This window comes from Symsagittifera roscoffensis, chromosome 3, assembly GCF_963678635.1.
Source record: "Symsagittifera roscoffensis chromosome 3, txSymRosc1.1, whole genome shotgun sequence".
Classification (NCBI taxonomy): Eukaryota; Metazoa; Xenacoelomorpha; order Acoela; family Convolutidae; genus Symsagittifera; species Symsagittifera roscoffensis.
Genome location: NC_087064.1, coordinates 76,516,049 through 76,588,137, shown reverse-complemented (window position 1 = coordinate 76,588,137; position 72,089 = coordinate 76,516,049). Strand labels below are relative to the sequence as shown.

Here is a 72,089-nt window from a genome sequence, read left to right as displayed (position 1 = left end):
CACGAGAACCAGAACAATAAAATTTTTAAAAACTGAACACTTGAAACTATTTTTGTTCATTCAGGCGCGTATACCAATTGAGTTTTAAATACCGTGCAGATCAAAATGATCGCAAAAAGAAGCGAAGTTATGTTTTTGAATACTGCCATTTCTAGTAAAATTATTCACGTTTTGCTCAGGTGCGTCGCAGCTGCGTATTGGATGGTTTAAATCTCCTACGTCTCAGTGAAACGCAGAGATTTAGTCTCCAAATCACTGAACATGATTTAAGACCAAAAAGTTATTCAAGTGATTGTTTTGATTTTATTGCAGAAATTATAGCTTGCCTATAACAACGATTAAAAAAGTTGTTACTTAATTTTATCTTGCATATCAAAAAGGAATAAAAAAATACCTATCGTTGTTGTTGTGCACAAAAGTGCATATCAAAAAAAATACCTATATCGTGATGGTGAATTTGTAGATGCAAGGAAGCAAGTGAGATGAGGTTTGCGCGGAACAACTCCACTAGCAGACCTCGATACCCAGCTGCTGCCAACCCCAGATACCAGTGAGTGTTTAAACAGCTGAAATCAAGAGAACACAAAACTTAAACTTTTTTGTGTTCAAAAATTCCTTGTTTTACTTTTTTGAATATGTTTTCAGGTAACTTTTTTTTCTAAATCAAAATTGTTAAACTATATATTTTTTTGATAAAAACTATTCAGAACAATATCTTTATTAGCTAAATACTTAAACATGGTTACAAATAAAAATAGAACAAATAGAACCAGGGGCGGTTCTAATATTTTATTGTGAGAGGGGGGGGGGGGGGGTGTTGACCAAATTGCGAGCTCTTCCAGAGCATTAAAAAGACTAAAAAGACCCTGTAATTAGTTAATATAGGTCGATCAAATTGATTTTCTGAGCTGTCCTAAAGCACTATGAAGACCCCCCTATTTTGACCAAATTTTGTGTGCCTGTGCCTTTTGTCGACCTTTTTAGGTTGACCAAATTGCGAGCTCTCCCAGAGCACTAAAAAGACCCTGTAATTAGTTAATATTGGCGCCAAAGGCGCCTTTACAAAACTTTTAGGGTCCATCGCCAAAAATAGTACAAAGGGGGAACTCTTTGGGTCGGCAAGGGTTCGAATCCCTGAAGAAAGGAAGGAAGCGCCACAAAAACTACGTGACTCAACCTACAGCGTCGTGATCAGTGCAACCAAGTTTTTGCTATTCATTTTTTTTTCGCGATTAAAAAATAAGGCGACTGTCGAAAAAGCAAAATTGCAATTGGCGCACAGAACTCAAATTCCAAAGAGTGGATTGAAGAAGTTTAAAAGGATAAAGTCACACTATGATGGAAGCCAGAGGCGGATCTAGGATTTTTTCGAGGAGGGGGCGGATTTTCAAAAAAAAAAATCGAAAAATTTGTCGTCCTTTTTTTAGGTCGACCAAATGATTTTCTGAGCACTCCTAAGTCGCTATAAAGACCCTATTTTGACCAAATTTTGGTGTGCGGCAGGCAAAATTTTGAAAAACGGCGTTTTTAAGCAACTTTTGGGAAATTTTGACCAAAAAAAAATCACGTTTTTTTGGCGCGCGTTCCCACCTCAAAATTAATATATATTGAAGCCAAAGGCGCCTTTAGAAAAATTTTAGGGTCCTTCGCCAAAAATGGATATTTCAAAATAGTACAAAGGGGGGACCCTTTGGGTCGGCAGGGGGCGCCACACCACCTCCTCCCCCCCCCCCCCCCCCAATCCCCTAAAGCCGCCCCTGATTAAAATATTGCTACCAGTGGATGCAGTCGTTTTTATCGATTTCTAAGAAGTTTTATGGTACAATTCAAACAGCTTTGAGCGGTTTTATTTAACGGTGAACGTTGTTCCGTTTCAGCTACCAACTGAGCAATGGGTCCAGTGTCAACGGACGCTTCCGAGCGCACCCCAGTGCAATGGGGAGATCAGAGGTGGCAGCCGCAGCAGCCACTCAGCCGATGCTCCTGATGAACAGAAGAAGATCGTGGCTGAGCAAAACAGTCTCCTGTCTTCTGTTCACACTTTATGTCTGCTTCGGAATGTTCACGGCAGCATTCGTTATCGGCAGTTTTCCACTCAGTAAGTTGATTTGCGATTAATTTACTGATTAGCTTAATTGATTGTAACATCTATCATTTTTAACTATTCTATTTGCTACTTAGTTTGATTCCAAATCATGATTAGCAATATTCAATAAAAAAATAATAGGCGAAAAAAAGACTGTCAAACTTTGACGGCGTATTGATTTTAACAACAATTTACTTACCACTATAATTACACTATTGTACTTAGCAAAAAACAAATACCCATCTCTGTAGTTAATTAATCCAAATATTAAGAATATAAGGAAATGTTAACTTTTTAAATGGCAGTTTTGATCTTCGTTTCAGGGGATTATCTGTTCAAGTCGACATTCGAACGATCTTACCAAAATTACGACACCAGTTTGCAACCCAGTTACCCCAGCTACATAGTCTACGTCATCATGTACATCTGGAACCTAGTATGGATTCTGTGGGTATTCTTATACGACTTGAATATATGCCAAAAATATATTTACTTTTTCCCACCAGTAACTGGATCACTAGTTGCAATCGAATTTTTGTTCGGAGTTTCGTTTTTGGCTCTTTCCATGGAACTCATGGATGCGAATCAACTCTATGGCAAACTATGGGCAGTAACTATGGCTCTTTTTGGCTTCACTTCGGCCTACTTGGCAGTCGGCTTTAAATTACAGCGTCAGAAAAACGTTTTGAAGCATAATTTCAACACTGCGTTTTGGCTGGTCAAAGTAGTCACACAAAATGGTCTCGGTGGCCTAATTTCGTTACTTCTAATGGAAACTTTGTTCACACTTCACAGTATTCTAACCGACAGTTTTTTCGGCTTTGCTTCGGCATTTTCAACAACAGTATTGTTAGCTGCACTCTCATTGGCTATCGTCTGCTACTTTGTAATCGACATCCTATTGGTCGAGAGCGTGACCCGATTTGTAGTGTTACCGTATTTGGCAGTCGCTTCAACCTTATCATGCACAGTTCTTTCGAAGAGTTCGTTTAATGCCTGGGAAAATGTAATTTTCTTAGTGGTTCTAGTTTGCACCTGCACAATTTTGACAGGAGTTAGAATACTCATTGGGTTTTTCCACGAGGGAAAATTTATCTCAATTCGTCTGTGAAAATTGCAGAAATTGTAATATATGTTTTCTTTTATAAATTAACTATTTAGTTCAAATTTAACTGTTGCAGTAAACTTGCCTCAATGATCAAAACCAAAAAAAATCCACACTTGGGTTTCAAGCAGTTGGGTTTCAAGCAGAAACGAACAGTGATTTTCTAGAGTTAAAGAATTACAAAAAAATTTATTTGTCAAGTTAAAAAGAAATTCCTCAATTTACAAAGCACGTAAATTTACGCCGTGACCTATTTCCCTTATAACTCTGGGAAAAAATAAACAATTACGATTATAACAGCAGGATTGTTTTGCTTAAAAAAAGGTAGAAATATTGAACAAAATTATTGTCTAGCAGATACGCCAGCGAAAACTTAATAGCCAACTACAATTGACCCATGGACACTTTACCTTAATTTCGATGAATGTTTGAGATCTTTTGCACCAAAGGCTGTTATTCAAAACAGTGTTCGATTCTCGGATTTTTCATATCACAAATTATTTCTAATTGAAAATCATGGATCTGAATCAACACCAAAAACGGTAAAGGAAGTATAACAGTGGATTCAGAGATGAGCCAAAAAAAATTGCAAACTAAAATTTGGAACAAAGCAAAAAGAAACAATAAAGCCATTAAAGACAAGTAAGATATAGCAAAACATAGTTCATAGTGATCTGTAATCCTCCATTTGACGCATTGAGGTGTCAAAGTGTAGTACGATAAACATTGCGATTCTTCAAGGTTTGTTTGGGTATTGATTATTCAGCTGATCGAATTAGGGCCTGCCAGTTTTCACCGAATTGGGTTTCACCGAATTAGGGCCTGCCAGTTTTAGGGCATGCCAGTTTTCAATGATACTTTATATTCAGCCGTCAAAGAAAAGTTTTTGCTCGGTGAAAATTTTTTTGAAAAATAGAAATGAGTTGAACGTTAAATGTATGTTAATCAATGAAAAATACGAAGAAGAAATCAAGATAGATACCAGAAAAGGGTTCATTTCATTGACAAAGAACTGTTTGATATCTGTTCTCGTCTCAGAAAGCAACAGTACAACAAGATTTGTTCCGGCGAACAAAACTGTTGAGCTTTTGAAGGTACGCCATTGCATAAAAGGAAAAATAAAACCACAAATGGGAGCGCGAGAGCGATACCACATTTTCAGGATAGTGTGCTTCTCACTTGAAAAAAAAACAGAAAATCACTGAGGAAAAAGAAGAGAAGACTACTGACAGATTGAAACCCAAAAACACTAAACACAAACTTCCCAGCGATAAAATTGGATGAAATCTTGACTGCATAACTTTTTCTTGTTAAATTGACTATGCTCAGTTCAGCATTACGAGAGCATTTGGACAATTGTAACAAACAGGGTGATCTTAGTTTTATTCGAAAAAATAAAATAATTTCAGGCTAATATTTTAATTTTTCTGAACAGACTCTTTTTGGTTGGAACTTTTAGTTTATTCTCAACAATGTTGCTTTTTTCAGATTTTTTTCATTGTATATTAGCATTCTAATTTTTATCGAACATAATCAGCAACAAAAAACTTTCAAAATTCATGCTTCAAAAAACGTGAGCGGCAACTTTGCGGCATCCGGTAAGTTAGAACCCCCTACATACAGCGCAATCTTGCAATTTTTGCAAGGTGGTTCAGCTAAGCAGACGAACGAAACTGATTAAGTTTTGAATGAGAAACAAAAAAGTTTGTTTAAGTTGCAAAATAAGCGGGCTCAAAAAAAAGAGACCATTAATTATCCACGGAGAGCCTTAGAAAAAAACACAAAATCGAATTTTCAAAGCAGGAGGTTTTGCGATGCTCACAAAGCCTCCAAACGGCACATACTCATTTTGCAATTTTTGTTTCAAAAAACATTCTTTTAAAACAATAGTCTTCTTTGCGATATCAACAAAAAATTGCAAGATGTTATGCATACCAGTGAATACTGAACGAGTAACTTGCAATATCCTCTGGATAGCTCTTAGCTCAAGTTATACAAACTTTCGTAATACTACGAAAGAAACTATAGTTGAAACGCTGCAACAAAAACGATATTCTTAAGAAACGGGTTACTTTTAGATCCATATTAAAAAACAGCCAAAATTTCTCTGTAATATCCGCAGAGAAACTTTAAAAAAATGAAATGAAGTAATTACAGAACAAAAAGGAAAACAAGAATTCCTAGCCGCTGTTCTCTCACAATTCCTTTTTTCAGAAAAAAAATTCACGTCAAACTGTAGCGGTAACAAAAAAAAAGACGATATTGAAACAGATTGAGGTTTTGAAAAGCGTTATTCCAGAACTACTTTAGACGTAAGCAAGATATCAAATATGGTCAAAAGCGCGTGTTTTACGAAAATATAATCTGAAACTTTTTTGTTTTACAAAACATGAGACCGCTAGATGAAAATTCAAAACTTTTCAAAATGGCAACTTTTAAGCACTTTCGTGATTTTACTGAAAACTAATATCAGTTTTTGACTGTCAGAGTTATTTTTAGAAAAAAAAAACAATTTATGCTTCCAATTAATTGATTTAAAACAGAGCATAGAAAATTACTTAACTGAATCGCTTTAGGAACCGATGACACTCATGTTTTCTGCGGAAACATCCATACTAACTGTATGAAACTCCCAAAAAAAATGTTTGCGAATGTTGTCGAAATTGTTCTCATTCAATTTTCAAAGAAAATCTAAGTAACAACCCGCCAACCAATCCAGTCGAAAAGTTGCATAAATATGGGGTACTTAGATTTTGCTACATACGTTAAGACGTCAAAAACATTAGTTACAGACCATTCAACGTTAATTACTGGCCTGAAAAAAATAGCAGTATGTTTGCAGATAAAATGACACTGGCAAAAAATCAATCAAAGTTCGAAACACAAAAAGACAGCAATGATCATGAAAAAAAAGATTTATAAAACACCTCATGAGTTACAGAAGCACGTCAAAGAATTGGGGAAATCATAGTATTATGAGTCTTATCATTTTTTTCATCAGCTAATTTCCAAAATACGTGCGTCATATCGTCACGACTAAAATTAGAGGCATTCGAAAACAAAAAAATTGAATAGTTAATGAAATTTATAATCTGACTACAAAAAAAACAGAGAGTATGCAAATTGTTATAGTTCGTGAAAAAAACGTTATTAAACGAAATTTGTCAGCTAGAAAAAAAAACATTCTTCCCAGCACAAATTAGGAAGAGATGCTAAACAAAACACAGGATTTTTTTTTCAATACTTCGACAGAATTAGAAATTGAACCAAAAAAGTTCTTAATCCAAGACGAGAAAAACATGAAAACTTTGATATATTTTTGATATTTAAAGACGTTAATTAGCCCAGAAAACTAAATTATATCAAAGAATTTTTCTGAAACGATTTGCACTAATTTGTTTTTCTTAAAACGAGAAAAAAAATTGCCATATATTTTTGTATCTTCCATACAAATTACGGTGGTGATTTTTTTGGTTGAAAATTTTTGTCATAAAAACAATGAAAATGGTATTCATTCATACAAAACGTTCCTCTACTTTATTTTAATCGGCAAACATACTACGAATAAATAAAAGTGGGACCACAAAACAGCCAGTTTATTTTAGACCAAGATCTTTTTTACAACTTCTCAGCAAAAGTTTCAAAAAGCTAATCCACAGACGCAAAATTCATTTCTTAGATAAACACGATGTTTCAATTTTAAAAAATTGGTATCAGAACTAAATATCCAACGAGAGATTTTCAGAAATCTTCATTGAAGTCATCGAAAATGTTAGGGAATTGAACACCAATGTGAAACATGCATCTTGCAAAGATTTTTAAAAAGCAATGGATGCTGCTGCACATGAAACATTTTTACAAAAAGCTAAAAACTGCGGACTACCATCTATGCATTCTTGAAATCATACTTAGTAAATAAATCGCAAATAGTCTAAAAAGGCGCTTAAAAATCAAAGTTGAAAACTGACCATTGGGGTGTCCAAAATAGGCGCCAAAATGTCAAAATTGAAACTTTTTCACTGTAGGATTAGCCCTTGGAACACTACTGTACACTTTAAAAATAAATGATTTTCCAATGATTAAAAATTCAGTGAACTCTTTTCTTTACGTTAATGAAACAACTTTGAAGCAAAAAGAACAAAATCTGCATCAAAACAATAAGGTTCATCAAAAGCAAGAAATCTGCTGAATTCCATTCAGCCAACTCTGATCATTTACGAAACAAAAACATCAACCTAATTTAAAAAAAAAGCAAAAGAAAAAACAAAAAATTTGGAAATGATGTTGAAAAAAAACTCTTTATTAAACAATTGGACTTTGAAACGAACGCAAATTTAGATTTCACTACTCATTTTGATTATCTTTTCAAAAAAAGAATATTTTTTTGGATGGCTTTACCGGTTGCAAGACGTGCAAACAACAGGACAACTAATTAAACCTCATTTTAGTCGCATTCAGCAAAAACTGCAATATGGGGTCGTATTGTACGGCAGTGCAATTAAAAATTCGGAACAAAAACTTCGGAAGAAATTAAATTCAAATTCTGAGACATTTCTTAAGGAAACGAAGATATCGGTCGGTAACTTGTTTTAAAGAAACAAAAGATAAGCTCAAGGAAAAAAATTGCATTTATACGAGCTATTCAAAACACAATATTTTTTTTCAAAACGATTTAGAAATTGAATTTATTTTAAAGTCAATTTGGAGACATAGATTGAAATATTTGCACATCAAAGAGTAAAAAAATCAAACCAATGAAGATTTTCACTTCCAAAAGTCCTAAAAAGTAGGTTTACGAAAAAAAAATAGTTCTTTTTGTTCATTTTTTGTAGATTTCATTCAGCAATCCTAATGATAGTTAGCTTAAAACTTTTTTACCAAGATTTTCGCGATTTATGCAACTCAAATAGTAAAGCTATGATAGATCTGTTTTTCAGACAGAGCAGTTGTAGCTTTGGACATGTAATAGTGCCTGATAGGTGAAACTTCTGAACACAGGGGAATAAAATTGTACTGCTGAGTTAAAACATCACTTGACCAGGCCTATGAGGCTTTTTGCTGTCCTTGCATATCAGAATTATGTAAACTATGTCTTTTGAAAAATCTCTGCTTTGGAAAAAATTCTTTCCTTTTATGATGCTTTTCAATTTTCTAGCATCAACCTTTGCTCACTCAAAAAATAAGAAATCCAGAGAAACAACCCGCATTTTCTGTTTAAAGTCTTTTAGATTGTCGAAGAACGGCATATTTGGCACGTTTCCATGTTTTTTTTTGTGAATTTGTGCATAAAAAATGAACCCATGGTTCTCAACGCTTAATTTATATCTAACGTTTATTCAATTTTTTTTATCTGCCCTGCGTTGTTTTTTAATCTAGTGAGATAGTGAGAGAGGACTGTATTGGTTAACAAGCTATATAAAAAAATTAACTTGTTTGTTCTTATCAAAAGTTAGGAACTATTAGGTTGTCTGATAACTTGTCTGATAAAGTCAGATAACTCGTCTGAAAAACGGAAAAAATCCGACAGTTGCTTTTTGGAAGACGAAGCACGGCTGTAAAGGTGTGACTATGATGTCACATTTGACTGCCACGAGATTGTTTTGAAGCTGTCAAACTCGGGCGGAAACAAACAGTGGCTAATCCGTAGTTCCTTCTAGTAGAATTGACTCTTTTTGATCATTCTACTTTTAACAAGTTATCTGCAAAATAACCAAAAACTATTTCCTTGGAATCATACACGTACCCTTCTCCTCTGTTTCGCTGAAATGACCAAACTAATGAGCCAAAGCAAAATGGAACGTTTTTCACTTGTTTAGTAGGAAAGTATCCAAATTTATTAACATGTTTAACAAATATGTATTTCTTTACCGTTTTTGCGATTAGACATAACCATAAAAAAGCATTAGTGAAAAAATGAAAATGTTGAAAAAAATAAGTGAACCAAAATTTTCGCATGTCTCGATGAAGGACATCTAGAGCTCAGCTCTATTCGATATTTTTTGAATTTCGATGCGGCACGAAACGCGTATTTTCAAAAAACAGACATTGGCCCAAAACTTAAGCTTTTTCTCTACTAAAATATGAGAAAAAAAAATCAGTTTTTGAGATTTTGGAATTTTTTGTTTGAGAAAAGTAGGGTTTTTGAAGAAGTTTTCTCAAAAATTTGAGCTCTTCTAACTTTCCTTTTGAAAAAAATTAGGGCGTAGCCGCTTCTGCAGAAAAAACTCGCGCAACAATTTCTTTCGATTGAAATTTTCATCTCAAATTTGATAGGCTAGTTTTTTTAAAATTCTTGTAGAAAATTCTAAAATCAAGAAAATTTTAAGAAAATTCTAGTAGTTTTTTTTTTTAAGTTTCTGAGAAAACTGCCAAAATTCAAAAATTTTAGATACCAAAATCGGCAACTTTTTTTCTGCTGAAAGGAGGTCGTGGCTGGTAAAGTAGAAACAATTCCCAAGATTGAACTCTTCACCTCAGAATTGGCAGGATGATTTGCGAGTAGAGTAAAAAAAATCCAAAAAGCTATCCAGTTTTCAAAACTTTCACTCGTTTGAAGGCCATAACTTTTTTTCTAAAAAAAACAGGGCGTAGCAAGTTATACCGGCGAGGTACAAACAAATTGCTGAGTCGAATAAAGCTATTATATTGGATGTGGAAGGATAGTTATCTAGGAAAAACCAAAAAAGGGGCAGCAAATCAGAAAGTTGACATTTCCGAGATTCATAGCTTTTTATTTTTTGAAAAACTTGGTTCAATCGAAAACACAGATCAAGTGAACTTTTGCTGCATAGGTGGTTACATGCAGAAGAAATTTACCCAAACTATTTTTTTTCGATTGAAACCAAAAACCTAGGTTTGGCAGAGTAGTTCTCGAGAAAAGCCAAAAAGTTTCAAAAAACGGTCAAAGAATAAAAACTTTCAGTTTTCCTAAACCATAATTTTTTGTGCCGGAAAATTCGGACATAGTCTTCAATTCGATAGAGCTTTCCACAACTCATTTTCTGGATTGAACCCAAAATCATAGATATGATAATGTATGTTTTGGTTGAATTCATAAAATTTGGAAAAAAATCTAAAAAAAGGTTCAAGTTTGGGAGGTTAGTTTATAAGAAAAACAAGACAAAATTCAAAAATTTGGGCAAAAAAGCTTCTGGAGGGGAGTTTTTCCAATCTAATCTATTCGTTGAAACCAAAATCTGAGATTCAATAGATTAGTTTTTGAGATAACGAAAAAATTAAAAATATCGTTAAAATATTCCCCGCAAATTTTTTTTGGAAGCTGTAGACAAATGGAAAAGCTAAAAAAGGCCAGGTGAGTCTAGAGACACATAAGATTTTAGGCGGTCTTTCTACGGATACTCCTTTGTTGAAAATGGGTAGAGTTTTTGAGAAAAAAAACTAACTTCTGCAAAACGTTTTGAAATTTTCCAGAACGTCTAAGACGAATTAAAATCCATACGTTTTCAAAATACCGGTGTTTATCAAATATAAATTCCAAGCAAACAAGTCAAGCAAAAGATTCAAATTCAAATTAGCAACAAATTAGTACCCAGCCAGTAGTTAAAATTGATTTTTCCTGAAATTGAGCATGTCAGCATAAGAGCATGCCAGGTGCGGAGCCTGTCAAATCATTCAACTGATTTTGTTAAACTGGTTGATAATCCGATAAAAACAGTCTACATTTCAATTGAAAAACACTTGCTAATTGCAAGCATAAAACTTGTAGAAACAAGAAATTCTGGAAAACAAAAAATATAGCCTAGAAAAAACTAGTTGAATGACTATTCTCAACTACGAATAAGTGATGAAAAAAATAATGCGATTGGAAATTGAGTAAAAAAACCACACAAGTAGATACCGTTGTTATTGTTCCGGCTTTCGAAGAAAGTGACTGAATATATGTGCTCAGGGTGGTTTTTCCTGACAAGTTTCGACTTTTTAACTACCACTTTTAATACGAATTTTATATTTCGGCCGAAAAAGATTTTTGTCCTGAGCGCACATTTGGAAGAATTTTTTTAACCTGTGATCAGCTTTTGTAAACTTGTTGCAATTTCAAGATTTCCAATATGGGACACCTAACGCGTGGTATATTTCGCGCTATTAACGCGTAGGCGGCAATTTAATCCGCCTTAGAAACAGTTCCAATTTGGTTGAAACAGGCTGTTTGTCGTAATAGATACGTTACTAGGAGCTAAATCTATCACTTTGTATCTATATATCGTGTGGGGGGATTATAACAAAGCAATTTTTTCATTTTTTTTGAAAAATTCATCTGTTTTTTTTAGGCAAACACTGCTCCCTAGGGCTAAGTAAGCAGTCAGAATAATCAAGGCGACGCCCTGATTTGAGCCTTGTTGTTTTGTTTTAAGGAAAAATATTTTTAAGCAAGAAAAATCGATGCTTTATTAGTCGGAAAATATTGGTCGCTCTTTTCTTCATCATCATTTTCTAAAGGAGTTTGGGAACTTAGGAGGTTTTCACAGTGAAAACATAGCAAACTGACAGTTGGAAAAGAGTAATGAACCCAAGGTAACCGAAAAAAAACCGACTTATTTTTTCAAACATCTTCAACTTTTGAATTTCGAAGAAACAAATAGATGGCCTTAAAGCGCTTTGAATTTGTACAACAATTTATGTTGGACACTTTTAAATTAAATTTAACCCAATTTGAGAAAACTGGATCAATAAGTTAAACTTTACTTCGCTACTGGGAGTCTAATAATTAATTTTCGTTTTCGAAATTAGAAGTCGATCACGGTTTTCGTGACCTTTAAAGTTTGATGTTCGATAGAGGAGTTTGCCTTTCTTTTAAAAATAAAAAAGCACTGAACTTACAAACAAAACCCCAAGTCAAACCACGAAAAAAAAACAAATTTGATCATGAACAATTTTTAAGACTTTTTCCTGAAAAAAAAACAAAAAATCAGCACGACCTATCTAAAAGTACCTACTACGTTCATTACTCTTAGAAAAGTCTTAAAACATGTTTGGGAACAATCTGTTAGGCAAACAATTTTCTATAAAGTCTGCTGCTTTATAGGCGAAGTTTTACTCACTGACAGAAACAGATAATTCTGCTAATTTATGCTAAGAAATAATGCATTATGAATTATTGTTGAGAAATTTTTGAAGTTTCAGATTTTGGGAAACTTATGTGCCGCAAAACTCTGGAGCAATTTTGCGGCACATCAAGAAAGGGGATGACAAATAATAATTGAACTGGGTCAAGTGAGGCATATTTTAGGGCCCTTTTTCGATGCTGAAAAAAATTCCAAAATATGTTTTCAGCAAGAAAAATAAGAAACAGCAAACTATTGTACTTGAATTCTGTTTTTTTTTTTTGTGATTCAAGTGTATTAAATGGCCAAATAGTCCGAATTACTTCAGGCATGCTCAAAAAACTTTCATAGCAACCCCAAAAAGGTGACCAAGATCGTTTCAAAAATAAGTTTTTCACGAAGAGCTAATTTTTACGACCGACAAAGTCACTTTCAAATATTTTGTCTGCCGTTTTCCTGCGAAAGTAAGAAAAAATCAAGCTCATCAGCTTCCCAAAGATGAAACTTCAACATTTAAGTCCAAATTTTTAGTAGTCGTTTCCGATGATCTTTTCACAGTACGAATACACAGTACGAATCTGAAATAATTTTTAATACACTGGTTATTTCACGCCTTCAAAACAAGATTTGACAAAATTTGATCCGGCTAGCTCTTTTCAATTATTTTATATATAATTTGTCAAAACTTCAGCCGTATATCCTAAAAAGCTACAGATGAGACATCAACGTAAAAGAAAATGCTCATTTGATCGTTGGAATAAAAAAAATACATCTTCAACTTCCCGTGAGTGTAAATTACTGAAAATGAGATAATCGTTGAACTTTCGGTTGGCAGCAATTTTTTCTGAGAAATAAATTTGCTTTAGACAAATGTTATTTACTTATTCAAATCGAGAACGATAATGACCTGTCAAGTATCATTAGATCAAGCATCAATTACTGAAATTTCAAAAAATAAAAAAGTTGTATTACAAAAAACTCCAAGATACAAACAAAATTTTTGACAAAAAGTTTTGTTTTTAGAGATGACTTATAAATTGCGATGCAAAGGATCAAGGATCAAAAGATTAACATGGAAGCCCCAAAAAAATGAACAAACAAGCTTTCTTTTATCTCATATATTAAATGAAAGTCGTAAAGTGCTATGGACGCAAGGTTTAACTAATAGTAATGCTTAAGAGTTATCAGGAGACAATGTTTAAAAGACTATCGAGCTTAAAATTTAAATTTTTCTTTCGGCATAGATACCTTTTGTCCAATTAAATGAACAAACAAACTTTCAAAATACATAGGCTTCCTAATTGCTGTCAGTTTTTATTCTTTACATTTCTACGAGTGCTAATATATGATGGCGCTTACGAGCAATTACGAACCGTTTCGTGTATATTATGGCGTAGGGAGTGTCCAGCTCCCAATTACCCCACCCCGTATCTTTCTTCATATTATCCTTACATTGTTTATTATTCGGATGCACCTGGTACGTTGAACCACGCACTCTTTTTCATTTTGGGATGCACCCCGTATGTTGCCCCGTGTTTTTTTTGCATATTTTACGTACGTGGCTTATCATTCAGATCACTGCATTAATCTGGTGTGGTCTTCAGATTAAGGTTTGGTGTTAATGAAGATGTTGCGTCGGTAGGTTCCAGCTATTGGAGTTTTTTTTCTGTCCCTTTTTTGCTGATCATATATCCGAAGATTATGGTTTGGTTTCAATGAAGAGGTTGAGTGGGGAGTTCTTATTTGCTTAGTAGGGAGCTTCTTTCTGTCTTTTTATGATATCCTGATTTTTATTGGTTGTTCCACCTTTTTAAATGTATTCAGCCCTTTTCAAAAACGAATATATTTCACGTTTGCGAGAGTTAGTGTCAGAAGCAAGCAGACCTGGCCTGATGGCATCGGGCTATGATGGACTTCTTCATATTTAAAACCGACGACGATTGTCCGCAAATTAGTCAACTGCTCGGCTTGACGATGGTAAAAGAACAGGGCAGAAGTTTCAAAAGAAGTCTGAAATCACTAAATAGAGGAAAAGCGGCGTTGCAGAGTCCGCCGTCGAGAAAGAGAAAACTGGAGCCATCAATTCTTAAGTGTAAGTAATTTTCAAGTGTCCTTTACTTAACCAACTGTAAGTTGTTCAAGAAATGTCATGCCAGGATTTCTCATTTTGATTTCAGTGATACCAAAGAAAATTCGAGAAAGATCTTCGTCGCCCGTCACCTCTTCCAGTGATGAAATCAAAAACTGAGACGGAAAAATTGCAAAAAGCAGCCTCTGCCCAGTTGGCTTATGTTCTAAGTAGTCGGTGAAGATGAAACTTTTTTTACAAAACAACTTTAAGACATTTATTTGTTCAACATATTCCTGACTCGAGTTGATTAAATTCTCATAAAAAGCTACAAAACTCAACCTGTTAATTTCTTTCAGTGAAAAAAAGCTAACACAAACATTAAAAAAACGACCAGTCAAGAGAATACGGCACTGAATGGAATAGAAAAACACCGAAAGGAGTCGGACACGGAACTAAACATGCAACCTAACACTAGCCAGGGCAGCTGTTTGGGCGACAACTAGTAGATGACTAATAAACCGGTCATTAAAACGGAACTTTATAAAACATTCTACTCTCTCGCAAAAACACAAGCAAAGACAAAGAAACTAACTTTGAACTAAAGGGTATTAGAAACATTTTTTCGGGATTGAGCGAGCAGCAGGTCAATGATACACCACACGAGAATCATATTCAAAAAAATACTTTGTCGATGATAGTTTGCTTAATCACTGGATGAGTCAAAACACCTACGGACTTTAGATGGCAATCGGAAAAATATGCTCCTATCACTCCATCTTTTTCAGCTGAAGCTGAAAAAAAAACTTTTTTGTTACGATGTATTAGTAAATACGGAGTTTATTGAAACAGCCGAGAAAAATGTTTAAATCCATTTTTTGAATCTCTGTCATTACCATGTTTTTTCTTTCATTGCGCTCCGAGTTTTTAATGTGTGTTTATTAGTCAAATGAGCCAGTTGAGGCTACCATAAGTTGATAAATTCTGAAAATATGAATGAAACCTTGCAAACAGCTGAGAAAAAGAATATTCCGGGCTACAAAAAGTGGATCACTCAACAGTTTTTTCTTTATATAATGGAACCTTTACTTCAAAAAATCCATTACGATTTTCTTTGCGATTTTAAATGATGTTGACAAAAAAATGTCTTTTTTTAAAACTTTGCGAGTAAACTAAGCTTTATTTTCTGCTAGGTAAAACCAAGACTCGGCGACAAAATTATATGTTTTTTCGTAACAATACAATTGAACTAATTGCAAAGTAATGTAACTCGAATTTTTAACTCCTTTTTTCAGAAAAAAGAGCCCATTTAAAAGCCAAATAAAAACTGCGGGTACTAATCTCTTTGTGGGTTTGTACAAACATAAAAACACTAAGGTGTTTTTGTTTTGTTTAGCTGTATTCTAAAAAATCGTAGCACGTTATTGTGCAGACGCAAAGAAATAAACTAAACAAAGGGCAAACAAAACTGGCTTTTGCAAAAACATGCAAACAAAGCTAAAATGCTGTGAGTAACCTTGAAACTTTTTTTGAACATTGGAGATCGGACAAAAATCTTGCTATGACGGGGCCATAGTTTTTTTAGTTACCAGGATGGAAGAATTTGGGTTATCATTGGAAATTGTACAGGTTGAAAAAATAATGCGAAGCATTGAAACTATCAATAATGCGATAAAATAGATTTTTATTTACAATGATAGAAAACAAACAATTCTCATGTCAATTAATTGTATATACATGTTTATATGGTAAAAACTTTTTCATTGACTAACTAAACTAGAATAGATTTTTTCTACTTTGTGCTCCTTCTTGTTTCATGACTTCTCAGAATAGAATGGAAGCTAGCGTCCAGATGTATATCTTCGTGACTCTAATTGATCCCAGCCAGAGGCGAGGCTGCCCCATTCTCTCTGGATCTCCGGATCTCCCAAATCTTCCTTCCTCCATCTGAACACAGATAATGAATAAAGTATCCGATTGAAAACATTGGCTACTATGAATGGAGTAGATGAAATCTATACTGCTATTAATATATAGTGTGCCTGTGAGCGGAATGGTTTGCTAATCTGCTCCATAACGGCTGAACTAAATAATGTTTTGATTTTTTGTACTACAAACAACTGTCGTTCGCTCAGGCTGGCTACTATTTTCTCAAAAATATATAGACCTCAAGTGACTGGCAATTTTCGAAAAAAAAATTTGTCGACCTTTTTTTTAGCTTGACCAAATTAATTTTTCAGGCCCTGCTAAAGCACTAAAAAGTCCCTGTTTTGGCCAAAATTTCTGCGCCGCAGACATAATTTTGAATAAAAAATTGCGTTTTTTCGGCGCGCGCTTTTTAAAAATTTTAGGGTCCGTCACCAAAAACGGATATCTCAAAACAGTGCAAAGAGGGGACCCTTTAAAAATATTAAAAAACAGAAAGCTTTGTTGTAAATAGTGACTTTTACATGGTCTCTAGAAAATATAGACTTCCAAAAAATTATAGACCAAATAATGACTTTTATAGACCAGTCTATAAATATAGACCAAGTGGCCAGCCTGCGTTCGCTGGATATGATTTAGAACTTTTTAATATTTGTTCAAACGATTGTAGTCAAAAAAGGTGGAAAATGGTGAAAATATGAAACTCAGTGGTTTTTACTTTAACAAATATGGCTAAAATTAAACACTTAATTAAACTAAATTCTGATTAATTCAATTTATTTTCACTTTGAAAGTTCAATAAAATCGACGTTACTGAAACTTTCTAAGGAACTGAAAAATAGATAAATGTTAAACTTCAAAACGCCAGCTCTGTTTTGTTGAGCACGGAAACATTCTTTCTTGACAGTTCATTATGGAACAATCAAACCAAAAGTATCATCAAGCGGATTTTCAAAATATTTTTGAAAATTTTGTCGACCTTTTTAGGTCGAACAAATTGAGTTTTCGAGCGGTCTGAGAGCACTAAAAAGGCCCTATTTGGACAACAATTTTTGCGCCATGGGCAATTTTTTGAAAAAAAAAACAGGTCAAAAACGCCGTTTTGTGGCACTTTTTGGAAAATTTTGACCGAAAAATTGCGATCAAAGAAAAATTATAGTGTTGGTCGGTCAAAAATGGATTTCTTAAAAAGTACCAAAGAGGTCAGCAGGCAGTCGAATCCCTGAGATAAGGGCGTACGCAACAACCGTACAACCCTTAACTTCAAAAATCTTGCTAGCAAATCGAGCTCGGATCAACCGTACAAACCCCCACCTAAGTGACCTACCTAAAAAATTATGAAATGGGTTGAAGGATATATCATATTAAAGCCCTTTCAGTCGTAATTCGAACGTCTTCAAACTTTTGTTTTTTTAAATGTCCCACAGTATCAAAAAAGGTTCAAAATTTTTGATTCTCAGTCTAAATTCGAGCAAATAAAAGCAGCGGTGTGGTTTTAAGTAGTTAATTTATGCTTGATTTAAGCCGTGAAAACTTTATTTCCTCTTTCCTCTAGTAACTTAGTTTTCGGATTTTTAAAAACTTGAAACTATTTTCGTTTTTTTTTTTCTGATTTTTTTGTTCTTCTTGCCAATTTTTTACACAGAATGTTGATCATTTTGCCTATTTTAATATGACTGTCGAACATGCCTAAGTTCTAGTAATTGTTCAGGTCCGTTTATCACATCACGAAAAAAAACGACACTATTTTTGAAAACAAAAATGGACACTAAAATGTATTTGTATAGCAACGTATTAATACTTCCAAATAGCTTGCCTCAAATCAAGTTGGAACGATTTCTGAGCCAGATCAAATCAGCGCTTACGCTTTAATGGAACGAAATATATCGCGTATTATTAGTCACAAATTAGTCAAAAAGGAAATTAACAAACCACTATAACTTCAGGATTTTAGATTTGAGTTCAGGTATCAAAAACTTTTAGATGGTAAAAGAAAATTTAGTTCAACAAATGGTATTTAAAAAGTCGAAATTTGTCAGAAGAAAAAACACACCGCGCAGAAATAGACCATCCTTTCTTCGAAGGTCGGAACGACAAGAGATAAGAAACTAAACGCAGACAACTGATCTAGAAACGAAACTGAGATACGAAACTAAACGCAGACAACAAACTCATTTCAAAAGCATGGACTATCAATGATACTTCCTGAATTTGCCGCTGGCTTAAATGAAATATTCGATCAATTTGCTAGTAATTTACATCAGCCATTCAGGTACGTAGTCTACGTCAAGGCCCCTTTGATCCATATAAAACCAAAACCCCATTGACTGGGTATTACTAAAGAGCGTAATGATATCTGGGCGATCTTTCAAACCATAAATAAACTGAAAGCAGGAACAAAACTACAAATAAAACTCGACAGTAGCAAATTTCGTGCCCTCAGTATTTTTACTTTGCGTTCACTTTAATTTGATTTTTAGCAGGTTGACCCACGTTATGCTAAAAAAACTATTTGTTATTTTACCACAGAAGACAAAAACGAAACACACAATTCAACAGATTTTACATTTATTGGTGCTATTTGTGTGCTAGGAACACGAACCTGGTGTGACAGCTGAAAATAAATGGCAACATTGAAGACAGAACTGTGAACAAAATTTTAAACAAAACAGAGCTGTGAAAAAAACGTTTTGAGGACTTATACACGAATTAAAAACAACATTAAAACTGCTTTTTAAGATTGAAATTCAGACGTTGGGAGTGGGTAGAAACGAGCCGGGTTTTCTCGTATTAGTGTAAAAGATGAGTAAGTTTACCTCTGTCAGGGGGAGGAGCAGCGGGTTGGGTGATCTGGGGCGGAAGCTGAGCGGGAGGCAGTGGAGCCGCAGGCACAACCGGAACCAGCTTATTCTTTTCTGGAGCAAAAATCAACTTTATATTCGAAATTTTATATCATTCTATTATATAATTATATAATAGCAATTTTTTCTTCGTGCTGTAATCATCCATATAAAGCGTACAAAACTCTCTACCTAAAAAAATTCCCATAAATGTTCTTAACAAGTATAGTTTTTCACATATGACTCAAGCATAAAAGCTTGAAAGGGTTCAGCATTTCCTCCACAAAAAATGTCAGCCTCAGAAATCCACATGAATGAAATTAAACCTAGGACAGTCAGTAGCTAGTGACTCAATCCTGACCTGGAGCAACTGTGGCTGTGGCTTTGGGTGCAGGGGTAGTTGAGGCCACAACCTGCTTCTTCTCTCTGGCCATTGCCGTTACAGAGGACTTGTTCAGACGACCCACCAACAGCTTGTTGTCAGTCCTAGGTAAATTGTTGTCAGTCCTAGCTTGTTGTCAGTCCTCAATGAACCGCAGTATTACTTTTCAACAAGATAACTATCCGATCAATTTTCTCGTGATCAAACTTTCAAAAAAACGATATCTTAGCTTAAAATTGAGATAAATATTTCCAAAATACAAAAAGACTGCTCGTACCAGGGCGAAGCCCTGCATGTTCCAACTGCCTTTAAAGGTCTATGAAGTTTGCTATAGAAACAATTTTGAGATTTACTTTGGAAATCATCCCCCTACAAGCTATGTTAAGTACACAGTGATTTATTTCGTATGTAACGAAGAAATAACTGGTCCAAATAGCAAGCCGTAATTCAATTCAGACGGATTGAATCTCGGTCACGCTTTAATAGCACGAAATATATCGCGCGTTAATTTTTCTAAACTGGCAACCTTTTAACCTCATAATTTTACAAAAAACAGTAACAGATGAAAAAAAAATTAATTTGAGCTCAGGACGTCAGTACTTTTCAATTTATATATTAAAAAAAACGTCCAAATTGGGCTGGAGAATAAATAACGCCACGAGTGCAAATATTCGTCTTCCGACTTTCAAAGAAAGTGCGGAACATTTATACTAGGGGTGGTTTTTTACTCAGTCAATTTTCGACTTTTCAAGTAAATATTGTTGTCATGTGTTCAATTTCAAAAAGGCGGAATAAAATTTGAGCTAATAACGCGTGAGCGGAGATTTAATCGGCCTTAGAAATCGTTCCAAACTGAATGGATATTTGATCTTTTTAATAAATTTCCACATGCAAATATTGCGTGCGGGGGATGGTTTACAAAAAAAAGTGTATTTTAAATGTTCAGCATTTTAAAGCAAACAACACTTCTTAGACCTTAAAAGGCAGTCGGAACATTCAGGACTTTGTCTTGATACGAGCGGTCATGTTGTATTTGAGGTATCTAATCATCTAATAAAAAATTTCACACTCTCATTGGAAACACTAATTATAAAAAAAGTATTATTTTTGACTATGCTAAACTTGGCTGTGACACTAGCTGAACTGATTTTGCGTAATTTATTATTTCAGTTTCAAAAATTGAACACAGAACCTGAAAAATTGCAATTCTTAATGGAAGAAAAATTTGTTAACAATTTAAAACAAACTTAAAAAAAAAAATTTCAAAACAGAGGCGATGATGCGCTTTGTAAACACAAGGCAAAACACAGCAAAAAAGCAGCTTTAAAAAGTGAAATAAAAAATAAGAAACAAGCTTCGAATAAGCAAAACTTTGCTTCGTACTGGATTTGAAACTGCGACCTCGAGAGTTGGAGTCTCGCGCCCTGTCCTCTCACCCACGCACGCTTAAGAATTGTCAAAAAATAGCCACAAATAAGGCAGAGAACAAACTTTCAATTGTACAGATCGTGATTATAGCAATAGTGCCACCAAATGAGTACTTTGATTTGCGAAATATCTTGGAAACAAAAGTACAGTCAGACTAATAAATACACTACGCTCGCAAGCTCATTAGTGTAAATAAATTATCACAAAATCCTCAAAACTTGACATCTTACGGAGCAGTATACATCCAAATTATACTAACATCCGGGACGTCCTGAGCGGTTCATATTGTTACCCCAAAATCGCAGAAACCAAATGAACCACGTGAACAAAATTTATATTAAACATTATCAAACATTTATTGATTCCCGTTGTTAGTTTTCCTGACAATTTTACTCAGTATAAATCTTTAAATCTTCATCGCTCAGAGCAGTCTTAGTGTTCGAAAAAAATATGGCCGATAAAGTATATTTTTCCGCAATTTGAGGCAACTCAAAATTTGAAGTGGCCCGAGAACTGTATCAAGTTAGGATCCATTTCAGTCGTACTTAGGAAATATTTGGAATTAGAAACAAAAAAAATGCGTTTTAACTGAATAAATGGGAATGTTTTTCCACGAAATTTTTTAATTGACCTAATTTTTGAGTTTACTTAGGCCGATGAAATATTATTATAAAGCTTAAGTTTAATTATAGCAAGAACGTTTGGTTGATAGTGGTAGATCTTCTATACTTCATAATTCTTTTAACTGACAAACTTTACGCTTGACTGTCAAATAGAATCACTAAATCAATTTCTGAAATCTGTAGTTTCATCAGCCAACAGAAATATTTTGAGCATGTTTGCAGTTTAAATATCCCGTTCCATTCAAAAATGAAATTGTACCTTAGTGTGTGACCCAAGAGGAGCCAATTCTCTACGGGTAAATGGTGCCTGGTAATACCTGCTAACTTGCAGCACCAATATTAACATTATTACCTCCATGCTCATTACATGCAATCCCTGAAAAAAGTATATAAAAAAAACACTTTGATACAAATTTAAGCCCAGGAATAGTTAAAGAGATTAAAATTAGGTTACTCAAATACTTTTTTCAAGATCGAAAATCATAAGCATTATTGAGCTTATATAGGCTCTTAACAAAAAATTGATTTAAAAAATCATGCATTTTCTTTCGTAACGACAAACTCAAGTAGAAGAGCGGTATGTACTAACATTTTTGGTGCATCATACACCTCTTCCCTCACACTTCTGTCGAAGCCAACACACTCTGCCTTCTGCAGGAGCAGGAACAGTCCAATGAGGATGAGGACAACAGCTATGAGGATGAAAAGACAGAGGGCAACCAGTGCCAGGTTGCCCTCTGGCGTGTCCAGCATCCACCTCTCCTCATCTCCCTCCTCGACGTCGAAGTCAGTTGAAATGGGGGAAGCTTCGACTACAAAAACACCAAATCAAAAAATAGCAGCCTCAACCACGACGGTCTATAAAAATAACAAACGAAAAAAAATGTTTCGAAGCATTGATTTTTTCCTAACATTTTAAGGGCGTTTTTGGGGGCATCAGAATTCAGAATTGGATTGAAGTCAGCCTCGAAGTCAGCCTTGAAATCAGATTGTTACAGCTGTGCTACAGTTGAACTACTCTAAGAGTACATTAGGGCTGGTTATTGTGGAAAATCAGTGTGAAATCCTGCGATGTTTGTTCCTCCTCTTTTAAAAACAACACATCAAACTGTATTTAAAAGGCAAATCTGTAATAGAATTGCTTGTATTTGCCTTCAGATTTCTCTCGTAGTTCGTGCCATCAGATGACTGAAAGAAAAAAATCTCAATTGGAAATATCCGTTTATTCTTTTTCAAAAAAGTATCCAATTAAACATCGTGCTTTCAATATTGCAAGAACGTAGATAGGCGATGCAGAGCTTATGAAGTAAGCTTATGAACATCCTGATGTTTTCGAAGATTTCAAAGCACAACAATTTTCTACACGAACCCGTCGACATTTTAGGAATCTAAGTATAATAAGTTGAGCCGGAAGTGGTTTCACATGACAGGCGAAGCACTACTGACCATATACTACTCTGAAGTCCACTATTTCGGGAGACTGGAACAGTTCGGAGGGAGTGCCATCTGCGTACTCCCTCATGTCCCGCAGGAGAGTCTCCTTGGCCACGAATCTCTTCTCCTCCGCCAAGTTCGCCTCAGACATCGTGCTGTTGTTCTCAATCGCATACACTGTCACTCTTACCCTGTTCCAAAAAGCAAAAGCTAAATTAGTGCCAGGTTGATTAAGTCATTAGTCATTAGCGCTAAACTATTGCCAATAGCTTGCTTTGGATGATTTAACTAATATTTAACTGATATAGTGGCATCCCAAAAATAAACATCGTACTTTTTATATTACAAGAACGTAGATAGGCGAAGCAAAGCTTCGCGCCACTTGCAACGCACAACAAAAAAGCCGCTAAAAGCGAAGCAATACAAGAAAGTAGAAAACGCTCATGTTTTTTTGGCTCATCAAACAATGCAATAAAAGCCACTGAGCCGATTAAAGAAATGAAATTCGATCAATTAGTAGGAGTAAATAAAACTGCACTATTTGCAAAAAGCAAAAAAGACAAGAAAAAAATGACGAAAAACAAGAAAAATCAATTCTCTAAATACACTGCTGGTTTGTATGTTCGATTTTTAGTACCCTTGTTCCAAAAAAAAATACAACTTTGACTTTCCTACCCATTAGTCACAGTGTTTTCCTTTGTGACGCCTCCAGTGTTCTGTTGTATGAAGAAGACGTACGGGGCCATTAGGTCGTTCAGGGCAGCTACAAACACAGTGGGGTCATAGGAAGTCCACTCTATGCCCAAATAGAGGTCAACGAGTACTTGTGCTGGGTCGAAAGTGTCCACGCGGATAGTCGCCACATCGCTAAAAACATTTTGAAAGACCTTTAAAGCTTTAAATATACTGAAATTCTAAAATCTAGAGGTATCGATTGCTTAATTCTGATTTAAATCATGCCACAAATCTTATAGAACATTATCTTGGAAGTTTAAAATCGCAGAATTTTGACGCGGTCAACAAAATGAACTTATGGCGTCGAAAACAGGGGCGGCTAGTCTATCCCCTCCCCTAAAAGATAAAGTTTTTGACATTCTGCCTCCTCAAATTACTGTTAAATGATATTTTTTGAGGCTTCAATAGTCGACGAAGCTTTTTTGCTCGAACTGCGTCATTGTAACTAAAAAAATCTCTTCTAAAAATAATTTATTGCTCACAAACAATGCTATATTGCTGAAGTAAGTCCTTCAAATAAAAACAGTCTGTCTGATTTATTATAAGGTAGACTAAACTCAGTCTTAATATAAATGACAAAAATCAACCATCTGCTCAAAAACAACATGAAAAAAGAAATTGACTCAACTCTGAGAAGCGTGAAGCTAGTTTTAGAAACTTGAAAGACAATGCATATATGCAGTAGTGAAGTTAAAGATGGAATTTGATACCTTTGATATTGTTTACCGGTTTCATTTTCGATCCATCAACCCTAAAAAAGTTCACAAAGCGTCTTCGGCTCCAATTTGTCTATAGCGACTAGACACGATAATTGGTCAAAATTTTTTGCAAAACCCCCAAAAACGGCATTTCTGGTCCGTTTTTAAAAAGCGCCTTGGGCTCCCAATAGACACTAAAGTTAACCGGGAATGCGTGCTTAAAAAAGGCAAGTTTTGGTTTAAATTTTCCAAACAGTGCCATAAAAAAGGCGTTTCTCTCGGTAAAATAGGGTCTAATACAGTATTTGGAGAGATCTGAAAATCAATTTGGTTGACCTAAAAATGTACAGTCACAATTTTACTGGCTACGAAAACTTTAAAAATTAGGAAATGGAGACTTTTTTCCTCTACCACCCGTCCTCTCTCCCATCCGCATAAGTAAATTGTTCACACTGTCCGATGGTTATGAAAATGGACATTCGGAGAAATTGGCCATGACAAAAATACTTGATCCTCATATTAAACTTGTACAACTAATCGTTATACCATAAAATTGATGCTCGTGTGAGGGGGGGGGGAGAGGAAAAATAATCGAAATGGATGCAACAAAACGACATGCTGCAAGCCGAAGTCGTCTTTCAGGGGTATAACAATAAGAAAGTATTGAAAAACGAACGTACTTTCCGATGTTGCGTGGCTGTCCTGGTTCGCCAGTGTCAAACACTGCAGCATAGAATATGTAAGAGTGGTAGGGGATGAGGGAGAACTCCTTCGTGAACACATCTCCAGTGTCAGAGTCCACTCCGAACTCATCCGAGGGGGAGGCCGGGGCAAAGATAGGCAACGCATTCAGTCCTTAATTAAACAGAGCCATCAGCCACGTAAATAGAGAGTTTACAATAGATAATTACAATGATTGACGTAGATTACATTTACATGCATATAGTTTATGTAGCAACATCAGTGACCTTGAGAATCTTAATCGGTCATTAAATGTTGAGTTTCGAGTTAATAAGATTTAAGACGCCCTTTTCATGCTTGAAGTGAGTGGAAAAATGGCTAACGGCGCCAGAATGAGCAGTTTTGTGTTAATTAACTTAGCTCTGAGTTGTTGACTAAAAACATTGTTGACTGAGATAAGGTTGCATAAGCAATGAAGGGTTGCTGAAATGTCGTACCGGAGTCGGCATCTGTGGCTTGAAGTCTAGCTAGGAACGTCCTGTACTCTGCGTCATATCGTGTAGCCACACTGAAGAACGTCTGCACCATCTGGGGCTCATTGTCATTCTGGTCCACTATGTTCACTGTCACTGTCGTCGTCGAACTCCTTCTATCGCCCTCGCCGTCGTTTAAGTCCCGACAACGCACCTCGAAGATCACCTACAACGTACATGCTACTTTTGGACTCAATTGTCACAATAAGAAAACAAGAACCTACCAGTCGTGTAGCTTTTATTGAGAGATCTAATCTCATTCACAAAGGACGGACGGGATCAAACGATGTCTGCTGTCGACTTAGGCCAAATTTGGACGACTTTGATCAACTTTGGTCAATTTGGGTCAACGACACTCAAATATCGTCGTCTCTAGTCGACTTTCATCGACTCTCTAGTCGACTTTCATTACCATTTGTCAACTCAGGTAATTTATTTTCCTCGACATTCGTCAATTTTGGCCGACCACTCATGTCGCTTTGGTGGATCTTCAGTTTTTGTCATCCTCCATAACTTGGGCCGATAACCAGACATCGTTCGACCCATACGGTCGATACATAATTTGACCACCCCAACTCGGATTCGACACGCATTATTTTATAGCTTTCATCCCTTAATTGACAACTGCAGTTCTAGCCCGTTGGTTTCTTTTGTTTCAAAGGATATGGAATCATAGTGCCAATGCAGCCTCGTGATCCAAAAATGCCACCAAAAGTAGCACTATTATCTGCGACTTAGGTTGCATCGTACTATCACACTACGCTCGGTTGTGTAAGAAAGCTGCACATTGAAAGATATTTAAACCATTTGTACCTGCTGGATTAGTTCGTAGTCAGGAGGACGAGCAACTGTCAACTGTCCGACATTAGTGGTGACAAACTCGAAGTAGTAGCCACCGTCATTGGCACTCGGCAAAGTGGTCAGTATGGCAAATGTGCTAAAATAGGGTAAAAAAACAATAAGGATTCCACCTCAGCTCAAAAAAACCCTCAATTGTTTTTTCAATCAGTCGAAAATTGGTGAATTTAAAGCAGAGCGTATATATTCTCTGACGTTGGTATATACATTCTTTCAGTTTTCCTACAAGATACTGATGGTAAAAACGAAGTCCAACATCTCCGTTGGTTTCTTCAGTTGGTGTTTTTTGATATCTTATTAATTCCCGCCAAATTCGACTAATCGAGGTAGTTTCCTAGTTTTAATGCTATTCCGAGAGTTATTATCCACACAGCTAAAAATTCACCAGAACAGTAAAACAGTATTTTTGTGGACCAGGTGTTCAGAAGTGCCGACGGGACATTTTTCGGCGTATTGGTGACATAACGGCATTCATATCAAGCTACAGATAAAATCAAAAGTTTCTGTCTTTCATTCATCACAAAAAAGACATGGGGCGTGATTTAATTTTTGTATACGAAATTGTTCCAATATTCCAATGTGAAAATGGCTAGATTGTCAATTCAATTCGAAACTAAATTTTTCTATTCAAATAACAATTTTAGCTAAATTATCTGTCGCTTATTGCTCTGTGTACTATTGGCCACACTTTATGAAGCCGGTTCAAAGTATCCACGAGGGAGGAGGTCAAGCAATGCGATTGACAGTAAATTAATAAATAACACTTGTTTTTGGCCAATTTCTTACTTTTTGTATGTTGGAAAAAACTGAATAGTGAAAATATGTTAAATCTTTTTTAAAATTCAATCAAATCAAATGCCACACTCAAAAAAAAGTTTTTTTAGTAAAAATATGTATATCCTTCTTAAAATTCAATCAAAACAAATGGTAAGTTTTTTAAGGTAAAGTTAAGGTAATGTTAAGGTAAATTTTACCTACATTTTTTAACCTTAACTCATTTAGGGCAATTTTACCAAAACATTTTTTGAGTGCACCTATAGGAAGATTTGATTTGCCCAAAATGCTTAGATAAAAACGTAGCTTGAGATTCTAGATTTCTTAGCATTTAACCAGTAGCGGATCTAGGTGGGGGGGGGGGGGGGGGGAGGGGGGGCTGGCATTCCTCTCAGAGATTTTCCAACATTCACCCGTGGCCACCAAAAGAGTCCCCCTTTCATACTATTTTAATTACGCTTGCTAATCGCAAGCGTGAACATCCATTTTTGCCCGACCGCCCCTGTAATTTTTCTGAGCGCGTCTTCGGCGCCAATATATACTTTTGCGGGTGGAGGGTTGAGAGTTAGGCGGCAAAAAAACGCGATTTTCAAGCAAAACCTAACAAAAAATGCCTAAAACGTCTTCATAGGCCTGTTTTTTCGCGCAACGAAAGTTTCATCAAAACGGTCGTTATAGTGATTTGGGATCAAAATTCGTCTACCTAAAAAAGTTCGTCAATTAGTTCGTTTTTTTTCAATTAGTGAAAATTCGCCCCTCGAGAAAACCTTAGATCCACTCCTTCATTTAACCATATTCAAAATTCAGTCAAAAATCAAGTAACCAGTGTCAAGTTAGCCTCAGGAAAGGTTAATCCAGTGATATTATAGCGCATTTGAAGGTGAAATACAAACCCATTTCTGTAAAATAAATAGAGTTATACATTCAACCACATGCATCCAGAGGTTCTACTAACTTATTTTTTATTTGGTCAGAAACAAACAAGGAGAACGCACTAAATGAAAATTTGACAAAAAGGTGGATCTGTACTCGCAAACACATAGCCACTAATCCGCTGTACAAGGGTAACAGAACTTTCAACAATACGCTAAGAATAATGAGACTGCGTGTATCAGGGCAAACGCCTGAATATTCTTACTGCACTTTTCCGTGTCTGAAGTAATTTTCTGGTCAAATAAAAAAATACTTGTAGAAATGCTGAAAACAATTTTATTTGGAAAAATTAACCTTTGGTCACTATATCTTTTAACGCATTCAGCTTGCCTCAATTCAGTTTGCAATAATCTCTAAACGGGATTAAATCGTCGCTTAGACTACGCGTGCCTAAAAATGAAACTAAAAATTTTGCCGTAAAACTAAGCTGCATCAAGATATTGAACACAATAATTAGATACCGACGTTTGTGACTTAGAAATAACCAACAGCCAGTTAGAAAAAGTCAATGAAGGCAAGTAAACAGAAAAAAATGCCAACCTATGTAATGAAAAACCTCAACTTTCGAATTTCAAAGAAACAAACAGATCGCCTCGAAGCTCTTTAACTTTCTTGAGAAATTTATGGCTGACAATTTTTTGATAAAATAAACCCAATTTGAAAAAAAAACTGGCTCAAAACGTAAAATTTTTATTCCGCTGGGAAATCTGATAATTAAATTGCACATTCGAAACTAGAAAACGATCATGTTTTTCTTGACTTTTACACTTTTGCTTATCGATAGTGGAATTTGCCTTTCTTTTAACAAAGGAAGTTAACTGAACTTGAAAAGAAATCAAAGTTCAAACAGCATAAGAGTAATTTTGGGCCTGAACAAATTTTAAGACTTTTTCTGAAAAAGCAAAAGAGATAATCACGACCTAAATCAACTTCTGAACTACGTTCATCGACTCTGTAAAATAAATCCTAAAATTTATCGCCTTAAAAAGCGAACTGATCTGATACCCCGTGTGTTGCTTGTGTTAAAAAAACTGTACAGTAAATTCTGTGTAGTTGCTGGTGTAGTAAATTCCAATACGGACGATTCGTTTATCTTTGAAAAAATATTGAAAAAAAAGAAATGGCCAAAACTGAACCATATTAAAAAAACTTTACACATGTGCTTCTCTTAAAACAAAAAATAGAAGAACTAATGCAAAAACAATGACAATTTTTTTTTTTGAAAAAAAATTTGCATGATTAAAGATTTTTCTACAACTATAAATTTAGCATCTTTAAAAACACCACAGTTAAATAATAATACAGTAAACACAGGCAAAAAAAAAAACATTTTCGAGGCTTTTGCAAAAACAGCAGATTGTCTTTCCCAAAATTTTAATTTGAAATCAAAATAATATAATTCAACATGTGGAGAAGGAAATGGCTGAAATATATTGTTTTAGTTCATATTAGACTTCTTTAAATCAAATTAGACAATCTGCTTTTTTGCAAAAACCAGCGAAAGTCTATTTTTTGCCTGTATTTTTGTGGTATAATTTAACAGTTGTATAATTTAACATTTGTTATAAAACAGTCAAATTTTTTTGCAATATGAGAAAAATAGGTCAATGCAAGCAAGGCTCGTCATTATTGGAGATTTGAATTCGAGTTTTTTGGTTTTTCCCTTTTCCTTTTCTCTGTTTTCACGCGAAAGCAGGTACTGCGAAAAATCATCGGATTGCTTTGAGTGGCAAATCATATTAAAATCCTTTCATTCGTGATTTGAATACGAAATTAAAAATTTCTCAAAATGTCCCAGTGTTGAGAAAGGCCGGATTGAAACTTTGTCTGATTTCGAGCGATTAAAACTCGCTTCAAACAACTTACTCGCTCAAAATTGGATGAAAAATTTTCATTGAAGTAGTATAAAATTTAGTTCTAGAATTGAAAGCTTCATTTTGTGCTTACTTGGCAAAAGAAAGTTTCTAAAAAACCATAACTTTTCTCAAAAATTATTTTTGATTTTTATGTTTGTTAATCATTTTTGAAGTCTTTTTTTTTCATTTATGCCATATCGACTAACGTTCTTTCAGCAGTATAAGTCTTGCATCACACCACGCACAAAAAAAAACGAAACTAAATTGGAAAAAATATCTTTGCTGTACTTGAACTAAGCGGACATAAAACATATGTGCTCAATAAGTAAATTTGAACCGATAAATCTGTTGCAAAGTGGAGCTTCGCATCACTTGATATACAGGATGTATGACTTTGATTACCAGCAAATGAAAAGACAAATCAAAAATTGCAGAAGTACAAAAAATTCTACAAATAATATAACCTGCTACATTAAAACTTTACTAAGAGCTTTCAAAATGCTTAAACAAACTGAATCTCTATGCGGGACCTAAGCCGACAAAATTAGCTGACAAAAAAGCTTAGAATAATCGAAAATTTTCAGTTTCGACAAAAAAAACAGGTCCCGACTGAAATCGAACTTCTGGGATTTTTCGTCTCAAGCATGAGTGTTACCACTGCACTAAAGCCACAGAACACTCCTTGAAAACATTTTTCAGAAATTTTTAATAAACAGCATGAAAAAAATATATAAAAAATAGCAAAAATAGGTAAAACTTCTTGGGACTCAATTACTTGCCCAAAACCGGAATACACTGAAAAGTTTTTTAATTCGATTAAAATCTGCCAAATTTTAGGCAAAATTGGTGCTGCGGTAACTAAGCCGACAAAAAAAGCAGACAAACAGAAGACCAGCGGACGATTTTTTGCTTGCAAAAAAAACGGGACCTGGCCGAATTCGAACCATTGACCATTGGTTTTATTAGAAGGTGCGTTACCTCTTCGCCACATGCGCAAATTAACGCCTAACTTTTGATTTCATATGAGCAAAAGATAAAGTGATTCAAGTGATTCTCTCAAACTATGTGTTAACCCGAAAGAAAAATCTATATTCTGGTTTGATAACGCTTGCTAATCGCAAGCGTAACAAGTAGGGTTTAAAAATGAAATGAACTTATAACATGCGTTGCATGGGTAGTAAGGGTTTTTGGAACAAGATACACTTCGCAATCGTCTAATAAAATATCGCGGATCAAATGTTTTTTTTTTGCCTGAAAAATATGACGAATAGGGCAACAAATTTGAGCTGATCCTTATTACAGGCTGATTGAAATTTCAAACCGTTGTTTTCAATATTGAGTAACAAAAAGATCAAATTGTATGAATAGAAAAACGAGCCTCGACAAATTTTGAAAATCGCTGGGCACGAAAATTGAAATGAACAAAAAGTGAAAAAAAAGGATAGCCGGTTGCTGTGCAAGTATCACAGAATTTCGACAAAAATCTTTTAAAAATTACACAAAAATTTTTTCCCGTTTTTTCTTCTTCAAAATAGTGCTGTTTTTGTGCCCGGTACAATAAAAGGATCTGAAAAAAAAACAGTAAAATAGGCAAATCGGTTACCGGATTTTGTCAAAAATTGACAAAAAAAATTATTTTGTATTTGAAGTTTTCTTATTGCAAAAATGGGACAAAAAACTTCAAAAAATAATTTTACTGAAGTTTCATGGCTTATCATTTTATAACAAGCCTGCTCGCTTGCTTTATTAGCTCGAAATAAGACGAACACTCAAAAATTTTAAACCGGTTTTTCTCAAAACTGAGAAAATTTGTTCCTAATTTTTAATTTCGTTCGGATCACGACTGAAAGGGTCGTTCTGAATGATATATTACTCTACCTATTCCAATATTTTTCATTTTAGTACCTGTTTTGCGTAGAAAAAAACTGAAACGCCTGAATACAAAGCTCCCCCCCCCCCCCCCCCAAATGGTCGGAACACAAAAAGAAAAAAAATAATTTGCTCATTAACGGTCGAGGCACTTTGCATCTCCGCGTAGAGCAATACATTATTTGGTCCGAGGTTACACAACTAGCTTGAACAAAAAGAAAATGTGACTCCAAAACTAGTTTAATGAGTAGAACCACTCTTGACATGTTGTTTTCTAGAGATCCGCGTCATCTAAAACTTCAAACAAAACTATTGAGGTTTTGAGCTTTTTGTGCACATTTTCACGAAAAATTTCACAAACATTCCAGACACTTATTTGATTGCATCGAATTGAACAAAAACGTCTCTTTTTAACCTCAAAAACATTTACTTTCACGCTTTAGGCGACAGAATGCATTTTGGACATACGTGATAGTGTCTGGGTAGCATTCGATCTCGCTCTGACACACAATTGTAGTTCCCACGTTCGTTCCGAAGGGGGCGTTCTCAGCCACCGAAAATTCATGAGTGGGGTCCATTACCGGGTCGTACTCGTTGTCGTCTGTCAACCTCATGTACAGTCCGATTGCATTCGTAGTCTGCAACCCAGTTGGGTCCACGGCAACAATCTACATGCATAATAGTCCTTAACTTTGCCTCTTTTTTTACTCCTATAATTAAGAGTTTAGTAACTATTGCCTGAAAATTTTCAGTCATTTTAACAACGCTATTACGAGGTGACAATTAAAGGCGAACACAGCGGTACGTTTGCGTTATGACTACTAAAACATCTAAAGAAACTAGTTAAGATGGTAAACTAACTTTTTAAAAAATGCGAAAACCACGAATAAATAAAAACAACATAGTGAACTAAATTACTGTTAGATTAGTTTAATATTTCAGTATTTATTCAGTAGTTTTACCGTGAGATTGAAGGGGTAGATGCTGGAGGTGAATGATTCCTGCTCACAGTAGACCTCGTAGTTGATCGAGCTCACCAAGAACAAATGATACTTGTCTAAATAAAAAAGAAATGGGATAAGGTCTTCAAAAAGCCACTCATGTTCAGTGAAATAATAATTAAAGCCATATGTTATTACATCTAACTACTTTATTGGCGGCTTGGCTCTCAAAAAATGGGAGGACAGTTGTATGATTGGGAATTTTCCTTCAAATCTTCTAAGAAGTTCTAAATTAGGGGAATTTTTGTAGGGTGGTCAACCGGGAAACTCATAGAAAGTTCTACAAAACGTGCCTTAGAATTTTCAGTATTCTCTCTCTATTTCAGAAATAAAGCCAAACCGCTATATTAAAACTGTCGCAAATGTCAGAAATATAGATTTGAGCATTTAAGTTGTGACCATGATCACGTGAATTGAGTTTGAGTGGTCATACTTCCGGTGTCTATGGATATGTCGAAGTGTGACTCCAGCAGACCACCAGTTGAGTTCAGAATCTGGAAAGTGACTCCGGTGCAGTTGTTGTATGGACTGCAGTCTGGGTCATAGTAACCTCTGGCCGCCGTCCAGTCGTCCAAATCTGCTATGTAGACTCCGTCTGTGTCTGTAGCCGGAAGGAGTGTCGAGTCCGGACTGGACGTGATACCAGAAAACACACCTGGAGCCTGTTAATGAAACTCAAGATTACACTCATATGCCGGTTAGATTTAAAAAAAAAACTAGATAATAATAACCGGTTAATGCGCAATTAGCACGGATTGTTACAACTGTAGTCATGAATTGAAGGTTATTTGTGCTTTGAACAAAGAAAACAAATTTGTTTACTATATTTACCTTTGATTCACTGAACACGAATACTGAGTCAGGGTAAGTAACTCGTTCCGGATAATCAATTGTGGTCTCAACAGCCATCCCGAGTCTAAAAAGAAAAGTCTGGGTTCGAGTATGAAACACGCCTATGACTTCGAATTCGTGTCCTCTAATTTATTTCTTCAAATTCGAAAAAAGCCTTCCATTTGCCGTACTTTAGGGACAGTTTCCGTTGATTATCTCAACTATAAAAATGCATCGAACGCTGTTCATATTACTTTTTGTTTTAAATACAACCAACTCTAATGTTCAAATCGTATTTCTCTTAACTCATGACATTAAAAAAAGAGCATTAATTACAAATCTTACGCCAGATTTCCATCCTCATTAAACCATGGCACTTCCTCCTTGTTCAACACAATCACAGTCAGCGTGTAGTTGGAACTATTCAGAGCAGTCCCGTCCACACTGTTGTCGTCTTGCACGACTATGTTGAGTATGAACTCATTGCATAGCGTGCCCAGAGTGGGTTCGCGAAGATGGCATTCGTGGAGTCGGAGTCGAGCTGGAGGACGTCGTTCCCACTACTGGCTGAAAAACACCACGCATAAGGAGAGATGGGGAAAATAATAACCAAGTGAACTACATACCCCTTAATCAAAAAAGGGGAGAGATAGTTCATGTGGTTAAAAGTATTGTTTTTCAGCCAATGAGATTTGAGAATAGTACATGGACGCCCTACATTTAGGGGGAGATTGTTCTAATGGGCCAAAAACTTTTATCAAAAGGAAAAAAATATAGGCAGTCAAGAAAAATTGATGTTGCTTTCCAGCTTAGGATCTGTAAAAGATGCTAATTGGCTCTTTTTTTACGATGGGAAAAGCTCTGGGCTTTTGAGATTTTCTGGCCGTAAGAAACATGCAAACACGAATCATGGTAGTCCTCTATTCATCGATTGCGTTAAAACCACTAGCCATTTCACCAATTGAACAGACGTTCGATATTCAAAGCAAGGATTTTATATCTAATGCAAGACATCGAGGAAAAGTTTAACGTCGACACGAACTATCTTGCCGTTCAAGTTATTTTTCTTTTAGAGAAACTTAAGAATCTATAGGGTTCAAATTAATTTCATTCATGGCATCTTGACATCTTAAGCGCGTTTAAATAGTGTTAATTGGACTAAAAATGATAGCATACCAATGAATTGGAAGTAGTCGGTGGTTCCGTTGCACGAAGACTGGGTGACTATGCCAGTGTGGGCCTGGTCAATTCCAGGGTCCGAGTTGTCATCGTCACTCACATTCAGCAACACCAGACTGATGTCCACTATCACTGAGGTGGAGTAGCGCGGAAAGTCTTCTTCCACATACACCTGACAACATTAGCTACATCATCTGTCAACCAGTCAACAAATTAGAAAATTTATCAAGTTTATTAATAAGCACGGATAACCGGCTGCGCTGCAATCAGCACATATTATTCCGATCACATTTTTATCAAAAAAAAATGAAAAAGTCAACAAGTAAAATGAAAACTACGAGAACTAGTCGTTAACAGTTTAATGAACGCTTCGATTAAGTTAGTTGAAAACAAAAATGATAACACAAGCTTTTCTTGACACCGACAAATTTTTTGAATTTTTAGTAATGCAAATCACAACTAATAAAGTCTTCATTCAATATGAAACAGGCTTGACCCCTAAGGAGCTTTTGCGCAGGTACCTCGAGAAACGTGGTCTAAAGAACTTATGGAAAATACTAACTAGTCAGCGTTTTTGAGTGTTCTTAAGCTATCTAAGCAACCCTTGATTGAGACCGAACACTATTGTTGGGACGTTTTTCAACTGTGTCATTTGAGTCGGCATGGAATATGTCATTTTGAAAAAGAGTCCGACTTGATTCAGGGAGCCGCATCTCATAAACAAAGTGCTAGTTGTATCAAAGAAATTGTTTCTTGCTCAAAGTTTGTTTAAAACGGGGTAAATGTTTATTCATGCACGATTATTTCGAGTTTCTACAATATTCATGCCTTCGTTCAATCCTATTCAAGCCAACGTTTCTTCAAGCTTCAAAAAATTTTAATGAGTACTGGTAATTTAAAAAAAAAACACATTCGATTGTTCTAGAACATTCGATTGCTCTAGAACATTCGATTGTTCTAGAACATTCGATTGTTCTAGAACATTCTCTGGAGTACTGACCACTTGTGGGAGATTAGTGATGACTGGTGCCTCGTTGATGTTATTGACAGTGACTGTGATGTCCAGTGGAGTAGGGTCTGTCCTGCCACTGGTGTAGGCTGCCACAGACAAAGTGTAGGAGGCCTGGTTCTCGAAGTTATTGTTTAGGGCACCACTCGCCCACGTCACCACTCCAGCTGAATAAAGAAACAGTGGGTTGCTTTTAAATATTTATCAAACCACAGCAGAGCTTTAGATAAAAGGTTTCGTCAAGTTAAAAAGTAAGATGTATTTGACATAAATCTTATTTTTTCAAGAAGCCAAAAAACACGAACAAAAAATTGAATATTCAACGATGAGAATAAACGCTCGATCAAATTTTGAAAAAATAATTCCGCTCTCACCAAAATCGACGATGAAGCAAAAGTTCAGATTTTGAGACACCATTGAAAAAATTTTGTGACGATTTTTCCAGATTTCCATTCTCTCTTTAATCGGAAAAAGATGATTGGCTAAAAAATTGATCCACTAAAAAAACGATATCAGACAGTCTAAGACACAGTACGCTCAAAACTGCTGCCCCATCTTATTTTACCGTTTTTTTTTAATTACACATACGAAAAAATGAACAGAAATTCTACAATGCAATTTCAAGAAGTTTTTCCAGAAAAGGCCAACATTTATTCCCGCGCTTGAAGCAGCCTTTTAAACAATCAAATTGAATAATCTTAGTTTGTTTTTAGGAGCATTTCAGAAATGAAATTAGTAAAAGATGAATTCAGTTTCCTTCATGAAAAACTAAAAGCCAATTTTAACTGAGCAGAAAGAGATTTCAACAAATGGGTGATTATCAATAATATTGACTAACTAGCTTGATCAATCTCGAATTTAGCTGCAGCCCACACCGGATCGACACTCATCGAAAACTGGATGGCAAAATTCAGAGTAGAAGTACTCGTACAGTGGGAAATGAACGTCCCCTGATGGGACTCGTCATTTTCGTCCACCGTGACCGTCGTCTCGTTGCACAGGGTTTCCGGTGTCTCATCATCCAGGTCTGTAATGTCAATTTGGAGGGTCCCTGTGACAGCGTCTACTGTAAGTGTGCAATACTCGATTGGATTTGTTTCAAAGTCTGCAGTTGTAGTGTCGAACTGAACTAAAAACACAGTGGTTGTTGATTTTAGTACGCAAGAATTAAATTATTAAAAACATGTTACTTTTGCAAGAGGCCTGGCCAGTGGCCGCGAGAAAAAGAAGAATTTTTTATCCCAGCAAAAAAAAATCTTATGGTTACAAACTTCAAGAACAATTTATCAGGAAAGGATAGTCCGACAAATAAGACGACGACAATTATTGCGACGACAACCGATGTTGATGGACTTTAAAATGACACTACATACAATTCTCCTTTTGAATTTCTGAGAAATGAAAACAGTTCAAATGTAAACAGTTTGCGAAGACTGTGGATCCGGCGTGGGCTTAAGTTCAAACAGTTCATTTCCAGTGTTTTAACGCTCATTTGTTGTCTATATGTCCTGTCGTTTTATTTACCTAACACCATAGAAAAAGCTCAAAGATATTTCACAAAACTTCAGAAGGTCAGCATGAAACTCATGAACAGTTAAAATATTAAATGAACAAACTCGCTCTCAGTGCTCTAGTATTTTTTCTTGAATAAAGTCTTTCGAACAAAACACTACGTAAATTCCCGAGCTCATTGATGTTAGTACGTATGAATTAAATGATTAAGAACGTGTTACTTTTGCAAGAGGCCTGGGTAGCTTGACAAGTGCCCGCTGTTGTGTCTGTCACTGCATTGCAAACAGCCCCTACAGGTGCAGCTGCCGGCGTAACAGTCCAGGCTCCCGTCGAAGCTGCATCCCCGAATGCCTCAAAAATCACGCCAGCTGTGTTTTCAGGATATGAAGCGGTGTTGTCGAGGTTCACTATATTTGTGACTAGGGCGTTGGCGGCAAAAAGCAAACCTGCAAAGAAGTTTTTTGAAGAAAAGTACGCACAAGCGATATGTAACTAAAAAATATTTTATAATGACGAAGTAGCGTCGAAGTTTTTACTAACGCAAGTAAAGAAGCTTTCAATTTAAAAAAAAATTATATAGAACATATTTCAGCTGTTTTTGAAATATATATTTTTTCAGTCAATAATATTTCATTGAAATAATTCGTAGCATAACTTCCGAGGCATATATCTTCTCAATTATTTAAATGAAAATTACAATTTGAACGCATGATTGACCCACATAAAAAATTTGAAATAGCGTCGAAGTTTTATGTATTTTGGTCGTTTTTACTAACGCAAGTAAAGCTTTCAATGTAAAATAAGTATATATATCATATTTCAGCTGTTTTTAAAATATATGTTTTTTAATCAATAATATTTCATTGACATAATTTGTAGCATACATTTCGAGGCATATATCTTCTCAATTAATTACATGAAAATTACAATACAATTTGAACGCATTATTGACGCACATAAAAAAAATTCAAAATGACAGAAAAACACAGAAATCGCGAAAAAAGGTCAACACTAGCACAAAATTTCGCTTCGAAAGTTCAAAGCGTAAATAAATGACTTTCGTAAAATGACTATCTCCAACCAGAAAAATTGAATAATATGTGGAACGCTGAATTTTCTATTTTGTCTATATCAATTTCACAGTTATTAAACTGCAGAGCGGAAAGTAAACTTCGGGCCAGAAATTTTCTCCCGGTGCATCAATGATGGTATTAGTTTGCTCTGAAGGGTTATCCCACCTTTCGCCCCACACATATTTCGCCCCTCTTGAATCTAGTGGAACATTTCGCCCCTAAAAATTTCACGCATTTCGTCCTCGCACATTTCGCCCCTAACTTATTACACAGTTAATTAACGCCGCTTTCTTAATGTACATTTTAGGGGCGAAATGTGCCAGTAATTTATGAGGGTCGAAAAGTGTGAGGGGCGAAAAGTGCCACAAGATTTAAGAGGGGTGAAACATGTGAGGGGCGAAATGTGTGAATACCGCTCTGAATATGTAAGCCTTTCGGGGCGCGAAAATACTTACAGCAAAAGATGATCGGAAGTTGATATGAATACATTCGTTCAGAAACCAGACAACTTAAAATCTCAGTGATTAAATAATATCAGCTAACGAAGTTAATTTAGAGCTGCCGCGGCAATAGATAAATACGTCACTAAGTTGGCGCAGTTTTTGGCAATCCAGTGGCTTTTAAAAACTAACCATGACGATTTAAAAAGCAGCGAAGTCAGCATTGCAACCATAGAAAGTAACTAACAATTTGGATTGAGATGATTTGACGCAAGTAGATTGTGCTTTACTACTTATTAGCCGATTCAAAGCGTAACATGAAGCATTAAAAAACTTACATCATAAGAAGGCGAATCGGAGCTTTGTATCGTTTGACTTACTATAACTTAAGAGACAGACTCAATAAGATGAAGAGCCGGTTGATGTGCAAGTAAAGTAGCACAGAATGTTCCGAGCAAGTAACTATTTTTCTACTCCAATGATAATAATTATTAACTGACGACATGGAAGATTTTCTGAATAAACTTAATTTATTTCATAAATTTGCGCTTGCCAATACATCTAGTGAATTTATATTGCTTTAACTCATAATTAATCCTTTCAATTAGAAGTAGGTAGAACTGCTCAATCTTTTCGATCATAGAGAATATTTAAAAACTATTCAAGGTTTTTCTTGACGACAAGAAAATATTGCAAACATTTTCCGTCGGGAATCATCTCATGTTAACAGATCTCAAGTTCGATACCACTCTCAATTTGGCAACCAGTTTTTATTATCTAAATATGAGACAAAAGAAATCGAAAAAGGCTACTGCAATTGGGAAGATAAAAACACGACCAAGCGATCAGAGTCAAAACAAAAAATTTGTGAATATTCCCGAATATCATGCCAATATTTATAGAAAGAATCAAATCAAATCACACTTACTTTCTATCTATTCTACGGTCAAACGAATTTTCTTACACAGAGGCAAAACTAAGCATACCACCATTAACGATACAACACAAATATAGTATGGCTGAGTAAGCTACAGAAAATGATACGAAATCAGCATTGAATTTTTTTGAGTGTCGAAAAATGAGCCACCAAAAATTTCATATCTTTGTCTTGATTTTGTCTTCAAAAAATTTCCTTTAAAAAAGTGAAAAACAAAACAATTGAAGGCTAATTATTGAGCATCGAAATAAAACTTACAAGGCTGAAACAAAGCCGACAGTACCTGAGCACACACAGGTTGAGCCGGAAAAAAATGTTCATAAAAACTTGAAACTCAAAAAAAGTTTTGAAGTCACCCTCAAAACATTTAGATAGCAACATATTTTTGATCATCAAACGGTTCAAAATGAAGAAGCTTAGCCAATGTCGAATCTTTTAAGCCGAATAAAAAAAGAGAATAAAAACTGATATTACTGAATTTGGAAATGATAAAACTACAACCAATGTAAGAAAAAACTTTCGCATAAAACGGGCGTGTACAACGCAGACATCCTCAAAGTTTGTCTGTTAACTGACAACTTTGTAGACTTGAAGATGACCACCAATTTGAGTCCTGCGAACATGGTTATTTACGGGGGGGGGAGTCTAGCACCCGGTTGAAACACTTTTACTAATTGATAGTGTAAAAAATCGAACCAAGCTAAAGAACCATACAAAAAATTCAACACAGACGCATCTGACCAGTGCATTAAGAGAGACAACCAGACTACAAACGTCCCGTCTTCAACGCACTATTGCAACTTCATAGGTACAAAAAAAATTTTCACTTTTCTTAGGATGATGTAAAAGAAACCAATAAAATAACAAAAGTATAGCCAACAGTCAGCTAAAAAAAGTCGGAAACCGATAAGACTGACTTTTGTAAACTTTTCTCATAAAATGATTTTTCTTGTATGATCGATACATTTTTCATAGGCCTAAACCATTTCGGTAAAATTTGGTCAAAAAGTACATTTTTTCTGAAATGGAAGTTTTTGTGAATTCCGAAAATGAAAATACAATTTTAAACTAAAATTCAGCCTCAATTTTTTTGCGCCAGTTTCACTTTGGTTATTAATGGGCGTTATGTTATGTCTCTTCAATTTAGCAGACGATTTTGTAATGAACTAAGAACACCAAGTGTCACCAAACATCAAATTTCGGCTTGAATTAATTTTCCCTGAAAAACAAAAAAACTTACAAAAAAAGGCCATAGGACCTAAGAAACGATAAATCATTTTCGAAAAAGATTGATAGTTTAGACCACATTGATCTCAGAAAAAAAGTTAATATAAAATTAAGAAAAAAACCCATACAACTTGAAGACGGAACATATTTCATCAAGTGATCAATTTCTAAACTTTCATTGATATTATGAAATTGCTACTATGAAATTGATCTTTAAATCAATGTCAGCTTCCTTGAAAACAAAAAATAAAAACATAGTTTACCCAGTTTCGCAACACTTAGGATACAACAAAAACATCGAAATACAAAGTCAAGTAATAGATCATCCAATGTGCGTTTTAAAAAATGAAAAATTAGCCAAACAAACTAGGACGAAAACCAAAAATCTTTTTTTTTCAAGAAGTTCACTTGAAACATAGCCAATTGAAGATTGGAAAAAGTAATGAACGCAATCAAACAAAAAACAATAATTTTTTTGGAAAAAAATTTCAATTTTCGAATTTCAAAGAAAAAAGGTGCCCTTTAAGTTCTTTGAATTTCTAGAACAATTTATGATTGCCGCATTTTGATAACATGAACCCAACTTGAGAAAACTGGATCAATAGGTAAAGTTTTTATTCCGCTAGGAAATCTTAAAAATGAATTTACTTTCGAAACTAGAAATTGTTCACGTTTTTTCGCGTCATTTCCACGTTCGTATTTGGAGAGTGCTATTTACGTCTCTTTCAGCAGATGAATTTCAAATGAACTCAAAATTTGCATTATGTGCATCAATATTTTAAGACTTTTTCTGAAAAAAAAAACAAAAAAAATCAGCAAAACCTTTATAAGACAAAAATTATTTAGTACCTCCAATCAACAACAAGTCAGTTTTATTTGAATTCTCAAGAAGATGAGCATGTCAGCGCAGTCTGCATTTGAAAGTACAATATTTTGTTAGAGTAGTAATTTCTCCCGCTGTAATTTGCATGGAAAGTTGCTTATGGCAAAAAGTCTTGTTCTTGATTACAAGTTCACTTGCTCTCACAAGTGAAAAAAATATATATGTATATTGAAAATTTCCGATAAAAAATACAATGACTAAAAAAACTAGAGCTTCACACCACTTCCGATAAAAAAACATGCGCCAGAATTGCAGAGTACAAATTTATTCTAAAATTATTTCCAACTTTTCAAAAAAAAATTCACACACAGAAACGAAGCAGAGCTTCTCAATACTTGGGATGCTAAAACCGTTTTTTATTTTTAAGGCCGACAGTTTTATTTGAAACAGATAATTTCATGCTTGAAAAAAACGGGTCCTGATCAGATTCGAACCCAGGACATTTGCCGCCCCAGGCATACTCGTTACCTACAGGTTAAATTGTGCCAGGAACGCATAGAAAAATCAATTTATTATGAACCAAGATAGAGTGATTTTGTTAAACAAGTTGTTAACCCAAAAAAGTCCATATTCCCTTAATCCGCGTGAACAGTTAGCCTAAAAATTAAAAGCCACTTTCAAAACTAGATATTGATTATGAGTTTTCAAGCCATTACCGCTTTTGTAATTGGAGAGCGTAATTTGCCTAAATTTTAGCATATAATTTGGATATAAATTCAAAAGCATATTTACTTAAATCCATCCATGAACGCATTAATATTAACTAGCGTGTAACACAATTCGGTGTTTCGAACAGAATATTTAACGTAAAAACTGCTAATATATAAAATAAATGAACAAAAAACCAACGAAAGGAATGCAACCGTAAAAAGAGACGGGCGTATCCAACAACGCTTTTCATTTAATAAATTGAACCAAAAAAATTCCAACTGAAATATTTGTAAACCAAAGTGGTCAAATCTCTGCAGCCACTGAGTTTCAGAATGGCTGACAGCATACATAAAAACTCCCAATATTTAACAATTTAAATGGCAAAATTACTGAATTCAGGAATGAGACTTGTTAAACTTAGTTCTTTTTTCTTTAAAACAGCAGACTTTTTCTTAGTTTAACTGATATTTTAGTGAAAATTTTTGAAACATAAAACAAAAACCTTCAATTTCAACACTTTGAACAATTCGAGCAAAAAAATGGGGTGTAGGCTACATCTGCAACTGCTGGTAGTAACCTGACTTCACCCCACGAATGCGTCGACTATTTCAGATTTTGGAACTTTGTCAATTTTTTTTTGAAAAATTATGAAAAATGAATGTTAATTCATATTTAGATTAGTGAAATGCGTTGAGCAGTCATCTTCAGAGTCCAAATAAGTACTTCCTGAAAGTGCCTATGCACCCAATCATATTTTTGAGAATTTCAAACTTTGTGAAGTTTTTTTGAAAATTATGTTTTTGAAAAGTTTTTTAAAATCATAAAAAATGGCATATCTCGCAAACAAAGATTATTTAAGCAGTCAAAATTTACATGAGATCACCCCATTATAGGGTTGGGAAATAAAAATTTGAAGAACTATTGAAAAACGTCTTGTCTTGGAAACTTAACTGATTTAAGCAGTCAAAATAGGAAGGACGATTTGCAATGTATGTCCGAGAGTACCCTGACAGAACATGACACTATAAGAGTTGTTAATATGAACTTATGTTAAGTTTTTAATATCTAAGTTATGTGAAAAAAAAATTTAACAAAATTTAAAAAACGTGATATCTCGCAAAGCAAATTGAAATGATTTGAGCAGTCAGATTTTTGGGCAAGCTTTGCAACCCCTGAGAGAACCCTGACAGCACCCAACTACAGGTTTGAGAATTTCAGTTTTTGTGGCATATTCAAATCTAAGTTTCATGAAAACTTTCGAAAAAAATCACAAGAATCTTTATATCTCATGAACTAAAAAGTTATGGGTACTCATGTTTGGAGGCCTAATTTGCAATCCCTAGCGTAACCCTGACAGCATCACACTTTTGGGTATCTAATTTCAAACTTGACGAAAAGAACTGAATTCAAACTGGAAAATTAAAAAAAAACTTAACCATTGCAATATACGATATAGCTTAAACGTGCAAAAAGTCTTTCGTTAAACATGCAAAAATAATGTTGAAAAAACTTAAGGATGGCGAGTCGAGTAGTGAAGCCCATTTTTGAATATTTAAAAGATATATATTTAATAGTTATTAGATTATTTTACTTTCCTGAAAAAAAACTATAAGGTTGTGAATTTGCAATCAAGATTGTGAATATCCCAAAAAAAGAAACGTCTTATCCAAGAAACTAAAAGCAATTGGGCAGTCACACTTAAAAGCAAAACTTGAAGAATACCCCTAAGAATATCCTGACAGTACCCGATCACAAGATTGAGAATTTGTGAAGTCTTATAATAAAAGTTTTCTGAAAAGTTTTTAAAAACCAAAAAAGGTCACAACTTGGAAACTAAAATCATTTGAAAGCATGACTTGCACTCTCTGATAAAACCCTGACAGCGCCGTAATACAACGTTGAGAATTTCAATTTATGCTATGCTTTTCGATCTAAGTTTTTTGGAAATTAAAAGAAAACCATAACGTCATTTTTCGAAGCAACAAGGATTCCAGCATTCATATTGAAAGACAACTTTTGCAACGGCGGAGAGAGCCCTGACAGCACGCCATTTTAGGGTTGTGAATTTCAAAATTTGAAAGTTTTATTTTGTAAAAGAATCTTTGAAAAAAATTGTAAAAAAAACGTTATATGTCGGGAAACTAAAATATAGCCAACAGACAGTTGGAAAATAGTCAATGAACGCAAGTAAACAGGAAAAAAACTGACTTGCTTTACGCATAAATCTCAGCTTTCAGTATTCAAAGAAAAAAAATAAATGTCTTCAAAGCTCTTAAAATTTTAGAACAATTTATGATTGACACCTTATCGATACAATAAACCCAATTTGGGAAAACTGGATCAATAAGTTAAAGTTTTATTTCGCTGGAAAATCTAAAAATTCCACTTTTGAAAATAGCAGTCCATAACACTTTTCATAATCTTAACGGTTTTTCTGTTCGATAGTGGAGTTTGCCTTCCATTCAACAAAAGAAAGGAACTGAACTTAAAGAAAAACAAAAGTGAAACCGAGAAAAAATACATTTGAACCTGAACAAATTCTTAATACTATAAGATTCTCAACTTTGTTCACCAACTCATAAAAAAGAACATGAGCAGTCACAATTGGAGGCAATGTTTGCAAACTCTGAGAGAACCCTGACAGCACCCAAATACAGGGTTGAAATTTTCAAATTTTGTGAAATTTTTATTCATCTAAGTTTTCTGAAATTTTGAGAAACTTTTATTCATCTAAGTTTTCTGATATTTTTGGAAATATCACAAAAACGTCATACCTCGTCAAATCAGAGGGTTTTGTTTTCATTTTGGGAAGCCAAACTAACAACTTCTGGAGAACCCTGATAGCATCCCACAATCGTGTTGCTAATATCAAATTTGGTGAAGTAATCACTGAACTCAAATATGCAATATACTATATAGCTTCAACGTGAAAAAATATTCGCTTCAAATACAAGGATATTACGTTGAAAAAGCTCTAATATGGCAAATTAATCCATTCACATTTAAACAATTAAGAGATTTTGATCTGTTTTGAGGCTGTTATCACTATTTGTATTAGTGCAAAGATTGATAGGCTGCCTTTGTAACTCGTTGAATCTTACTTGTATAATAGACAAAGTATCATAGAGTACTTGTATACAATGAAAAATGAGAACTTCGCATTTAATGTACTCGCGTACCGCAAGACTCTTTGCTAGGAGCAGTCTTTTTTGTTCCGACTTTCCATACGAAAATAACGGAATATTTGTGCTCGGGGTGGATTTTTTTTCTTCAGATAAATTTCGACTTTTTAACTAGCCATTTTTGACGGCATTTTTTAAATATCATTCGAAAGCTATTGTTGTCCTGAGCTTGAATTTGAAAAGATATTTTACCTGTGATTATTTTTCGTAAAAGTTATGAGTGTTTAGAGATTGCCATTTTGGGACAATTAACGCGCGATATATTTCGCGCTATTAACGCGCAAGCGGAGAGTTAATCCGTCTTAAAATCGTTCCAAATTGGTTGAAAGAAGCTTAATTGCCATATTTGATTTGTTACAAGGAGCAAATTCTATCCTTTTGTACTTTATATGGCGTATGGGGTGATGATTTTCATTAAAAAATTTCAAAATTAAGAGAAAAAAATTTCATTTTATTTTATTTCATTCAATTTTTTAATGTTATTACTGCCTTAAAACCTTAAAAGGCAGTCGGAACATTCAGGGCTTCGCCCTGATACGAGCAGTCTTGTCTTGTTTTTTGCACCAATTCAACAACTTATATACAAAACAAGACTGCTCGTATCAGGGCGAAGCCCTGAATGTTCCGACTGCCTTTTAAGGTTTATGGAGCAGAAATAACATAAAAAAATTGAATGTAATAAAACAAAATGAACATTTTTTTTGAAGTTTGAAATTTTTACTGAAACTCATCCGCCCACACGCCATATAAAGTACAAAAGAATAGATTTTGCTGCTAGTAACAATCATGAGAATAGCAAATAAGCTTATTTCAACCAATTTGGAACGATTTCTAGTACGGATTAAATCTCCGCTCACGCATTAAAAGCGCGGAATATATCGCGCGTTAATTGTCCCAAATTTTCAAATTTAAGCTCAGGACAACAATACCTTTTGAACGATATAAAAAAATTTCCGTCAAAAATGGCTAGTTAAAAAGTCGAAATTTGTCTGAAGAAAGAGAAAACCCACCCGAGCACAAATATTCCGTTACTTTCGTATCGAAAGTCGGAACAACAAGCTTAAATTATCAGATTTACGTTGATGACATCATGCTGTATGTAAATACAGGAAGCGGCGGGGAAAGTTGCGAGATCGATGTGAATAAAGTCTGCAATTGGTTTATCTCAAAGGACTTGAAAATTAATACAAATCGTGGTAAACAGAATTTATGATGGTGAGAAAACCGAGTCGAAACGATATGGTGTTGCCGAGCTTTCAAGTGATTGGAAAAGATTTTGAGTTCTGCAATTACTTGAAGTCTCTGGACGCAACATTTGACTCGAACTGGAAATTGCATAAGCAAACACTAAATTTTAGTCAAAGTTGTTACAAGGAACTAAGGAAACTGTACTCCATCTAATACTATCTTTGAAAACAGAAAACTTCTAGCCAGGACGCTTGTTCTTTGTAGTTCAGACTATTGCAACAGTCTCCAAGCAGGACTGCAAAAATACCTGATGAAGAAATTGTAATGAGTCCAGAATACGGCCAGCAGAGTTGTGTTTTCTGTATTGAAAATGGTTTTACGAAACAAGGCAATCACCTACAACCTAAAATGCCGAGGTGTAAGAGTGTTCGACACACACTACCCTCGGCGAAGGTTAACTAGGGGCCCAGCTGAAAGCTGGAGAGACCTGTTTGATTATTTTAATATTGATTATTTCAAAAAATTGTTTTAAAATTTCAGGTTTCTCAAGTCGATAGCGCCCTTCCTACGCAAAAAAAGTGAAAGAGAAGCTTATGCATTCATTGGTAACGCTTCTTTGGTAAAAAGTTTTCATGAGGGAACTTTTCAAGTCCATAGGTGTTTCCCTAGACAATAAACCGAGCCTTTCACAGTGCGACAAGACAACCGTAATATGAATTAAACGGGCCTTTCACAGAGCGACAAGGCAAACAAACCGTACTAAAATTAAACGAGCCTTTCACAGTGCGACAAGGCAACCGTAATGTGAATTAAATGGGCCTTTCACAGTGCGACAAGGCAAACCGTTTCAATCATGGTTACATGCTAAATATATTTAATATAAAATCATATGCACAATGCTTCAACAATGTGAATAATTATTCACTAGAATTAAGTGAAATGTGTGTTTCACAAACTAGCTAAAATTAATGAAATAAAGTTTTTTTCATTTTGCTAACGACTCTTTAATTTTCGAATTAATTAAATTTTGTCCAAGCATTGCAAATATGACTATAATATGTTGACTATAACTGACATCACAAAAACGTTCTGGAACAAATCGACCTGATTAAAGAGAACTAGCGTAACTCGTGCAACTTCTCGTTGGACTTCTTCGAACCATACAAAAAAATTCAACACAAAGCCAATAGCACCAAGCAAAAGCGAGAAAACGTAAGCATAGCGGATTCCATTGTCTAAAAAATACACACAATAAGTATATTGAATCTTTGTTCCAATGCCAAAAAACTTTTCCTAAGTGTACAGCTTTTCCCCGAGACAAATTAAGGACCAGCCGCTTGGGCAGGGGAGTTTCCTACAACCTGGTCTATCGATTAAACCCTTAATCCCAAATCTGGATGGGTAGTTTTTGAAGAAATCGAAAAAGTTTGAAAAAACGGCCTAAAAACCGAAAAATTGACTATTCCTAAGTGCATAGCTCTTCCCCTAGGCAAGTTAAGGACCAGCCACTTGTGCGGGGGAGTTTCCTACAACCTGGTCTATCGATTAAACCCTTAATTCCAAATCTGGATGGGTAGTTTTTGAGGAAATCGATAATTTCCGAAAAAATAGGCAAAAAAATCAAAAAAGTGACTTTTCCTAAGTCTATAGCTCTTCCCCTAAGCAAATTAGGGACCAGCCGCTTGTGCATGGGGGGTTCCTACAACCTGGTCTATCGATTAAACCCTTAATCCCAAATCTGGACGGGTAGTTTTTGAGGAAATCGGAAAGATTTGAAAAAAGGCCAAAAAAGTCAAAAAAGTGACTTTTCCTAAGTCTATAGATCTTCCCCTAAGCAAATTAGGGACCAGCCACTTGTGCGGGGGAGTTTCCTACAACCTGGTCTATCGATTAAACCCTTAATTCCAAATCTGGATGGGTAGTTTTTGAGGAAATCGATAATTTCCGAAAAAATAGGCAAAAAAATCAAAAAAGTGACTTTTCCTAAGTCTATAGCTCTTCCCCTAAGCAAATTAGGGACCAGCCGCTTGTGCATGGGGGGTTCCTACAACCTGGTCTATCGATTAAACCCTTAATCCCAAATCTGGACGGGTAGTTTTTGAGGAAATCGGAAAGATTTGAAAAAAGGCCAAAAAAGTCAAAAAAGTGACTTTTCCTAAGTCTATAGATCTTCCCCTAAGCAAATTAGGGACCAGCCGCTTGTGCAATGGGGGTTCCTACAACCTGGTCTATCGATTAAACCCTTAATCCCAAATCTGGACGGGTAGTTTTTGAGGAAATCGAAAAAGTTTGAAAAAACGGCCTAAAAACCGAAAAATTGACTATTCCTAAGTGTATAGCTCTTCCCCTAGGCAAGTTAAGGACCAGCCGCTTGTGCGGGGGAGTTTCCTACAACCTGGTCTATCGATAAAACCCTTAATTCCAAATCTGGATGGGTAGTTTTTGAGGAAATCGATAATTTCCGAAAAAATAGGCAAAAAAATCAAAAAAGTGACTTTTCCTAAGTCTATAGCTCTTCCCCTAAGCAAATTAGGGACCAGCCGCTTGTGCATGGGGGGTTCCTACAACCTGGTCTATCGATTAAACCCTTAATCCCAAATCTGGACGGGTAGTTTTTGAGGAAATCGGAAAGATTTGAAAAAAGGCCAAAAAAGTCAAAAAAGTGACTTTTCCTAAGTCTATAGATCTTCCCCGAGACAAATTAAGGATCAGCCGCTTGGCCAGGGGAGTTTCCTACAACCTGGTCTATCGATTAAACCCTTAATTTCAAATCTGGATGGGTAGTTTTTGAGGAAATCGATAATTTCCGAAAAAATAGGCAAAAAAATCAAAAAAGTGACTTTTCCTAAGTCTATAGCTCTGCCCCTAAGCAAATTAGGGACCAGCCGCTTGTGCATGGGGGGTTCCTACAACCTGGTCTATCGATTAAACCCTTAATCCCAAATCTGGACGGGTAGTTTTTGAGGAAATCGGAAAGATTTGAAAAAAGGCCAAAAAAGTGACTTTTCCTAGGTCTATAGATCTTCCCCTAGGCAAGTTAAGGACCAGCCGCTTCTGCGGGGGAGTTTCCTACAACCTGGTCTATCGAGTAAACCCTTAATTCTAAATCTGGATGGGTAGTTTTTGAGGAAATCGATAATTTCCGAAAAAAAATAGGCAAAAAAATCAAAAAAGTGACTTTTCCTAAGTCTATAGCTCTTCTCCAAAGTAAATTAGGGACCAGCCGCTTGTGCATGGGAGTTTCCTACAACCTGGTCTATCTATTAAACCCTTAATCCCAAATCTGGATGGGTAATTTTTGAGGAAATCGAAAATTTCCGAAAAAATGGGCAAAAAGTGAAAAAAGTACCGAGTTGTGAAGCTTTTCTAAGACCGTAGGGGGTGGGGTAGGATAAAAATTGCCCTAAATTTCATGCAGGCAGGTAGGTGAAACGCTACTGAATCCATTGGTACCACTTTTATGAGAATCTGACGGGTAGTTTTTTGGGAAAGCGAATTTTTCGAAAAAGCGTCTCAAAAAAAAATAATAAAAACAGATCTCATCTGGAAAAAAAAAATCGTTTTCATAATACCTGTTTAATAAATCAAACAGGAATTTTAGAACAAGATTTTGCCTTGGACTCCTTTCACAAGAAGTTGTGCAGACTAGGTTCCTCTTTGGTAAATGGTGTTTAATTGTGAGAAACGTTTACCATGTCTTGTCCGGGATGAGTGATTGTTACAATGTGCTCGGCTTAAGAAGTGAGAGAAAAAGTTGGTTTCTGTGTGAAGTTGTCGTATTTATGGGAGGGACAATGGAGTTTTTCGACAGGAAGGGGAATAGGTTAACGAATGAACTCGAGACCATCGAAGAGATGGAATTCCTTGTCAAAAGGTACCGGACAATAACATCAAAATTGCGATCCTTGGACTCATCGTAAGAAAACATCGATATGGAACAAAAAAAACTGAATCGCTGTTATCTGAGACTTCCACACGCGCCTAATATCCCTTATGTGAAACCAAAGAAGTTCCGATACCTTAAAGATATCTCAGAAGACGGCTTACACCCGAAGCCGGAAAGTTGCGTCAACTGGCGAGAGATTTTAGAAATGCTTTCGATAAATTTTCAACTGAAGCGAGGTTGTTTTTGATGTTTTGCCTCAGGTGAACGCGCCTTAAGTCTCTCTCTCTCTCTCTCTCTAGAGAAGATAACGAAGGCCGCTTCAAGGTCTCGGTTTTAAAAAGTGCTAATTATGTTTTAATTTTCCAGTTTTCAGCAAAAGGTCACATTGGATTTCTGTGATATCAGAAAGTCGCTTCGAGAAGGCTCTTACAATTTTTCGAGAAGGTTCATTAAGATTAGAATTCTGGTGCTTTTAAAAACAGCTGCTTCTAATTTGAGCCTTTAAATTGACGTAATGGTTGATCCAAATTTAATTTAGCATTCAAGTTCTCAAATTTACCGATCGCTTCGAAACTGATTACTTACAGCCCCCTTTCTTTCGTATTACTTCATTACATTTTTGACCGACTGACCGTATTTTATTTCTAAAGGCGTCTTCGGTGCTAAAACATACTACCTTTTAGGGTGTGTGCTAGTCAAAACAAGGCAGTTTTTGACCTGTTTTTTCAAAACTGCCAGCATCACTGAGAAAATTTGCCAAAAACATTTCGTCTACTTTACAAAGTCGACAGATTTTTGCGAATTACCTGAAAATCCTCCTGCTCGATAAAACACTAGTTCCATTCCTGACTGCTTTTCGAAAAAAATCTAATGAAATAAATTAATTTAAGCTATGATTGTTTTTATTTGAAAATGATATGATATAAATACTTTCAAGTCAAATGGATTGGATCAAATTAAAGATAGACGAAATCGTTCAGTTTTAATTTGCCAGAGATTGAATTTCATTGAGCTATGGCATCCATGTTTCGCTGAATGACATCCAATGTTTTGAAGAGCTGCATTAATTTATCTTCGTCCATCTCGACATTGAAACTACAGCAATCCGCAGCAACATCATCAGACATTTTGAAACTCATGATCACCTCTGGCTTTTTTGCTCTCTTCATTCCACTTTGTGCTAATGTAACATTTAAGTTCCAATTTACGTCTTGCAGTCTGAAATGAAATATGATAGCATAACACAACTCTAGTTGTTCCTATAAGTTCAGGCGGTAATCTCGGAAAAAAGGGTTAAATTATAAAAGGGGCCCTTCCGTTTAGGTACGGTCGTGCACAAGCTGGATAGGGCCCATACCAGCATTATACAAATACATCAATAAACAATACTAGCGTGTACCGCACCTCCGGTGCTTCGAATTTTCAACAAATCAAAAAAGTTTTCTTTGAGTGTACTCTGACAGCACCCAATTACAGGGTTCGTAATTACAAATTTTGCAAAGTTTTTTATTCAAGTTTTTTATACAAAATTTGAAGAACCATAAAAATTTGTGAAGTTTTAGAAGTTCTTCGAAAAATTTAAAATGAACTAAGAAACGTCACATCTGGGAAACTGAAAGCAATTGAGCAGTCGCATTTGGAAGCAAGATTTGCAACTCCTGAGAGTGCTCTTACAGTACCCAACTACAACTTTGGGAAATTCAAATTTAGAGAAAATTCACCTTGAGTTTTCAAAAAAAAGGTATTCACATCTCGAAAACTACCAAAATTTGAGCAGTCTTTTTTTGATGGCAATATTCGCAATCTTTGAAAGTACACAGCTACAGGGTTGGGAGTTTCATTTAAACGAAATATTTTGATATTAGGGAGGCAAAACTCGCAATAAAAATTGGAGGCAAAACTCGCAACTCCTGAGAGTACCCTTACAGAGCTTCACTACATAGGTGAAAACTTAAAGTTTTGGGAAATTTTTCATACCTAAGTTTTCTGAAAAACTTTTGAAAAAAAAAACGTAAAAAAACATCATATCTCGAAAACTACAAGAATTTGAGCAGCCATATTCAGAGGCAAGATTCGCAACCCCCTGAGAGTACCCTCACAGATTGCAATAACAGGATTGAGACTTTCAAACTTTTGAAATTTTTTAATACTTAAGTTTTTTGAAAATTTCTGAGAAAATCATAAAAAACGTCATAACACGAAAACTACACGGATTTGAGAAGTGAGAATTGGAGGCAAGATTCGCAACCCCTGAGAGTACCCTGACAGCACCCAATAACAGGGTGAGAATTTCGAAAATTGAGAAATTTTTCTAAATTAAATTTTCTAGACATTTTTGAAAAATCTCGGAAATTGCTTATCTCGTAAAAGGATTTGGTTAATCAAACATGGAGGCCAGAATCGCAAAACCTGGGAAAAATCGGACAATATTCTACTATTGGACTGCTAATTTGAAACTTGATAAAATAAACACTGATTTTAAACTTGAAAATAAAAAAAAACGTAACCATTGCAATCTACGATATACCTTAAACATGCAAAAATAATACGCTGAAAAGTCTTAAACACGCCGAGATAGTGAAGCCCGCATTTAAATATATATATATATAGTAGATAGATTTCAGGAATTAAGTCAAGTCCGCATTTAATGCGTTGTCATTAAAGGTATTTACTTCAGCCGTCCCTACTCTATAATACCAGTAATTGAATTGTCTATGAATTGCGTCTTACGCAGTGATCTGTATCCCCGTATACAAAGGGTAGCGCTCTTATAGTTCTTATATAGTTTATTGTTTCTGAGTAGCTTTCATGCCCTTTTTCACTGTTTTTCAGCTAAGTTTTTCACTTGTGTACATCACGCGATAAATTTTTCCTCCGCCTATTTGAAACACATTTCTTTAAAGACAAGCACAAGGCTCAGCTATATAGGTAAACTATACTAATAAGTTGAGAATTTTAATTTCATAAGAAACAGTATAATGAAACAATAACGATCTCAAAAGCTCACCTTGAAGGGAAGACTTTATCTTTCTTCAGTGTACTCAACAAAATGGTCTGCTGGCAGTCGTATGAATCTGCTAGTGCCTGCTTCACGTCGTCTGATAACTCGTCAATTTGCTCAAGGCTGTTAAGAAAGCTTTGTTTTCGTATTGAGAAATATGCAGCTTTTAGGAATATTGATCTGATCGCTGTTAGTAATACATGAACATCTTTCTCAGGTGTATTTATTAATTTTGAAATTTTCAAGACATCCTTGTTGTCAAAATCTTCGTCATAAATTTTCTGCACCGTTGAGTTCAACACACGCTCGCAAATACTTCTTGCAGCTTTTATATCAATCTCATTCAGTATTTGAACACATTTAGATAAATTCGGTATGGCTGAGTAGAAGTTTTCCATCGCACAACCTAGAAAATCAATTTCAAGCAAGTTCAGCTACGAAGGTAATTAGAAGGTCAAAAGTATCACAGTAAACGAGATTACAGCCAGGAGTCCCTTCATCACAAAATCCCGTCAAAATCCTAAGCGATTTCTAGGCATAAAAAATAACTTGGATAGAAAAAAGAGTCAGATGGTTGGAAATTAAGCCAACCAGATTGGAAAAAAGAACACTTGCAAACATCAACAACAAAAGACTTCAATTACCCTGTTAGGGAATAAATCAACAATGAATATAGTAATTTAGTTCTTTTTGGTTTATCACGAATTTACAAGTAAAATTGAAGAAATTTTTGCTAAATGTAACATTCGCCCGGAAGATACATATCGACGGATAAAAAAACTAAGTCTTAAGACGACTGGCTAGCGTCTAAACAGAGCTTTGCATGCTTTTCACCGTCTCTACCAAGCCAGTACTTTTCGGTGGTCTTTCCAACATCGGGCCGACAAAAACGTTACTGTTCTCCGGCTTCGACCAGAACGCTCAAATTAACTTAATTACATGCAAATAGTGAGCTCATGGCTGGGTCTCAGTATCCCCAGACCACGAGGTCACTCCTAAAAACAGGGTTACTACTTATATTACTATTGTTTTTGTTCAGTAGATAAAAATCATCATCTCCATCGAAGATGGATCAACCCTTTCCCCCAACTCCTAGCACCTCATTCTTGTCAAAACTAATCCAAATATCAATTAAATTCAAGTCAGGACATGACAGGATGCTAAAAGTTCATATAATAGGCTAAAAGTTTCAGTCCCGAAACCCTTCCGGATTTGTGAATCCACTGAATCAAGCTCCTTAAGTTCGATTTCACAATAACACGGAAGGCTGTCTCTTACCCTTCACCGTTGCTCGCAACGGCCTTGCAACTATTGTAGCAGCACAATAGTTGCAACTCGGAACGTCCTCTGCTATTCGTTGTCGTTTTCTTCAATTTCGATTTCTTCAATTTCGATAAAGTTGTTCTCGTCAGCGCAACTGATGTTGTTGTTGTGTTTCTTCTCTCGTTTTTTGTTAAAATGGCCGTTTCAGCATTTCTCAGAAATGTGACGTCATCATTCGAATTTTTGAAATTTTAAAATACTAGAATATTCTAGCCCTCACCGTTTGGCTAAACGTTCCAATAACGCCCTTGGTTCTTAAAAACCACCAATCCGGAAGGCTTACTGCTAAAATTCCGAATTCTGCAGAGATTGCATTTTTGCCATTTTGGTCGAATGTCACATACTCCCCGGACAGTCCGGTCAATGTCCTCATTGAATCGCGCAATGTTCGTAAAATGGTTACAGTGTCATCGAACAGAATTTACAAAATGCACGAAATTACTTTTATCCACGTCACATCGACTCACTGCAGAATATAAATGGCATCATACTACATCACTATAGCCTCCAAATTCTTTCATTAATCTGCACATTAAGGATATGACTTAAGATAAAACATATTTTCTGACTTCCATTGTCAATGTCCCGATTAAAACTTTTTTTCTTAGATTTAAAAGGTGTTGGCTTGCAGGACAGTCCTGCCAACCAACAAGCTAAAATTATCCTACTATGCTCCTTCCCTTCGGAAATATTGCTTGTTTATTGTCCTGAATATTAAAACTAAGAAACTCTGTGGTTAGAAATAACAATGAAACAATCTCCCTCTTCGAGAGATTACTCAAGCCTTTCACGTCACCACAAAGTGATCAGTCTTCCTAAGTGATTAAAAACAATCATGCAGGCTGGAATATTTAAATATACTCTTCCCTTAAGCCTTTCTAATTAAATAATAAGTGAGTGTCTCTAAAGCCACTTCAACTAAAATCAAAATGCAAATTTATAAATGCAACAATTTCAAAACTCAACTAATGTTTCAGTTTTCAATTACAACTTGGTTGCTTGGTTTCTCACTTGAGTTTTTCACACACATAAAACAATTCTGAGTTTCAACTTTTCTTCATCACTCCTTTGTTCTCTTCTTTTTTCGTCGTTTAGAAGTTCTAAAACTTCTAAATTCTTCTAATTTTTTTCTTGTTGCCTCCTGTTTTCTCGACCATTCATCAATGCTCCGTTTCTTCCTCCTGTGATACTGACTCCGCACTTTCGGTTTCCGTGTCTTGTAGCACATCGTTGGCTATCCTGACGCTGTTGGAAGCCGTCCTCCAACACTTCTGCTCTTCTACCCTCTGCTTACAGCAAGGTAGGGGATCCACGTTGGATTCTCTGTTTCTGCAGAAACTGTTGTGGAGACACAACGTCACGTTTCTCTCCAAATCTTCTTTCAGCATCTCTGCCTTCTCATTTCCACCACGCTCACTCGTCCTGGAAATTCTTTTCACAGCGGTGGTCACTGCATTCCGATGAGTCACGAGAGCTCGCTTGAAAGCTCCTGCTCCAATGTCCAGCTGATATTCACTGTACACCCTGCCGTGCTTCGACATATGCTTTTTCGCATACTCGTACAACCATGCAGTCATGTTAGCTCTGAACCATGGCATCAATCGTTTTCTCGCCCATATCTTCTTCACTTCCATCGGAATGTTTAGAACTTTGCACATTGTCTCAAAAAGATCCAAATCTTTTAGACAATCTAATTTCCGCAATTGTTCTCTCGTCGGCGCCTTCTGTCTATTATTTTCTCTCACATGAGCTTCCAGCCATCGTATCGCCATCATAACTCCCACTATCACTATTGTTACGGGCTGTGATGAATCTGGTAAACCCATGGAGAGCAGCTCTCCAGAGTCCCAGATCAACATCAGATTACTACGCTTGGGATACCACCAGGTCTGCAACAAGCAGTGGCAAGGAAACTCGTCATGCGTCAACATGATGCTCCTCCAATTACGTTTTCCCGAAGCTTCCAGCAATGGTTCCACTTCCATCATCACTCGGTGGAAATCATCATTCTCATCTACTGCATTGTAATCTGTGACAGTTGATCCTCTCTGTTTCTGTCTCTATCAGTTTCCTCACTGTCTGTTCTACGACTGGGTCACCCAAGGTGTCACTAGGATCCGGGATTGTTACTCGATTTGTCTCTGCTGGAGGTCGTGTCTCCGTTGTTTGACTCATTTCTCGAGGCGTCAAGAGCTCCATCGGGGACTGCCCACGAGGAATATCCCTTGCAGGTATCACTTTCTCCACGGCCGTTGTCAACGCCACCTGCTCCGATCGCTCTTTGTATTCCTGCCTTAAGCGTTCGATCTCTTGACCCTGCTTTTTGTTGCAGTCTTCAAACAACTTTCTCCACATGTCCCGATCTTCCTCCATCTGGAGCATGCTTCTGGTCATCTCGTCCAGCTCCTTCTTTGTACTTCTCAGCTGATCGTTCATCTCGTCCAGATCTTGTATGGTTTGGTTCGTCTGAACCTTCTGTGTTACTTTCGCCCTTTTCGGTGGCACAGCTGCTCTCAGTGGTGAACCAGACGAGGTCGCCTCGCTGTTCATCTCCTGATGCATTCTCGTCAACCCAGGTTTAGGCTTAGAGGGCATTGGCATCTCACCTGGTTGGTAAGTCCTAGAACTTCCCAATCCAGGCTCATTCGCCAAGTCACTCCCTGAGAGAGCCCCGTTTCTCCACCTCATCACTCTCATGTTCGGGCGGTCTAGTACTCCTCTTTCTCCATATGCTGCCATCAACAGGACTTCCGTGGGGCGGTCCCCACGGTTGTCGTGCCCCAAGATGTTGATCAGGGCGGTCAGCAACATGACCACCTCTGGGTCCTCCAGAGCGAAGTCTCGTTCGATCAGCCGACAATAGATCGCATCTACCATCGGTCCTACATATGCCTCTGCCAGGTCCATCAATTCATCCAGGTTGAAATTGTCCATACTGTTCTTTCCAAGTTTGATTTGATTCAATTTGATAATTTGACTCAAGTGAGTAATTTAAACGATCAATCAGGATCTAGAAAAGAAATCACGATTGTCACACTTGTCAGTTTCACCTTAACATATATCGTTAAAATTTGCTTAAAGACAGTTCAGATAAAAAGATATTTATCCTAAAATTTATTAAAATCAATTGGTTTCTAAAGTTTTGGAATTCGACCTAAGATTGGACAGTCCAAACTTTGGATCTATTCCCAAGATTGTCATTTAGTTGTTCATGGTCACTAACCCCTACTTACCCATGATCTTAATAACCTAACACATAACATAACTTAACATAACATAACATAACACACATATCACACATGACACACGACTTGATCTTTGGCCTAGCACTCTTTCGCACATCACTCAGCCTATGCTTAAGTAATATTTCTTGTGTAGATATACTTGTATCTTTGTATCAGAGAATATCACGTGTACAAGCGCGTACAATTCCCGAGGATGCAGTCTTCCTCTGTTTGGATCGTACACTGGAAGCGAGAGATCCTTCACGTCCATTTCCACAAGGAAGACCCTCAGCCTCGTCAAAGACAAGACTAGGTTTTCCGGGTCCACGTGCTGCTTCTCTGTCGCCCTCGTTACCAAGAAGCATAAGTACTTTCCCGGTATCTGCGACACCGCCGGAGGTAAGGCTGCTACGCCCCCTATCCCTGGTCTTTGCTTCCAAAGGAATTCCACGTTTTTGTATTCTCTCTTAAAATCTGCCGCTAACGCTGTCCTAAAACTCATGTCTGCGGTGATTGCTATCGCACATGTTCTGTTTGTGAGTATGAAATCACTGTCTGTTAGTATTATGTTACTTGAATATTCATTTGGTAAGTTAAAATATGACTCAACTACCCTGCCTATGTCAGGTTTCTTAGGCTCTTCGCCTGTTTCTGCTTCTAAGTCTCCTGTTTCTCTTGCTATTCTCAATTTTTTTATTATCAGGTTTTCAGTGTGGGTAAGTCCTACCCCCACTCCCCGGACAAAAATATCCATCGGCGTCCCCGTCGATCGCATACCGGATATCAAGTCAAGGTTAGAAGCTGGAATGAGAAGTTGTCCTTCCTGGGCAGCCCAGGAAGGATCATCTCGTTCGGTCTTAATGTATTTCGCGCTTTCGCGATCTACGTCTTGAATTGTAACGCTGGTCTCTTTAGGGTCTGATGTCATTTCGTTCAGCCACTCTAAGACACGCAGGTTCGTCAGGTCTTGCTCATTTGACTGCTGTTGCTCATCGTCGAATTCTACCTCGGGTTTCGACCAGTCGTCAACCCACTCATCGTTGTGATCATCGACTATGTCAATGTCTTGTGACACAGTTATTTCCTCTAAACCCACTACTTCCTCCACTATTTTCTTTAGATCTATCCTATCCACTACAAAGTCGTCACCGTAAGGATTGTATTTCTTTCTTGGTCTCGTCCCGTCCTTCTGACGAGTCCGCATCGTGAACGGAAGATCTGGTTCCAAGTTCTTGGGAACCTCTATCTGTTCGGGATCCTGCCAATCCTCTTCTGTGTAGGGTAAGGTTTCATCGTCCGCTTCGATCTGTTCGTTTGGATCCAGGTCCAATGGTGTATCCGTACCTTCCTCTACGACTTCGTTTCCATCGTTCTTCTCCCTGGTGCCTTTTTCATTGACCTCACAAGCAGGATCCATCATTAGATAATCCCCTTCTTCCATGTCTGCAGGTATACACCAGTCTTCTTTCGATGGATTGTGTGGCTTGATGTTCTCGTAGTGGGCGGCTCGGCCAGTACTCAGTCTATAAAAGCGTCCCTCCTGGTGCACCTCCGTAACCATGAAGGGTCCCCTCCATTTTTTTAGAAGTTTCTTTGTCCCTTTCGGTGGTATGACGTTCTGAAATACCCATACGTAGTCTCCCACCGAGTAAGTTTTTGCGCCAGCTGCTTTCTTGTCGAATCTTTTCCTTTGCCTTGCCTGTGCTTGCTGAGTATTTCGTCTGCACAGATCGTTCAACTCCTGTTGACGTCTGATCACATCCCTTACGTAAACCTGTGGAGATGTTTTCTTTCCCTCATACTCTGGGTAGAAGAATGTCAAGGGTAAAGACTTCTCGTGTCCCGTCAGCATCATGTGTGGACTGACTCCAGTGGTGGAGTGTTGCGTGCTATTATAAGCTCCCATCACCTGTGGAAGGTATCTGTCCCAATCGGTCATGTACCTGGAACAATATACCCTCAGCATCGACACTAACGTCCTATTCTGCCTTTCCACTAGGCCATTCGTTTGAGGGTGGTATGTCATGGAGTGAGCCTGAGCGACCTGTGAGCGTCTCATAAGCTCTTTCGTAAGCTCTCCTACGAAAGCTGTTCCATTATCCGATTGAAACGTCATTGGACAACCATGTCTTACTATCCACGTGTTGATCAGGTGGTCGCATGTCTCTTCCGCCGAGGCTGTTATGCAGGGCACGGCCTCTGCATACTTCGTGAAGTGATCTATCATGACCAAGACTTGGTTATAACCGCTGTCTGTCATGCATATCTTTTGGTGATCTATCTGCACCACCTCGTTGAATTCAGACGACTCAATCGATTGTAAAGGAAATCGTAATTTCCTTGGATCCTTGACCTGTTGGCATGACAGGCACGCTGTTACCCATTTCTCACATGCCTTTTTCATTCCAGGCCACTCAAAGCGCTTCAGGATCCTCTGATACACTTTGTCGATCCCTTGATGGCCCATCTGATCATGCGACCTGAATAATAGTTCTGTCTGATAGAGTTGCGGCAACACTATGCGTTATATTTGTATAAGACCTTGTCTTCTTCTCTTCTCCTGCAAGCCACGATCCCGTCCTTGTTCAGATATAATCTCCCCTCCTTCTGCATGAAGTATTGTCTCAGGATCCTATAGCTATCTTCTTCTAGGTCACCTTTGTCAGGTGCACCGTTTTCTATCCACCTTTTTAGGTTGCTTGTCATGCGATCATTTCTCTGCGCCCTTAGAAGGTCCGAGAGTCTGTATCTCGCCTTCAAGTACGTCTTCATGACTCTCATCTGACTATTCACCTCGTTGGGCTGATGTGTGTCTTCTTCCATCTTAACGCACCAAATCTTCGCCAACGGTTGTGTTTCTTGCTGAAACGGCTGAAGATCAGTCCTGACTACCTCTTTCTGCGGCAACAGGCTTATCGAACGTTTCGATACCGCTATCGTTTCTAAGTCATCCGCTGCGTTGTCAAAGACTCTTTCGCTTGGTATTTGGTAGCGATCACTGTCAGGATCCTGGTACACCTCTCTGTCCAGGTCTCTCGTCCGAGTTTCCACTAGTAGCGTGTGTATCGCCAGTTCTGACAGTTCGGATCCCGAACTCGAGTTCCTGTCTGAATAGGTGTCCATTCCTGAGTTTCGGGAAGCATCATCCGTCGAAGAGGTTGTGCTGGAGACTGCACGCTCCTCCAGATCATGTCTGTGCTTTCTTCGCATCCACCTGAACTCCCCGGACAAAACCTTGTTCTCTGGGTCCTGTTTCTCATCAGGAATTTCCTCGTTTATCTCAGACTCCCCGGACAAATTTCCTTGTCCCGGGTGTTGATCCTGTGATCGCTGGTTCTTCTCATCATCCTTCTCCCCGGACAAATAGTCTTGCGGCAGATTTTGTTCTACAACTTCACCCTCTTTATCCCGGTCTACAAAGGTGACCGGTTTTCTTTCGCTTGCTGCTCCCCTGTTCTTTCTGTCCGTAAGAAGTACTTGTTAAAATCTCTTGGGGTATTGAGGATACTAGTTGCTGAACTATTGTCCTACAATCCCTTTCGTTCTCTTCGTGCTGTCGTCTGGACGGCATGATCTTCACCTTCTCACTGACTGTTAGCGATGCCACTGCTGCTGTCCACTCGGGGTCATCTCTGGTCACTTCTCTTTCTAACAATCCACCCAGCATCCGCATTACTTGTGGTGTGACTTGCACCGTTTTATCCAATAATGAGAGGCTGTTTATATTCATGCGAGAGAGTTCTTGCTGGACCAGGTTCGAGCGCAGCAACAAGTCCAAGGGGACCGGATCCTCCTTGGACAGGATCTTTATCTCGGCTGCTTTCTCTACAGGTAACTCAGGGTGCCCTGGAATTGGATGTCCTGATTTATCCAACCATCTCGTTAAGGGAAGCGTTTCATAAGTTTCTTTGTCCAAAAACGAGAATCCCTCCTTTATTTCCGCCTGATTGGCCTGTTTCTGCTCCAATCTTTCATAGAACTCAGTTTTCTTGCTGAGGCTGTCAGCATTCTGGTGTTTATCACGCATCCTATGTTCGATTATCATATGGTAGCCATCCAATCTTACTATCCATCTACCAATATAACTCTGATCCATCGAGTAGGTCTTCAACCAGGATAACGCTCTGTTGTCCACGCGTAACTTGAAGGGAGCGCTCCCCAAGTATGCACGGTACTTTTCCACGAAGGTGACTACTGCAAACATTTCTGCTTTCGATGCGCCATATTTCATCTCTGTGTCACTCAAGACCTTGCTGCCGTATGCAATGGGACGGAGAACTGTTCTTCCGTTCCATTCTTGGTCTTGATGCAAGATTCCTGAGATGGCCACCACCGATGCGTCTGTGTCGAGAACATACATGCCCTCTTCTGTAGGCATGCCCAGCACTGGCGCTTCGCACAGTTCCCGCTTCATGTTCTCGAATGCAACCTGTGCCTCATCGTTCCATTCGAACTTTTTCCCTTTGTTGCGCATTAGCTTCTGCATCGGGTACACCTTGTCCGCATATCCTTTGATGAATTCACGGTAATAATTGGCAAACCCCAGGAAGCTCATTAGCTGTGTGTCCGTCCTCGGAGCCTTCCATGTCAGCACAGCCTCTACTGCTTCCGGATCTGGCCTCACACCATGCCTGTCCACCATTCTTCCCAGGTACTTGATCGAATCCCTAAGGATTTCGCATTTCGATGGTTTGCATTTCAAGCCTGCTCTTTTCATACATCCGAAGACCTCATCGAGCCGGTCAATGTGATCCTCCAGGGTCGGTGTCGCTATGACTACGTCATCCACGTAGCACATCAAGAGATTCCCGTACTTTTTGGTCACTCCTGTCAAAGCCTGAGCCATCAGCCTTTGAAAGGTTGCTGTTGCATTGCACAAGCCGAAGGGCATCCTCTTCCACTGGTACAACCCCAATTCGCACGCGAAACCGGTTTTTTCCCTATCCTTTTTCCGCAAAGGAACCTGCCAGAAGGCAGAACCTAAGTCCAATGTGGTGAAGAACTTGGCATCACCAAGTTTAGATAGGCTCTCGTCTATTCGCGGTATCGGGTACGCATCTTTTATCGTTACCGCGTTCAAGTAACGAAAGTCGCAACAAAATCTAAGCTGCCCCCCTTTCTTTTTCGCCATTACTACTCCGCAAGCCCATGGCAATTTCGAGGGCTCTATCATGTCGTAATCAAGCAACATTTCTATTTCTGCTCGGCACGCTTCCGATTTATGTGGCGTCATTCGCCTTGCGCCTTCCCTATGGGGAACGGCGCCCTCTTCTAGTTCGATTTCGTGTTGGACGAAGTTACAGCAACCGATGTCCGCCTTATGTTTTGAAAATACCTCGGCGTTCCGATTTAGGAGGTCCCGCAATTTTTCAAAATCTCCCTCACATATTTTCCCTTTTAAATGTTCTATTTCTGGCAAAACCGGTTTGTCAGAGTCTAGTTCATATGACGAGGGGCGTTCCGGAAAATTCGAGCAGCTTGATAAGCCGTCGTCCGTTTCGGATTTCATTGAAAACAATTTTTGAAGAGATTTTAATTCATTAATTCTCTTTAAAATTTTATCTTTATTTGCATGATAAGGACAGTCTTTCACACTATATTTCTTCAAGTTTTGTGTCTCCTCATAGTCGGTCCTCATCGGCAAAGCGTAGCCAAGCTTCTTTCCACGCTGGATTGAAACCGTGGTGTCCAGTGTGTTCAACAACACACTGACACACAGTCCGTTTCGCGTTACCGAGAAGCTCCGGCCTAAAATCACCGAACTCTGACTATTTGGATTTGGTACCAAGCAAACCTGTTTACTATCACTCAACGAATTTAAATTTCTCATTCTAAAAATTGCTACTACAGCTTGTCCTGGTTTTAATTTTACTTTTCTATCCAAAAAAACTGGTACCTTATTTTCGTCTGTTATTATCCTATTAATTGGTCTCTTAACATACTTTCGGTCCGGGTTTCTAATCCGTATCAGACCGTTGTTCAAATCAATCATCACGTCAAAATTCCTGACAAAATCTCTGCCCAAGATGAATTGGTCGGCATCGTCCAGATTCTCTACCACCAGGAAGCTCATCCAAAGATCCCGTCCTCCCATGTGGAGGACCGTTATTGGTGTTCTTCCGGCTACGTAGATAGCTCCTCGATTGGCTGCAGCCAGTCGGAGATTCGTTGGAATCAGATCTTCCCGCGTGAAGCCCATTCTTTCCCAAGTTTTTATCGGCATCACACTCACGACCGCTCCTGTGTCCAGAAGCCCTGTGACTACGATTTTTGTTCCGTTGGTGTCGAGCAGATGTGCTGTCACATCTGCTTCATATCCAATGTGTACTGCGTCTTGTTCCATCATGGCGTCATGGCCTATCCTGCGGACCTTTAGCTCCTCTTCTCCCAAATAGATCTGCCCTATTTGGTCATCATCTGTTGTTACATAAGTCCTGGTGTAGATACTGATCCCATCCACGTTCAGCATCACTTGATACGGCCCATAGACTTCTAGGTAGCGTCCATGAAGTTTCTTCATGCGAGGGCCACCCGTCGTTAGTAGTGCCCTCACAGCCCTCGACTCGGTGCGTGGCTCCATCTGCCTCAGATAGTCTGCATATGTGTCCAAATGCATCAAAGTGAACTCAGACGGCTCACTCAGATTTCTGATTAACTGATGCCCTGCCACCGAGATTATCGACTGTATTTTACTTCCTTGCGGTGCCATACCGAATCTCTGACCAGAGATAACATTAAGTTTCATACTCAAGCTGCTTGGTGCTTTTGCCTCTTCAACTTCCGTTGTTTGGAAGGCGTTCAATTGCTCCTGTAATTTTTCATTCTCCAGCTCGAGTTTCACCTTTTGTTCAATCTCTTTCGTCACTAGTTCCTGTTGTACTCTATTTATAGCATCCCTCGCAGCTGCCCTATAATCGATTTTGAAGTCATCGGCCGCAGTTGCTGGTTCCGGTTCACGTGCTTCTTCTGTTACCGCTTGCATCTTCTCTGCTACCAGCTCTTGAGGTTTATTCTTTCTGCGTGCCTCTGCTTCACTCAAAAGTCGAGCCTTGCTGGCTTTCACTCCTGACAAAGCTTCTTCATGTCTTGGTTGCTTGATGTCTGCCACTGCATCCCAGAATTGCGGACAATCTGATTTAAAATGACCTTCCAAGTTACAAAAGAAACACCTCGGGCCGAATTTCGCAATTACCCCTCTCATGAAATCCTCGTGATCCAACTCTGACGCATCTTCGTCCTCGAGGCTAAAGCCTATTGCTTTCATGCCTTGTTTGTAAGCTGGGCATGCTGACACATGATGGTCTGTTGAACTGCAATTAGCACAAGAACGTCTCTTGTCCATATCATCCCTCGGTTTGTACCAATTGTTCCCTTGGTTTGCTGGTCCGTTGTTAAAATTTCCATAATTGTTCTTGTAATATCCAGATCTCGAAGGAGGTTTCAACAAAAGATACTCTTTTGATTTGAGCCTCAACTCCTCCGGTGTTGGCGCATTAGTTGATAGTGGTGTGTAATGCGTTGCTAGCATCGTACGAAGTTCATCATTTTTCACACCATCGATGAATTTTGAGGCTACGGCCAGGTTCATCCTTCGGTTTGACTCATCCGGTTGGCTGCGTCTTCTCAGCATTTCCAAATCATCGAGAAACTTGTCTATTGTTTCATCTTCTCGTTGCCTCCGTTTCTCGAAGCGCATCATCGCCTGGTGCCCCTGCACCCCTGATCCGAAACGGTTTAACAAGATTTCGAAGATTTTTTCAGCAGTGTCACGTTGATACTGTTTCTTGGCCATGACACAGTTCAGGGCTGTCCCTTCTAAGTTGCTGGTGAGCGCGCTGCATTCCTGTCTCTCCGATAAGTCCTCTTCCTCGAAATGCAGCTTCATTACCTCTATCCAGGTATCAATACAGCCATCAGATTCGTCTTTGTAGCATCTTGGCTTCTTAAAGACTCTTCTGGACTTCTCACTGCGTTCATTGGTTCTAGATAACCTCGTCAGGAATGTCTCCAAAGACCTGTTCAGGGGTTCAAATGCTGTGGCCATTGCCGTAGCATCCCTTGAGTGTCCCGCTTGAGTGTCCTCACACCTTGTCGAAGGCTCTGTGTGCGGTGCATCCCTGCAATCCGAATCACCATGAGCGTTTCCCGCTTGACCTACATGACTCCTCTTCGGGCTTGCATGCCCCCTGTTGCCGGAATCACTTCTCCCAGTCGCATGTGTGCCTTGCGTTAGTCGTTCGTCAGAGGTCTGTCTGTTCCCCGTTGAATTTGCTCGGGCCCCATGCTGTATTACCCCTTGTGGCATAGCCTGATGAACTGCCCCTGCCTCTAGTGGATCCATATGTCTTCCTCCTTTGATGTTCATTGAAGTTCACCCTCGGTTCCCTGCTGGGACCTCCCGAGTTCGGCTCTCCTTCTTTTGGTCCACTCTTGCTGCTTAGTAGCCCGTCCAACCTATCCATGATAGCCTGAGTTCGCCTCTCCATCATCGCGTCTATCTTTGTGTCAAGAGACCCAAGAGACTGCTCTTGCTGAATTCTTAACTTCTCCATGTCTGCTCTTAAGCGTAACTCCCTCTGTTCCGCCTCCCTTGTCATTCGCGACAAGTTCCTCGTCATATGTTCGTCCGTTCTTTCTTTCAAGCGTTTTTCGCTTCTGCCAACTTCTTGTCTGTTGCGGTTTATTTCTTCCCGCAGACTTTCTCTTTCAATGTGAACTGCTCTTTCTAGTTCACTCATCCTTATCGACATCTGTTCATTTTGTTCTCCTAAACTGCTCACTATGTTGTTTAAGGCTTCCTCTAGTGCTGCCCCGTTATCCACGAGTGGCGTCACTAGTGGCGGTGTAACCCTGTCGGTCCCAGGTAACTTCGTGCTTGTCGAGATCCGGGCCTTGACTCTCTGCTTCAACGTCTTTTCATCATTTATTTCAGGATCCATTAATGCATTGCCGAGCCCTCTCGTTCTACTCTCTTCAGGTTGTGGCTCCAAACTTGTCCTAATCGCGAAGTCCTTTGACTGGCCCGGTGTGTTTGCCTCCTTGCTTATCGTTGTCACTACACCAAATTTGTCCATGGTTCCAGTCTCTCTTCCGACGTGTGCCTCACTCTCCTGGATCGAACTATTGAGGCTGACTTGAGATCCAAAGTCCCCTTGCTCTTCTTCATCTTCCTCATCCTCCTGGGACTCACCATCGTTTCCTGCTCCTCCTCCCATGCTGAATGGAAAGAAGTTTCCTAAGGTGTTCTTCATTCTTTCTGAGAACGATGATGACGTTGTTTGCTTCCCAGTTCCGCTTGCCATCATAGTGTTGTCTGTCGGAGATCTTCTAGTTGCCGCTACTTCAGTTGAGATGTCGGACAGTTCCGACATCTCTTCCCGATCCAATGTCCCGGTGGAAGTGGCAAAATCTTGGCCTTGTTCCACCGGAGTAGATTCACTCGCCAGCCTTCTGCCTCCCCCTTCCAGTCCATTTACTTCCTGGTTGTCGTTCATGGTATGGTCCGTATTGACCTCCACTTCTAACAGTTTTCTTCGCTCTTCTGAGGTCTTCTGACTTCTCGTTTCAACCATTCTGCCTGAAACCGTCTCCTCTTTATCGGACCGGGATCGCTTGATCCAATCCACAAAAGGATCGGTCATCGTTTTTCTTTGCTTTTCAGGTATGAATTTCCTAGAGCTATTACCTCGTTTTGGTATCCTTGACTTGTCTAGACTCATTCTCTATTTGTCACTTTTTAATGCCCATACTTAACTCGATTAATGCCTATACTTAACTCAATTCCTTATAGTTTTATTAACAATAATAATGACACAACACAATAAATTTCACCAGATTCTATTAAATAGTGACCACGAATCCCTGTATGTTGTCAGAGTACAATTTGTATAAAATTTATTCACACTAACCGATTATCGGTCCAAAGATTTTGAAACTAGCACAATATGATGTTATCAGTCAATTTAAAAGATAGTGTACTCACTACCCTATCAAGCACAGTTTATGTTGATTTAAAATCAAAAACAAATAATTTATTTTGACACAATATGAATGTATATATAAAAAAAACGTATGTGTCTTGTACTCTTAGTCGGTCGCAGTACAATAGTCGAACCTGTCTTTTAAAGAAAAAGCTTTCCCTGCTCGGTGCCGCACCAAACAGACAAAACTTTGAAGGCAGTAATTTTCTCAAGTAGGCGTCTATTGCACCCACCGAGTACTGTGTTACCTATCTGCCTTCGGACTGCCCGAGCTAGACCTACTAAAATCCTCAGGGCAGTCACTTTTCCCAAAAACGTCTTATGTTTCAATCCACACCAATGAATCACGCTCTTTTTAATTTAGACTTAGTGTCGCGAATATCCGAGTTCGGACCTGTTTTGTATTAGTCTGGTTCTTATTGAAAGGCAAGTTACCAGTGCAGTCACTGATACCTAGCCTGTGTGTTAATAACCTAATACCTCTCACTTTTTAGTCTTTCTTTCGTCTACCTAAGTCCTTAATAAAATAATACCCCTCCGGATTGTCCCAAATAGGACCCTTCCGGATTGATAGAATCTAGACCCCTCCGGATTTGGACCCCTCTGAGTTGGTTACTATAAGACCCTCCGGATTCGGACCCCTCCTAACTTGAAAAATTTTTGACCCCTCCGGATTGGGAGCCCTCCGGTTTTGTAAAAGTGGCTTTTCGGAGATTTCCTTTTTTTTTACCTTTACCCCTCCGGATACGTTCTTCGATGCAATTATGCTCTTTCAATTAACTGGGAAGAGTATTTACTACCTTCCTAGACCCTTCCGGATTGAAGTTAAGCCTCTTATTTGACAATTCACGCTAACGGTGAAGGGTCTTATTGCTGGCCTAACTTCGGCTCGATTAAGCTTTTGCTGTGCCCTTAGCCCTCCCTTTTGGTCTAGAATGGCCTAAAGTTACTTTATTCAACCGCTATTACCTTTTGGTAGGGGTCTAAGGGTTTTTCAGAAAAATTTATAAAACGTGAAGGGTGTACCCCTCCGGATTTGTGTAATTTGCTAAAAACAATCTCAAAAAATTTTTCTCGCTTACTTTTCCAAAAAAATTTCTGACCCTATCAGTAAGCTCAGCTAATTTCTGATCTATTGGTACCAAGATCAACTCAATATTCTCAGTAGTTCCAAAGTTATTAACTAAAACGTCTTTCTTGCAAACTCAAAAAATTTCTCGCTTATAGGCTCCACCTAACTTTTTCCGCAATTCTGGTCCTTTCGACCTAAAAATTATTGATCCGAGCTCAGAAGGCCTATACTCTTCTCGTTCAATGCAAAAGACCCGATCTAAAACGCTTTTGTTGAAAAATTTTGCGAAAAACTATGCTACCTGGACCCCTCAGGATTGATGAATCCACCAAATCAAACACGTTATGTTCGATTTCTCTGCAACCCGGAAGGCTTTCGGGTAGCGGGTTTTAAAACTCGTAGATTCACTAGTGGACGTTGTCCGAACAACTATTTTTACTGTCCTAACTCAAAGATTTCAAAAAATTTTCTGATTTTATAGTGTTTCTTACTATCAAAAAATGGGAAAATTTGGTTTTTCGTACCAAACTAGTTCCAACCACTTCCGAACTAAAGTTAACCGGTTCTACTTATTACAGTAGTGCAGTTACGATGTAACACACTAATTTAGCGCTTTTTTCCGTTTCAATATTTTTTCCGTTTCAAACTGTCTCCCAATATCAGGTGAGATGTCCCGAGTGGTGGTTGCTGCAGGTTCACAGCCGGGCTCCAGGTAGCTCGATTGAAGCAGGCTCTCGGATCTGTCTCCGGAACTCCCGTGAAATTATACTTCAATTGATTATTCTTCTGCACGTCTATTATACGAGACACTTTCTTCACTGGCATCTTCCGTACTTTCCTCTCTGGGATTCTCGAGCTCCCCATGAGTGGTGTCACGTTACTCATCCCTTGTCTGATTACTGTCTGGGAGAGTTGTACTCTGCCCGTATCGTCAATCGTTCCATAGGGTGCGGTCACCCCGGAACCTGGTGCATTCTTGTTAGCGACCAATCGTCCAGCTGTCTAGCTGGGTATTATACTACTTTTTGTTTTGTTTTACTTATATCTTTAAGTGTTTTTGGTCACCAACCACTCGGGGGACGAGGGGACGGCCGATCCCCCCACCCTTCCTGGTTCGTGAATTTTCGGTCTTAACTAGTTTAAAAAACTATTCACGGCAATCCGGAAGGCCTCCGCGTTCCGAACTACCCTTCCGCCCCGGCGGTTCAGGCCTATTAAGGACGTTATTGTGAGCATCCGCTCGGCGCGGAGTGCTCGTTAACGGTTCTGCCGGTCATGATGTTAAAAAAAATAACACCCAGGAGCGCCATAAAAACATGTATGTAATATTCGCCCGGAAGATACATATCGACGGATAACAAAACTAAGTCTTAAGACGACTGGCTAGCGTCTAAACAGAGCTTTGCATGCTTTTCACCGTCTCTACCAAGCCAGTACTTTTCGGTGGTCTTTCCAACATCGGGCCGACAAAAACGTTACTGTTCTCCGGCTTCGACCAGAACGCTCAAATTAACTTAATTACATGCAAATAGTGAGCTCATGGCTGGGTCTCAGTATCCCCAGACCACGAGGTCACTCCTAAAAACAGGGTTACTACTTATTATATTACTATTGTTTTTGTTCAGTAGATAAAAATCATCATCTCCATCGAAGATGGATCAACCCTTTCCCCCAACTCCTAGCACCTCATCCTTGTCAAAACTAATCCAAATATCAATTAAATTCAAGTCAGGACATGACAGGATGCTAAAAGTTCATATAATAGGCTAAAAGTTTCAGTCCCGAAACCCTTCCGGATTTGTGAATCCACTGAATCAAGCTCCTTAAGTTCGATTTCACAATAACACGGAAGGCTGTCTCTTACCCTTCACCGTTGCTCGCAACGGCCTTGCAACTATTGTAGCAGCACAATAGTTGCAACTCGGAACATCCTCTGCTATTCGTTGTCGTTTTCTTCAATTTCGATTTCTTCAATTTCGATAAAGTTGTTCTCGTCAGCGCAACTAATGTTGTTGTTGTGTTTCTTCTCTCGTTTTTTGTTAAAATGGCCGTTTCAGCATTTCTCAGAAATGTGACGTCATCATTCGAATTTTTGAAATTTTAAAATACTAGAATATTCTAGCCCTCACCGTTTGGCTAAACGTTCCAATAACGCCCTTAGTTCTTAAAAACCACCAATCCGGAAGGCTTACTGCTAAAATTCCGAATTCTGCAGAGATTGCATTTTGGCCATTCTGGTCGAATGTCACAAAAAAGTAAATTTCAAACGTTTTCGCAACTATGTGCATCGTCAGGATTTTTACAATAAACTACTCTAAATGACGATAAAACATCAATTTACAAATGTTATTTAGAATAAATCACTTACAATTTGGTTCTAAACCATCATGATAAAAAATTAGCCAATCACAGTTGACCTCTAAAATTAATTAAACAATTTTAAATTAATTTGTCTGGAAGTTTCTGAAAAAAAATGGCCTGCAAAACAATGACCACAGTACTTTTGCCTGCTGTTTGGCTCAGAAAAATTTTAAAAAGAAAACTAACTTGGAAAATTGTGTTAGACTATTTCAAATTCTTTAAAAAAGTTCAAGTATCT

General features: G+C 37.5%; 3 protein-coding genes across 3 annotated transcripts; 1 reads left to right on the top strand and 2 right to left on the bottom strand.

Moving 5' to 3' along the window:
• The first annotated feature begins 73 nt into the window (after positions 1–73).
• Positions 74–3,202, top strand: LOC134842274 (uncharacterized). The gene is made up of 4 exons (XM_063858544.1): positions 74–179; positions 464–550; positions 1,878–2,098; positions 2,410–3,202. Exons 1-4 carry the CDS (start codon positions 106–108, stop codon positions 3,195–3,197), a joined length of 1,170 nt encoding a protein of 389 aa, XP_063714614.1. The 5' UTR covers positions 74–105; the 3' UTR covers positions 3,198–3,202.
• A 12,783-nt stretch (positions 3,203–15,985) lies between these two features.
• On the bottom strand, positions 15,986–34,179 carry LOC134841238 (cadherin EGF LAG seven-pass G-type receptor 2-like). Its single transcript, XM_063857089.1, has 15 exons — positions 34,069–34,179; positions 33,724–33,808; positions 33,326–33,554; positions 32,854–32,948; positions 32,360–32,559; positions 26,415–26,538; positions 25,566–25,767; positions 25,068–25,242; positions 23,630–23,821; positions 22,967–23,145; positions 22,110–22,332; positions 19,449–19,573; positions 19,064–19,162; positions 18,850–18,861; positions 15,986–16,268 (listed from the first exon to the last, which is right to left on the bottom strand). Exons 2-15 carry the CDS (start codon positions 33,799–33,801, stop codon positions 16,192–16,194), a joined length of 2,010 nt encoding a protein of 669 aa, XP_063713159.1. The 5' UTR covers positions 33,802–33,808; positions 34,069–34,179; the 3' UTR covers positions 15,986–16,191.
• LOC134841239 (uncharacterized) lies at positions 34,177–39,767 on the bottom strand. Its single transcript, XM_063857090.1, has 6 exons — positions 38,952–39,767; positions 37,645–37,869; positions 36,750–37,040; positions 35,903–36,078; positions 34,900–35,074; positions 34,177–34,290 (listed from the first exon to the last, which is right to left on the bottom strand). Exons 1-6 carry the CDS (start codon positions 38,983–38,985, stop codon positions 34,187–34,189), a joined length of 1,005 nt encoding a protein of 334 aa, XP_063713160.1. The 5' UTR covers positions 38,986–39,767; the 3' UTR covers positions 34,177–34,186.
• Between the last annotated feature and the right edge of the window lie 32,322 nt (positions 39,768–72,089).

Excerpts from the sequence above, each read along its gene's own strand:
- LOC134842274 (XM_063858544.1), top strand. The coding sequence starts at position 106 with ATGATCGCAAAAAGAAGCGAAGTTATGTTTTTGAATACTGCCATTTCT. Across the intron at positions 551-1,877 it reads GCTGCCAACCCCAGATACCA|CTACCAACTGAGCAATGGGT; the intron begins GTGAGTGTTTAA and ends GTTCCGTTTCAG. Across the intron at positions 2,099-2,409 it reads TATCGGCAGTTTTCCACTCA|GGGATTATCTGTTCAAGTCG; the intron begins GTAAGTTGATTT and ends TCTTCGTTTCAG.
- LOC134841238 (XM_063857089.1), bottom strand. The coding sequence starts at position 33,801 with ATGGCTGTTGAGACCACAATTGATTATCCGGAACGAGTTACTTACCCT. Across the intron at positions 33,555-33,723 it reads TCGTGTTCAGTGAATCAAAG|GCTCCAGGTGTGTTTTCTGG; the intron begins GTAAATATAGTA and ends TTTCATTAACAG. Across the intron at positions 19,574-22,109 it reads GTGTATGATGCACCAAAAAT|GACTGACAACAAGCTGTTGG; the intron begins GTTAGTACATAC and ends CAATTTACCTAG.
- LOC134841239 (XM_063857090.1), bottom strand. The coding sequence starts at position 38,985 with ATGTATTCATATCAACTTCCGATCATCTTTTGCT. Across the intron at positions 37,870-38,951 it reads ACTTCCGATCATCTTTTGCT|GTTTGCTTTTTGCCGCCAAC; the intron begins GTAAGTATTTTC and ends ACTTCTTTGCAG. Across the intron at positions 34,291-34,899 it reads CGACTACTTCCAATTCATTG|CCAGTAGTGGGAACGACGTC; the intron begins GTATGCTATCAT and ends GGTGTTTTTCAG.